This window comes from Eucalyptus grandis, chromosome 11 (assembly GCF_016545825.1).
Source record: "Eucalyptus grandis isolate ANBG69807.140 chromosome 11, ASM1654582v1, whole genome shotgun sequence".
NCBI lineage: Eukaryota > Viridiplantae > Streptophyta > Magnoliopsida > Myrtales > Myrtaceae > Eucalyptus > Eucalyptus grandis.
The window spans coordinates 15708787-15769734 of record NC_052622.1 but is presented as its reverse complement, the minus strand read 5'-3'; the positions used below and the strand labels follow the sequence as shown (position 1 = coordinate 15769734).

Sequence of the window (60948 nt, the reverse complement as noted above, 5' to 3'; positions counted from 1 at the left end):
CAGTAGGTTGAGAGATCTTTTTTCAATAGATAAATGAGAATTGTGGACATTCCTTTGGGAGAAATATAACAAGAGATCCATTTATGCCATGACGATTTGTGCTTAAAGCGCCAAATGGTGAGAACTTATCTTACAGATAACAGAGAACTTGATGGAGCCTGTTCTTGCCAAAAGCTGAAGATCAAAAGTTTCAAATGAGACTGCGATGACTCTTACGGAAAGTCTTCCAAAAAAAAGAAGCACTTTAAGAAATTTTGGATAAAAAAAATCCATGCACGACTCTAAGCACTTTTGGAGAAAAAAGAAGTGGCAATTCCTACGAAAAAGAAAAGATCGCTTAAGTCGCAAGAAATCAACTCGATACTTTATCTGCAATCAAAATGGTCATTTCGCAAAAAATTGTTCATAAGCAAGAAAATGTTATAATTATCTAATACATCACATAGAGATTGAAACTAGTGTTTCACTCGAAAATGATAATATTGAATCGTTGTTTTTTACAGAGGAAGAACCATCTGAACAAACTCTTTGTGTCATTCTTTGTTACCAGACCCCCAATGAAACTGATTCTGATTCAAATTCTAAAAACCCTTTTCATATATCTCTTACTTTGTTAGAATAAGACCCCAACATATTTTCGAGCTAGATCCATTGTCCCCATTTTCTAGTAAAAATCTTCACCTTGAAATTTGCCAAACCTATTACTGTCATTGCCCTTATAGTTACTAGTGCAAGTTATTCAATTCTAGACACTAAAGTTCTCCCTGAAGAATATTGGACTTCATGTGTTCGATACTTTATTTCTACCTTAAAAGATAATTTTTCTATGAATGTAAGAACCACTCCAGTAACTATCCAGTTTTTCCCTCAATGTTCCATAACCACAAAAATTTTCGGATCCAATCTCTCCAACAAAAATTTAATCATTGAATGAGACATCATGACTCAGATTTCTTAGCTTTGTATCATTCTTAGAAAAGATCTTGAGTATAAGGACCAATTCTCTGAATTCGTCAATAGCCAATGAATTTTTTCAATTCAAATGAATTTGTTAGATTCGATCATGCAAAAACTGTTAGAATCCTGTTCATAATCCCAATATGAATTTTCTCAAAAGTCTTCATCCTCTATGGAAAAATCCAGAATTTTTTTATTCGCCTCCCATTCAAAAAAGAAAAAGAAAATATTAATCAAACCAAGGCGAGTCATATGGGAATGAAGCCAAAATACTTGGCCTCTACTTAGAAGAAATGCTCAGAACTGTTGTAATAAGGCCTTATTGAAATTTCAAATTCTCAATGGGCTTGCGAAGCTTTCTATGTCAATAAGTGTGCCAAGCAAAATAGAGAAAAGATGAAACTGGTAGTAAATTATCAATCTCTTAACATTTTCCTTCAATATGAGAAATTTCCTCTACCTTCGAGAAATTTCTTCTTTACCAAATTATCAAAAGCCCATATCTATTCCAAATTCCATCTTAAAGCCGGATTTTGGCAATTGGTCATTCATCTTGAAGACAGGCCCAAGATAGGGTTCTGTATTTTGAACTAACATTTTTAATGGAAAGTTATTCCTTTTGGATTAAAAGTGACTTTGTCCCTATTCCAAAATGCTATGTGTCAAATTTTCCAACCAATCCTGTTAAGTGTAGCAGTATACATTGATGATATCTTGTTCTACAGCCCTAATGAGGAATCACATTGCCAACCCATTGGGCAGTTTGCAAACATTATAAAAGAATATGAGATTATGCTATCCTAGAGAAAGATGAACATTGCCTAAACAGAAATTGAATTTTTTGGTATGCACCTTAACAAAGGTACATATTACCTTGGCTCACACATTGCCAGGAATTGCTAAAGTTTCCATAAGAGAACTTCACAATAAAGCAAGTTCAGCAATTTCTTGGGATAATTAATTATCTCGGAGATTTTGTTCCAAACATTGCAAGACTGTTGATTCCACTACAATCTATGCTACAATCTATGCTGAAGAAGAATTTCCTACCTTGGGGAAAATCTCAGACTAAAGCAGTTGTTGAACTCAAGGAAATCATGCAGACCCTTCCTCTATTACAAATCCTATCAATGGGAAAAAGAATTCTCCAAATTGATGTCAGTGATGAATATTGGGCATCCCATCTTATTCGCAGAAATTAATGGTAAGAGACACCTATGTGCTTACTGTTGACACCTAATTTTCAAGCGCATATAAAAAAAAATTAAAAATTATTAATTAATTAATTTTAAAAAAAACAACAAAAAATGAGGGATGCAAAGGGGCCGGGTCGGGCCGAATCGGCCTTGGCCTAACCTAGCCCTCCTCCTTTCCTCTCTCCCTCGGCTCGGCCCGCACCGAGCTTCTCCCTTCTCTACCCATCTTCACACGTGAAACCCTAGAGGGGGAGCTCGAGAGAGAGGAAGAGAGCTCAAGGGGGAGAGTGACGAGATCTGCCACGCCTCAACAATGGCCGATTTCTTGATGAAGTCCATTTACTTGAGACTTGCATTTTGTTATTTCTATTTTGTGAACATTATTATGCTTATTTCTTGTATTTGTAAGGCCTTGAACTATTTTGACTAGCCTACTTATACTTGACTATTATGCATATATTGGTTGTAAACTAAATATGAGATTTATTTTGGAATTTAGATGAGTTTAAACTAAATCTAAAACTCCTAATACTTATTTTGATTTATTGATCTCAGAACAGATTCATAATAAGAATGATTCACTTATTTGAATTGGAAATGATGATTTAGTTTAATACTTTACTGCTGAAAAACTCTTTAACCGATTCGAGTTGATTGTTTTGGACTGAATGTGGATGATTCCTATTTGTCTAAATATTACACTCACCACCTTATTGGATTGTGCTGTATGGTGAACATAGGAGGAGATTGTTGGATATATTGTTAATATAATCCAAAATAATATATTCACATACAAGCCCAATAGGTGAAAGCACAGTTATTTGGGTCCATATGAGCTAGAACCCAATAACTTACATATAAAAATCTAGGGTTCCTAGGTAACATTGTTGAGTGTTCTAAACTTGACGTTTCTTGATGTAATACTTCAAGCAACCGCTTCTTTTCTCTCAAACCTATAACCTCCAACATATCTTATGTGTTTGCTATCTAAATGTAATGCAGGTAGGGTTAAATTGCTTTTTGGGGACTATTGGTTGGAATGTTGTCGGTTACCAATGAGCCATGCTGATATCAGACATTTTTTTTTTTTTTTTTTTTTTGTTCATAGCGAGTCCCTAGGGATTTCTTGTTGCCTAGACAGGCGTGAATTTTTTACAAATGGAAGTAACATTTTATACAATAGCATGCTGCGGCTTTGGTTGTAATCTTGAGTTGTAGATTCTGTTTATTATTGTCATTCATCTATGCGCAGTCTGTTAATGAAGCACTTATGGTGATCCAAATTGCATGATGTTCTTGTGTAACCATCTGCGAAAGCATGGATGCCCATATTTCTTAATCTGCATGTGGAAGATCATGACCAGATGATCTTAGTCTATTTTATGTCTTTTTACAGAAATAATTCATGTCATTATGTTAGAGGTCAACACCTTAGCTGGTGTTTTATCCTTTACAAATTATGACACTCTTGGATTTCAGAAGCGGATAGCAACCAAAGATCACAGTTGGACAATGTTTCATCACCGCCGGCTGCTGCTGTGCCATCGTTGCTTTCCAATTGCCCAGTTTAAATATAGGGAAAGGGAAGGAAATTGTTCGATGTACAGGTGATAACACTGCAGTCACATCAAGAAGTCATGTCCTGCCCTTGCCTGTCGTGTGTCTGCTGAGAATCCATGCATCAAGAGCTGGTTCTGATCCCACGGCATCTAGAAACAATGTGGCTAGCTCCTCTAGCAATGATTCAGGAAAGTTTCCTGCAGCATTAGGCAGTTCGACCACAGGCAACGGGTACATACTAGTGTCTTTGTTCGCTTTGTCTCTTTCTGTTTGGTCGGTTTGTCATATAGTTAATGATTTGCCACGGGTTCCACAAATGAAAATAAATTGAAGTAACTTCAGTGGAGAAAGATCGATCAGGGGCCCATGGACTTATGCAACAGTGCTTATGCCTTCAGAACAGGAAGAAACACGAACGCATGCATCTGAAACCCGGGCAGACACATCCAACCCCAATTCTGGAAGTTCTGGCATTTTGGAATGTGAACTCTTGCCAACTTCAAGTGAACCGGTATAAAAAATTTTCATATCTTCCCTTTTCCTCTCTTTTGATTCTACTCTTCATTTTGGCATTTAAAATGTCGATGCCAAGTAGTCCTCTACGTGGTTGACTTCAACCCAACTCTACTCTTTGCCTTCTCTTCACTATCTACAATAATGAATTCTTCAGAAGATCCATGCAGAAGAGTCCGAGACTTCAGGCGACGTTGGCAGCAGCAGCATTCTAAAACAAAGAGGAAATTGTGATGATGATGCTGGAAGAACTGATACAACTCATGACGATACAGTCCAGGGTGTTCAGGGTGAGCATACAGTATTTCGTTGATATGAAAGGCTAAACCAGTTTTCTGTCACTCAAACTTTTCAAATCTGACGTGTCCGATCCTTGTGGTCAGAGATGCTGGCATCATATTGAAAAATTCAACTGCTTGTGGTGATTTCATTCTCGTGCATTTTCTGTGTCTGCTATCAGAATGGAATGGAGTTGGTTGCCAACAAAGCATGCTGATATCGATAGCTGTTTCCGTTGTTAGGGTGTCCGTTCAGGAGTTCTTGTTGTCTAGACAAATGGAGGTAAATAATTCATACATTAGCATGCTACGGTTGTAATCTTGGTTGGTTGGTTCTGTTTATTTTTGTCACTAAACTATCTCAATTCCGCTCGTGAAGCACTTGTATTGACTTCAAATTGTACGATGTTCTGGCCAAAAAAAAAAAAAAAGTCAATGAATTGTATGATTTTATGTTACCATCAGGGAAGCATGGATGTCCAAATTTCTAAATCTGCATATGAAGATCCCGACCAGATGGTCTTAGTCTCCTTTATATCATTTTACCAAATGATCTATGTAACAATGACACGTTGTTATCAACTTGATTTCAGAAACGCCGAGCTATTCAGCATCACTGTTGAACAATTTTTCATCACCACCGAGCAGTGCCAAGTAATCAATCGCTTCTCAGTTACACAGTGTAAGTTTAGACAAAGGGAAGGAAGTTGTTCGCCACATGGCGGATGGTGTTGCAATTACGTCAAGAAGTTATGTCCGAGCCTTGCCTGCCGAGGGTCCATGGAGTTCCCATGCAGTACAAGCTGCTTCTGATCCCATGGCTCTAAGAAATAATGCGGCTAGTTCCTCCAGAAATGATTCGGGAAATGATGTGGCTCTTGAAAATTCCGGGTTTCTGGAATATAAACTCTTCCCACCACCAACACTAAGTTTGCTTTTTTATGATTACAGCTTTAATACTCTTCAGTGCGGCTAGTTGACTATTGTCCGCGGCCTTGCTCTTAAGTAAGTCAAATTAGTTAATGTAAACATTTAATGCCAAACCAGATGAGTTCTCAGTTCTCACTATTATGTTTCAGACCATGTTCGATAGGACACTACGGGTGCTACAGCTAAACATATCGGGCTTGCTGTCGCGACCCATGGCTATACTGGTTTACTGCTGTTTGGTGTTGACCATATTTTCTTGTGTTTGCGTAATCTTTTCTGTCTCTCCTAGTTATTCAAAAAAATTTCGAGGTCCAACTTTCTGTTTGATATGTGCAGCTACGAGAGTTTGCTTTAACCACTTTTTTTTATTAAGTTGCTAATTGCTGAGAGTATCCCGTCATGTCCCTAATCAATATTGGAGTGATGCTATTTTAACCGCTGCTTGTTTAATCAATCGGATGCCGACTAGAATTCTCGATTCTAGTATACCTATTGATGTTTTACAAGGATCGTCAACTTTGATTCTTCCCCCTAAAATTTTTGGTTGTGTTTGTTATGCTCGTAATACCATCTCTAAGAGTAAGTTGGAACCCGTGGTCTCCAGTGCATTTTTCTTAGGTATTCAGCTACTCAAAAAGGTTATAAGGGTTATCATCCTCCTTCTAGGCACACCATTGTATCTATGGATGTGATTATTCATGAGTCTAATTCCTATTATTCCGCTCCACCTCTTTAGGGGGAGTGTCCTAGTATAGAGATGTTGTCTACTCTAAATGTTCCCGAGGATATTACTTATCATTCTCCTCCAATAGTCTCTAATAGTTCTCCTCCTTCTCAAGAGGAGAACAATGCAACACAAGAATAGGATAGTATAGTATCTCAAGCGGAGATAACAAAACAACCACTTCAAGGGGAGACATTGAATATATATTACTGTAGTGATCCCACTACCAACAATCAAGTTAAGACCATTGATACATTGCATGTTCGGTCATCATCTCTGAAACAGATTCTCCTACTCCTTCTAGTGAGATTTCTCCTTGTAATCTTCATATTGCACTTCAAAAGGGTACTATAACTTGCATCAACACCCTATATCTCGTGTTGTCTCATATGACTCTTTATCTACCTCCTATTGTACTTTTGTGTCTTCTTTATCTTCTGCCTATATTCAATGGAATTGGCAAGAAACTTTTGTAGATGAGAAGTGGAAGGCAGTAATGGTGGAGGAGATGCATGCTTTGAAGAAAAATGGCACATGGGACCTTATTTTTCTTCCTCCTAAGAAACAACCGATAGGATGTAAGCGGGTGTTTATAGTCAAACAGAAGATGGATAGTACCTTGGACAAATATAAAGCACAAATGGTAGCAAAGGGATTTTACTCAAACTTATGGGATTGACTATCAAAAAACCTTTGCTCCCATTGCTAAGTTGAATATTGTTTGAGTTCTACTTTCTTGTGTTGTTAACCAAGGATGAGATCTTCTATAGTTAGATGTGAAGAATGCCTTTCTTCATAAAGAGTTAGAAGAAGAAGTGTATATGGAGATTCCTCCAGGTTTTTCTTGTGACAAAACTCAAGATAAAGCGTGTAAGTTGAAACATGCACTTTATGGTTTAAAGCAATTACCTCGAGCTTGGTTTGACAAGTTTCAAAAAGCTATGATTTCCATTGGATATAAATAGAGTAATGTTGATCATACTTCGTTTGTGAAGAGATCAGGTACTAAAGTCACTATTCTCATTGTCTATGTAGACGATATTGTTGTCACGGGAATGATAATAATAAGATCAACCCGTTGAAAAAGCTTCTTGGATAAAAGTTCAAGATAAAGCATCTTGGAAAGCTGCGGTTCTTTCTTTGGGGATTGACGTTGCCGGATCTTCATAAGGTATCTTTCTATCCCAAATAAAGTATGTCCTTGATCTTTCGATAGGAGTTGGGTTATTAGGATGCCGTCCCTCTAATATACCTTTTGAGGCCAATTCTCGTCTTTGAGAATAAAATGGTGATCCAGTGGATAAAGGTCGTTATCAACGGTTAGTGGGCAAGTTGATTTATTTGTCCTATACCCGACATGATATTGATTTTGCTGTGAGCCTAGTGAGTCAATTTATGCATGATCCATACACTACTCATGTGGATGTCGTTCTTCGAATCCTTCAATATTTGAAGTCTGCTCGTGGGAAAATGATTCTTTTGACTCCTCATGATGGCCTTAAAGTTGAAGTCTATACAAATGCTGATTATGCTGCATCCCCTTACCAAAAGTCTATTTCTAGGTGTTGTATATTCTTAGAGGGAATCTTGTTACATGGCGCATTAAAAAGCATAATGTAATTGCTCGATCTAGTGCTAAAGTAAAGTTTCGTGCAATAACACAGGCAGTTTGTGAATTATTATGGCTTAAAGGATTACTTAAAGATCTTGGTGTATATGTATTAGTATTGTTCACAATCTTGTACAACATGATCGTATGAAACATGTGGAGATCGACGGACACTTTATCAAGGAAAAGTTAGAGAGTGGTTTAATTTCTATGCCCTTTGTTCAATCCAGTGACCAACTCGTTGATATGTTCGCTAAAGGACGGGGGGTTAAATCATTGCATCCTATTTTAGTCAAGTTGGGCATGTGTGATATTTATGCTCTAACTTGAGGGAGAGTGTTGAGAGTATTTGGTCGATAGGGGTATGTTTGTCTGTTTCTTTTATTATTTTATGTATGGGGGCAAAAGGGTAATATTGGAATTTTGGCCTTTGACTTTATTACAAAATAGATAGTTTGAGGTCACATTGACCTAACCAAATATTCAGTTTAGTTTTTATCTTCCAACACTAATTCATTTCCACGGTATGGAATATCAGTTGATCCTTCCTTCTAAATCCAGACAGTATGCTTTATCTATTGATCCTTCCTCCTTGATGCCAAACCCTCAAATGACTGGTTCTTTCTTTTTTCTATTGATGATTCTACGCTACAGAGATCCATCGGAAGCTACCTCAAGTAGTTCCGGGACATCCTTTTGGGGACCCTCAAGATCCTATCGTCCAGATATAATGTCAGAGGTATGCTAGCTTATTAGCTCGTTCTTTTTTCTTCTTTTTTTTATTCCTTTAATGAAATGCACGACGCTGGCCATTTACCCTCACCTGATTTCTCCATAAAGAAAATGTCAACGTAATACCTCAGAATCGTACCTCAGAGAAGATGGGGCTAGAAGCTTTGTGATGTGCTTTAGCAAGTAATAAGATGGTGTCATATGACGGTTTTATTGAGAGTGAAAAACATTTAACTTAAACATTGAACTGATTCTCCTACAAGGGTGACGTGATGAAGCTGTGGACATCCTTGATGTTAGCTCCTACTAGCGAAGGAACCTCGGCAGTGCATGTCATCACAATCGTTTGAGCTCTAGACGAAACCTTATGTCATTTATTCTGGATAAGAAACAGTGACTTTAGTTACTTTAATTCTCGTTAATATTGAGAGGAGATTATTGTCCCCGGCATGTTGGCGTTGCTTCCTCCATGTTCATATTTCCAATTGTGATAGACAGACACAAGCAAAAATTACTGCCGAGTATATTTGTGATTGCACAAATGCTTGCAAGAACAATACTAATAATATATCTACGTGTAAAGATTAGGCACGCTTGTGGGTTTTCTTGTCTGATATCACCAGTTACCACTGCATCTTGTGTTTGGGACAATATTTGCAGTTTCCTAAATGCAACATGTTAATTTGTTGATGCTTCCTTCATATTCTCAGATAATTGAATTAGTTCATTTTAACCATTGCTCTTAGTCGCTAATTCTTCTCCACAGCGTGCATTATCAGAAGCTGGCCCAAGTAATTAGCTGTAATGTTCCATTCGATCTATCTGATATGATTCACCTGACCTTCCCTCCTCACCTTTCGATCACATTGACGCCCAATCTGTACCCATGATGCACAGTTCAATCGAGCGTCTAGCAATGATGTCAGTGGTACGCAATCTTTAAAGCATAGCCTGTTTATCCATAAGGAATTTGTAAATCTCCATACTTTTTTCCCTCAGATTGAGTTCGACATTCCAGGAGGACTGACTACTTTACATCTCCGTCAAGTTGAATTCTTAGTTATCTCTGTAAAGTTGAATTCTTAGTTATCGATAAGAAAAGTGCTTGATGGACAGAAAATATTTGGGTGACGTGTTTTAAGAAAATCTAAGGTGGTGTGCTACAGATGTTTCTCTATGTAAACCAGAAAAAGCTGATTTTTATATGATCAGAACCCAAGTTTCTAAAATGCTGCAAAGCTTAATGCACAACCTTTTATACCAAGTGCTTCGGCAAAAGAATAGCGCAAGTCTCAAAAGTTGACACGGAAGACACTTAAGTGCCAAAAGTTACACTTTTTTAAAAATTTGGGATATCTTAATGTCAATTTTGGCAAGTCTGGCCGAAAATCATGTGGCAATTTTTTAAATAATATAACTTGCTTACGTGGCTCACCGGAATATCACCATACATAGATACATACATATATATGCATATCGTCTTATTCATTTCATACGGAATAGATCAAATATTGGAAACCACATACCGCGATGAATTTTCTTTTAGCAAATTGATTTTTGTGATTAGTATTCTATAATCTCGAATATACATGTTGTGGACGGCCCCGCTCTCTTAGGGTTATGGGCCGAGCTGGCCCAGCACAGGCCCATTAGGGATACAGAATGAGGACATGACCGTAAATTTATACAGCTCGCTGACCGTCACCGTTGTGGAAGTTAATAAAAGACGGTGGAAGAGGGTTTGAAGTGCGAAAACAGAGTCCATTCTTTCAGCGAAGGGAGGGTATGGAATTTCTTGCCTCCGAACCATCCCATCTCTCCTTCTCATGACTTGAATTCGTGGAACTAGAGAGAGAGCAGTCTCCGTACCTTCTTGATCGAATCTTGGGAACGGAGAAAGAAAGGGCAATGGGGGAGAAGGAAGGGAACGGAAAGGAGTTTGAGGTACCATGGGAGGCCAAGGAGCACGTCGAGGGTATAGTGGCGTTGCCGATGTTCGCCCGTTGCTCCAAGCGAGAGGTTTACCGAGCACTCAAGGACTGCCAGATGGAGCTTGTTGACGCCGCGCCGAGACTCTTTATTCCAGGTTCTTTACACACTCTTCCGGTGTTCTCTGTTTCTGTCGTCGGAAAGTAGTCTCTGCGTCTTCTTGATCGAGTCTTGTGAACAGAGATAAAGGAAACTGGGGAAGGGGAAGGAGGAGGAGAAGAGAGGGAAGGTAGAGGTGCCAATGGAGTCAAAGGAGAAAGTCGAGCATTTCTCGATTGCCCCGAAGAGGTACCGATGCCGAAGGAGAAAGTCGAGCCGTTACCGATTGCCCTGAAGAAGAAGCAGAAGGAAAGAGAAAAGGCAGAGGTGCCGATAAAGCCAAAGGAGAAAGTCGAGCCTTTCTTGATTGCTCCAAAGAAGAATAAGAAGAAGATGAAGAGAGAGAAGATGGAGGTACCAATGGAACCAAAGAAGAAAGTTGAGCATTTTCCGGTTGCCCCGAAGGAGGAGCAAATGAAGAAGAGAGAAGGTAGAGCATTTCCCGATTGCCCCAAGCAATTAACGAAGCACTCAACAGACAGGAAATGGACTCCCTCAACGCAATTCATAAACCTCCTTGAGAAAGGTTTTTACATGCTTCGGTTACTCTCTCCCTCTCTCTCTCTCTCTCTTTTCTTTTTGGGCTGGTTTACTCTTGATCAGAGCCCTTGCTATCAAGCAAGAAACACCCATCATAGTGTGACGTGAACCCTTCGAATCTGTAGTGAAGTTGATCTAGTTTCTCGATTTTTTTCCCCATTTATTTTCCATTTAGATGAACTTATCAAATTCAGGTCTTCTTGCTCTCTTGAACAGAGAAAGCAAAAACCAGAGCAGGGATACCAGCAGAGTGGAAGGGGCAAGTCGAGAGTATAAAGGAGATTTTGAAGGAGACGGAACCCAATTTAACCAAAGAAGAGAACTATGAAATGCTTGAGCAATGCGATAGGGACCCCAACCTTACCACTGAGAGACTCTTTGGAAATTCTCTAGGTTTTACACACTTGCATTTCATCTACTCCATATTATTGTTTCTTGATTAATTTGAGAGGCATTGCCATCCTTGATGAGAGACCAACTGCTTGTGGCTGATTTTATTCTCGTGCATTTTCTGTGTCTGCTATCTGAATGAAATGCTGGCAGAGTTAAATTGCTTTTTGGGGATTATCGCTGGGGATGGTGTCAGTTGGCCAACGAGGCGTGCCGACATCAGATATCTTTTTCTTGTTCTTAGTGAGACCTTGAAGGAATTCTCATTGTCTAGATAGACAGGTGCGAATTTGGGACAGATGGGGGCAAAAGATCCATACATTAGCGTGCTACAGCTCAGGGTTGTAATCTAGGATTCTAGATACTCTTTATTATTGTCGTTAAACTGCCTGCGCTCTGCTTGTCAAGCACTTGTGGTGACTTCAAATAACTAAGTCGTATGATTTTATGTGACTGTCAGAAAATTTGCTGAGATGTTCCATTCCATCTATCAGAAATGATTCACCTGACCCTCCCTCCTCACCATTCCATCGCATGACATACGGTTCAATGGAGCGTCCAGCAATGATGTCAATGGTATGCAATCTTCTAGTCCAGCCGACTTCTCCATATGGAACTCGCAAATTTTGATACTTTTTCCTTCAGATTGAGTCCGACATTCTAGGGAACTGACTATATTGCATCTCTGTCTAGTTGAATTACTAGTTATCAATTAGGAAAGTGCTTGACGGCCAGAAACCTTGGGGTGATGTGTTTTAAAAAAGGTTAAGGTGGCGTGCTACATTTTTCTTTTATTGAAACCAGAAAAAGTAGATCTGTCTGGAAGCTCAGTTACTGAAGTCCTGCAAATCTTTTAAAAACGGTGCTTTCTTTCATCAGAATGCTCCACCTTTTGCACCAAGTGCTGCCGTTGATCTATTATCTCAGACCCTTCTTCGAGGCTACAGTTTATTCACTGGCCGTGAATTTACACATCCCCACATAGAACCAAGCTACGATCAGCCTCAACTGCCCCTGCAACATGGTTGCATGAATCATGATGGGTATATGCATCAGAACTTTGGAGATGATATGACATCTCCTCAACAAGAGATGTATCAAGGTGGCAGCTCATCTCAGGCCAATGCCGATCCTTCTAGTTGGGGAAGCTTTCCAGGCAGAGGAAGTACCCCTCACCGATTTCTGCCTAATTCACCTGCCCCCTCTGATACATCCATACCCCAGCTCAACTGTGCATCACATGTTCAGGTTCAGCACCAGCAAGGAAATGATTATCACCCTATTGGAACGGTATAAATTAATTTGGCACCTGCTTGATAGCTTTTCTATTCTCTACTTCCAATCTCACTGATGCTAGCTAATCAGTTCTCTTAATTGTATGCCTTTTTCCAGAACTATGACTTCGCTGTGCAGAACTATCAGCCTGATCCAGGAGCAATGTCTGCACTCCCCGAACAACAACAAGGTGGCTTCCCCAGATGGGTACCTCTACCTTGTGATGGTATTAACCAGCACCATGATATGCCATTGGCTCAACAAGAGCTGTATAAAGGTGGCAGCTCATCTATTGCCAATGGCAATGCTTCTGGTTGGGGAACCATTCAGGGCACAGGAAGTACATCTTATCAATCTCCGCTAATCCCACCTTATTCACCTGCCCCTTTTAATATTTCCTGCACCGGCCATGACTCCACATTGCAAGCTCAGGACGAGTATATAAATGACGATAGCTTTTTCATACTTCCTGCACCGGCTTTGACTCCACATGGTAGCTACATGGGAATGGTGCCTCCGCCTGCTAATGGGCTCGCTGGTGAAGGGTCATCCCAGCAATATGTTCATCAAGGCTACCCAACCTGGCACCATCCTGGAATGAGGATCAGGCCAAACCATCAGCAGCAAAGCCCACATAAACCAAGCACAGGCAATTTGCAGGACTTTTCAAAGATGCAGCCACCTCAAGATCTGAGACCATAATGCTGATCACTGGTTGTTATTCTGCATTTACTGGGAGAGCTTTTGCATAGAATTTGATATAGGAGCATTAGGGCGTGGCAATAACAATTGGGAAGATGTGTTAGGTGCTTGCTTACCCATTTTTACACACTACTGCATCCCTTGATTGGAAAGAATGCACAGGTTCTTGCTTGTCCATTTGTACATACAATACTTTTTTTTTAAGCCAGAAGTTAACTGTGCATATACTTCACTGCCTCAATATTGCCTTCTGTTTCTTAATTGGTGTTAGGACAGATGCCACGCAGAGATTTCCTTCTGCAAGTAGGGGGTTATGATATCGCGTAATGATGATAATTCCAGTGCAGGATGTTAGTTGGACTCTGTATATTTTCCCAGGCTCTAGAGACCTTTTCCAATGCTTCAAGCCTTCGAGCAATAATCGCCACAATTGCACCACCCTATTCTGCATTGGATGAAATTCAAAATGTTCTAGTAAGTTACTGAGAGCTTAATTTATAGCTTCCTAGAATGTGCGTCTCGCTCTAGGAAGGCAATTGGCGCGAAGTTAGAGTCGATTGGGAGTGGAAGTGAAACGACTGCATTTTGAAATTCAGAATTTGTTCTGACGATATCACTTGCCAAAGGGTCTGCAGGGAGGGGGCCGGTGATCGGAGGAGGCGTCAGTGCTATGCTTGCCTCAGGCACTGATGCTGATCACTGCAGTACCATTGGATGACGACAAGACAATGATGAAGGAGTTTCCATGGCAACTCAAAATCAGCATTACCATAACTTGCTTAACAAAACAATTTTAGGAATTTCATTAGACGGACCTCTATCAAATGAGAAACAAGAAAAGCTATCATGGAAAAGTATTAAAAGATTCAGGAGTTGGTTGATTTGGATTATAAAATGAAGTCCAAAAAGCAGGGCCCTCTGAATTAGACAAAAACCTCCCTCGCTGCCGTTATGCTATTGATGATTTCGGTGCATGATTAAATTGCCATGTCTTTAGCTACCGGCCTCTAATAGCACATTTGGATCATAATCAATCGGTCCGCTGATCCATCATTGTCTATAGAGGGGTCAAGTTTCCATTTACACATTATTATATATATATGAAATATGAAAAAATAAACAAATAAACAGAAAAACGTAGGTTGTAATGTCTCTCATCTACTTGTATATTGCGAAAGCCATCTATAAAAGCAAATAATTTGCACTATAATTATGAATATATAAAATAAAAAAAAAAAATCTTTAAAAGATAGGACTGTTGGAGGAGAGGGTCCACAACATGTGAGAGCCACCCATTACTCCTTCATTTTGCTTTAACATTTGCTTTCATTTGTTGTCTCCCCCATTCATTCAACAAAACAAACTTTCATGTACCAACACCAAAAGCAACACTCATGGATGAACAGTGCCTCTTCCAACCTCTCTTGCCGACAACCGCCGCAGCCGGCACCTCCTCCAATCCTGCCGTCCCCAACTACCCGCCTCTCAACAATGCTGAAGACACCAAAGACATAAGCGCCCCATCACCAGACTCGAGCATCATATACCGCCTTTTGTCTGTCTTCTTTATAGGGCTCCTCTCTGTATGGGCGAATCTCGAAGCATCGAAAGGGTTCGAGCTAACTGTCACGAACGATGCAACGAACTCTCCGGCTGGCAAGCGCTTCACCCAAATGTACGTCTCCGATGACAGCGCCACACGTGAAGTCCTCCGTGCGAGCAGCTTCATTGAAACCCTTCTCTACGACAACATCAGAGGCAATCAAACAACCATCACCAAGAAGCTGGTAAAGCATGTCGTTGTCCGGCTAGCTCGACGGAACCTCAGAAGGAAGGTAACCGTCAAAGCCGCAGGAGATCACAAGTTTGTCATGAATTTATGCCCTTCTCTAATGGAGGCCAAAGACGTGAAGTACAACATGGCATCGGTGATCCACCGTGGCATGGCACGGATATGGCTATATGATGGTGGCTCTAAGCTCCGCTAGCGCTTCTCGACGGCCTGGTAGAGTATATAAGCATTTTAGCAGGTTTTGGTGATACAGATTATGATGGAAGTGTTCAGGGTTTTCAAGAATCTGCTCCAAATTGCTGGGAAGACAAAACCCCTAAGGCTGTGGCGCATTTTTTGAACTACTGTGAGAGGGAGAGTGGAGGGTTCATCCGACGGTTAAACGAAGCCATGAAAGAGGGGTGGCGTGATTGGACGGTGGACGAGGCTCTCGGAATGCCGGCTCAGCATCTGTGCAAATCCTTCAGGAGAGGTCAAGCAGCGGTATAAAGTTTTACCCAACTAAAGCATCTTCCGTAGCTGGTCTTGATGACCTGGAAAATTCGGCGAAGAATTGTTCTGTGATTCTCTGCATGTGATGGGTGATGTTCCATGTTTGGATTAGACAACGACGTTAATCATGTCTAGGCTCATTCTTGCACATGCAATTCTCTGGACAATTGTGCAGATAAGGGGTTGGACTTCTGGTGACAATAAAACAGCAATTGATCTTTTCCAATTTCAAGGACCTTCCATCATTTAGCAATCATCTTTGCAAGATTTAATTTAGTCACCCACTTTTTGATTCTTTTTCAATAAGTTATTAAATTTAAACTACTTGATAATCATTCTATTTTATTCTCCAAAGAAAATTTTAATCAAAAATATGCATTTGATGCTATACAAAAAATTTTATATTTTATTCTCACAAAAAAAAAATTTTTAATCAAAAATATGCATTTGATAGCTATACAAAATTTTTTATATCGGAATAGAAATTCGACACAAAATTTCTCATCTCGAGTGGCGACGAGAGGTAGCCGATGACCGATCTGTGGCGGGAAGCAAGCAGGAGGTAGACGGAGGTAGATGACCAGCCAGCGACCAACGATGGACAAGCGACAACGGGCGATCGAGCGACGGGTGGGTGGCAACCAGCAGCAAACGACTAGTGACAAGCAAGCCAGCAATAGGCAATCACCGGCAGCAAGTGGCCAACGAGCAATGAGGAGAGTAAGAGAGAAGAATTTTCATTTTTCACTTTTATTCTAGAAACAGAAAAAAATAAATTACTTCTGATTTCTGAAATAAAAATTTATTTCAAAAATAGAAAAATGAAATTACATTACAAAACAAATTTTTGTTCCCAAGTCACTCCGGGAATAAAAATAATAATTATCAGCCTGGACAACCCAACACAGACACAAGCTGCCGGTATATGCAGACTGCTAAACACGACAGCTCATGCTAATGGGCCCAGCCACTCTGGTCCAAGAACCATAATGGACAAGACCAACTCTTGACTCCTCAAATCTTATCAGTTTCTTATGAACATTTTTGTTTGCCCCGTCCATGTCATCAAGCTCCTATTTACTTCAGTATCATCTACTAACTTGATTTGGAATGCCATGCTTTGCATTCATGAAGGGAACACAGTATATTTTTAACTTCAATTGAGAATAACCCAACTAAGCTTCATCACAAAAACACTCCAGGTAATCTTGGAAGTTCACTTAACTTTGTGGAGTTGAAAAATAGCAGGAACATCTGTACATAGCTATTAAATACACATGGATTAACAATGTACCAGACAAATTTTGCCATGCAGGCTCTGCTTCTCTCCCTGTACATAATCAGAAACAGTCCCCAAACCCTTGACCAGCTGAACCCACATTACATGCCTCCTTTACAAACATTTAACTACATTTTCAGATGGACCTGAAAGATCCCTCCGTGACATAGAACCAAAAAAGCACACAAGGAACAAAGGACATAAACCCTCTTACACAGATAGGTAAAAGCACTGGACATGGCCGCAGAGAGACTTCGACAATGCAGCAATATGCTTAACCTTATTGTACACTCACAGGTTAAGTGACATTTATGTCGCTGTACTTATGAACAAAACACTCTCCGCAGCTCTTCATCCACAATTCCTTAGCCATATGGAGCATCCATTGACAAAAAAGTGGACACTCCCCACCGCAACTCGAGAACATAGATTATATATCCATCCCTTGGTCTCTCCTGACTATGTACACTTCTTACCTACGCAAACAGTTAGACTGTGAGCCGTCATCATGGAAGACTGACAGTAATATACACCATGTGGAGCGAAGTTAGTACTTCTCAATCAAGATCTGCCTTCGAACTGTCCAATGAATCCCCTAAGTAAGACCCATCGGCTTGACGAATACAAATGTTCAGGTTGCCCGAAATCAAGAAGTCCTGGAAGATATACAAAGATTAGGCTGATCCCACTACACACTAAATGTTTCCTGTTTGCTTATTCTATATTAATGGATAATTCAGAACAGTTGAACTTAAGGCACAATAGAATGTCATCTATATCATCAAACAAGTAGTTACTCCCAATACATGAATCAAATTTCCAATCATCATCTTCAATCACTTTAAAACCTTTTAAGCAAAGGAGAAGACAAAAAGTTCGAGCATCAGAATGGGGAAGCCAAGTCAGTGAGCAGTGTTGCTGCCCATGGTAAGGAAAAGATAAGTCACTATGGAGTGTTACCTTATCGCCAGTATCCTGGCCCTCAGAATGGAAAACTATAGGTCGGCACCGTTTATCTTCATTCATCAAGCTTGAATTTTGGAAATGCGTCACAAGTGCAGCTTTGCCCTGGATCCTTGCATACGCCAGTGAAGCAACCTTTTCACTATTGAACTTCTCCCACTTCTTCCCATTAATTGTCTGCAAACAGTTCAAAGATGTAGACTTTCTAGAATAACTAAAATTCCCAGTCCCACTAATCATGCGCAATAACAAGTCAGATGCCATTCCAATGTAATATATTGGTGATGCTATAAATTACACTTCATGTAGACAAGAGTCACATCTCCATTCATGTTTTAACATCAGAATTAACAAGGACAAGGTCAAGTACAATCCGATCTCTGAGTATTGGAAGGCTGAGAAATTGACAGAAAAGTTAACTTACATTATAGAAAGAAACTATATGTGAAGGAGAAACCATATTGATAAAAGCATAGCCCACATTGCATTTGTTCTGCAACAAAATCAGAAGAAGCTTTGATCAATTAAACAATGGCTTGCTAGCAGCGTTCAACAATTTTCCATGAATCCAAACAATCACATGTTTCAAATGAGCTTCGCCTAATAGACAGTGTATTCTTTGGGGGATGAATACTAGAAATGCCAAAACTTTCGAACTACGCTCACTTGAGTACCAAAACTTTTCTTTTTTTTTTTTTTTTTTTTTTGCTTACCTGAGTAACACAAATTTGAAAAATTGCTCACTTGAGTGCCAATTCCGATTTGCCTTGTCGGAAAATCCTATATAAACACCAGTCGTCTGACTAACTTCGCCGGCGTGATGTGGACAATTTTTAATATTATTTTGATATTTAAATATTTTTTTTTATATTTTTGGCTTTTTTTTCTTTAGGACCACAACCCTTGCCACTGTGAAACCCTCGCCCAAATTGGGCGAGGCCACAAGCGCCCTTGCTAGCTCTAGGCAGTTGTAGGTGATGCCGCTTCACCTAGGGCCGACAAGGGCACAATGCCCTTGCCCATGACCTTCACGACCAGATTTTGGGCGAGAGCCGCCTCACCCTCGCTGCGAAGGCCCTAGGTGAAGGCGTTGTGGCCTCGCCAGCTGCAGGTGATGCTGCCCAGAGCTGGCAAGGGCATCACAACCTCATTGGCCTGCGAGCGAGGCCTCGATAGCCTCGCCGAGTGCCTTCATAGCCGAAGGCAAGGCGGACCTCGCCCAATCTGGGGGAGGGTTTTGTGGCGAGGGTCACTCGTGACCCTCGCTGGCCCTAAAGAAAAAAAGCAAAATAAAAATTCAAAAAAACAATTAAAAAATTTCATGTGGGACATTTAGCTGGAAGTGGCATAGTGAACGATTTTACTCCGATGTGATACTCAAGTGAACGAAAAAAAAAAAAAAAGTTTTGGCACTCAAATGAACGCCATACAAAAGTTTTGACACTTCTAGTGTTCTAATTCCTTGTATTCTTTTGGTGTTTGTATTTAGGCCCAAAATAATTACAGACTCACCTTAAAATCAATAGGCAAGTAGAGAAAATCATATGTCCCACTGTGAATTTCATCAATCGCAGCAAGCAGCATCTTAGATGTGTACCTAAATTAAAGGCAAACGGCAAAGGAATGATAAGTACCAGGCAAGTAATTATGTTAGAACATAAACATTCCAAATGAGAATTATATATCAGTCTTTACTTATTGGGGATGTTCTTGATCATTAATGTAGTCCTTGTATCTTCTCCATTCATAATTTTATCCAAGTCAAGCTGATACTGCTTCTTGTTATCCATCTGACTGACACTTGTCTCAACCCGCCTATTCCGACTATGTTCACCCAACCCATCAATGCCAGTTGCCCCAGGTCCAGAAAATAGACCATTCCCGACAATCATGGGGCCATGTCTAGCCATTGGCAACATTCTGAAACTTGGGGACCCGTTGTCAGCCATATCTCCTGGAAAGCCAATGGCAGTCATAGTTGCATGGGCACCCGCATTCATGTAATTAGCTTTGTTATGACTTAGACTCAAGCCCCTCAACGCGACAGAGTTCATGAATGATGATTCTGGTGACTCAGGCACATATCCAAAACACCTGTCAAATGGGAGACCAGAAGGTGCAGATCCAACATGATGAGGCTGATTTGAAGAAAGAAAAGAGGTATGGTGACTGGCGTAAGGAAAACCCTGCCCCCTTCCTTGCCCGCTGGATGAAAGTGCATGTCCTGTAGATGAACTTGGCCAGGCAGAGGAATGGGAAACCCCAGAGTACGGAGTAGGACTTCCCCAGAGAAACTGAGGACCGGATAACGTTGTAACACCAGAAGAATTTGTTGATTCCCCTATGACACAGCCAGGACTCGGCCTTACACCATGCTCAGGAAAAGATTGAGAACTCTGGTACGCTGCAACTTGTGATGACCCCGTTTTGTTAAAAATCTGACCAGCATAGTTAATTCTACCTTGGTCCTTCCCTATAGGTGCCATCTTCGGGGAACTAGACAAATGAGTAGGAAGAATTGACGCTAACCCCGGCAAATGATTACTGTTAATAGGGCTAGGTCCCAGACCAGGTGATCTGCTAAAAGCATGCGGAGGGTTCTGCTCAACAGGGCTGCCATATTGGGCCCAGCTACCTACCAAAAAATTAACACAGATTAATTGAAAGATTAAAAAAACAAGGGACCGCAGATGATTGCTGAACGGAAGATCACTTTTAAAGCTACCAACCTGGTGGAGAGTTGGCAAGTGGAGAACCCACTTGGTGCCTGAAAGTCCGAGATTCATCCTGTTCCAGCTCTTGATTTAGTTGCTGCATCAAGCTAAGAACAACAAATACAAACATATTCAATTTAGTCCAGCACACTTACCAAAAAGTGACTTGGACATTCTAAAAGAATCTCCAGACTGCACAGTGAGAAAGGAAAAGACTGTAAAACATGGTTTTGACGAATTATTTCACATGCTTAATAACCTGTAGCAAATTATGCAGGAAGTCCTAACTCTACGGGCTCATTTGGCAAAACTAAAAAATTTAAGTACTGAATTTTAGGTGTTGAAAATAAACAGTAATAGTTGTTTGCTGACAGCTGAAGATCTATTGATGAATATCCTTAACATCTTGCCATGGATGAAATTGTTATCACTTTGCATATGTTTTAGCAATATAATTGGTAACATTCTAATAGCTGTCAATTACTCTTTCTACTTAATAAATTAAGTAACCCCTTCCTTTTTTACCCCATTGAGTGATTTTTTTACTTTAATTGAATTTTAAAAGTCATTGTTAGTTATGATTTTCAAACAAACTTAATCTCATTAAGTGCTGAATTTTACTGTTTAGAAGTTAAGTGGCTTATCAAACGGGCCCTCAGGAAAGCTGTCTTATTGCATCCAGAAAAGACACATATAGACAAACCACAAAAACTAACACACACCTCCTAAAATTTCAAACATGTTAATTATAGTATGCTTCAGATTCCATCAAATTCATTTCACAGAAGATATTTATGTTTTATTATATTTCACTTTATTGGTAGAATTTATGGATTTCCAGAATATATCCCTGATGATTATGAAAAAATGATCCTCATAAATAATGCTTTTACGAAACTTGAATTAAAACCAATCTATACTCGAATTGATCTCTTTCTTTTTCTGTTTTACCTTGTGTCCACTTGAATTAATTTCTTGATTACTTTCTCCAAAGAACTTCACACCAGCAATGAAAATACACTAAAGTGCAATAGCATGGTTAGAGACAGCGATAAAATACCATTTGGTCAACCCTTGGCCTTCACTTGACCAGAAAATAGAAGGTTCCAGAACAATATAATGGACATTGTGAGCACTTACTTTCGACGTGCACCACCAGGACGGCTAGGTTCCACTTTTATCCGTTTGCCAGCAATATCACTCCTATTTAAAGCTCTAAGTGCCGCCTCAGAAGCTCTCACATCATAGAACTCGATGAACTTATGGTGCTTCTTGTGTGGAGTTTCCCTAATCTGTATTTAAATGAGGCGAAGTTAAGACCACGGTGTAGCCAAGCCACTATAATCATCAAATGACGCAAATTTAATCACATCTCTCAAACAATCTAACCTCTTTGACCTCTCCATATGCCCCAAATATTTGACGGAGGTCATCATTTGAAACAGATGCATCTAAATTGAACACTACAAGTGTTCCCTGATTAACGTCCTTCTCTGATGGATTGTCCTGTTAAGGGTCAAAAAATTCGTAGATGGATTCAAATGAATGTCAACATGTGGAGCATGATTATTTTATGTGCAAAGAGATTCATACCTTAGGAATAGAAAAATGAATGTCAAGTTTCCTTCGTCTCAGAGGCTTATTTTGTAAGGCACGCATGGCAGTGCGAGCATCTCGGATATCGTAGTAAGATATCATTACAAATCCTCTATGCTTGCAAGCTGTATACAGAGTTCTGATGTCCCCATATTGCTACAAAAGAAAACGAAAGGGTCAAAAACAGTAAGTAGTTTCCAAATAATCAGCTCTGACACCAAATTTAGAAACCAAAACTGCCTTAAATCATAGAGATAGAATGATGAATGACAAAAATTATTGCTATTCTTTAATCCTCAGCCCAACTAAATAGAAGAATCTAGATCGGTCACAAATTACCATATCATACCATGGCAAGAAGCATATTGCTAATTCCATGTCTACTAAATACAATAGCATTCTGGAGACCATAAGGAAAAATGATGCTTCTTTTGATTGAAAACTACAAAGTAGTCAATCAGACGTGATCAAACATGAAAACACTTCCTAGCAGGAAAAATGCAGTGATTAGTGGTGAACAGACAACCAGATCAGCATCCAGTAGTTGCACTGAGGAAACAGTGCATCTGCCTAAGTGACTCCTCTTCCTGTCTAACATCTCAAGGAACCACATAGAACTTCCTCGTCAAGGAGGGTAAGTTAATCTCCAAAGTACAAAAATGCATGAATTTAGCATTTGTAGAAGCCTGTAATTAGCATGCTTAAAAATTGCTCCAGCTGTACCAGGCTATCCTCAAGTATAGCTTCAAGTACTTACAATCTATCCTTCTGACAAGACCTCATTACATATGAAAGCCCACCTTTTCACTGCCTCAATGAGCTGTCATCTATCATAAACCTTCATTTTGACAAAGCAATCGAGCACTACAACAAAAATCTAATAAAGATGATATTGTCATTTTCACAGTGCCCAGACTTCTACAAGCAGAAGACACCAAATTACAGAGATATACTAGATACACTATAAGGTTGCCTTAGTTTGTGTAGTTTATATATGAGTTCTTGGCTTCTTGAATTAGCTCTTAGCTCTCTCATAAGACTCAACAAAATTTCTCAAGGCATTTCTAGCAAAAATTTCTCAAGGCATCATATCTATTTCCAAAGAAAAGAATCAGCTAAATTTGTAATTAATATCATACGCAAGTTCAGACATTTCTAAAAACATACTGTCTGAGCTACAAGATCACACCTTTTTTTATTCACCTGAAGGACATAACATCTAAGCATTAAAAGCAAGCGTGGGAAAACAAAACAATATTTTTTTCCCAAAACAAGCAGGTCAAAAGATCAGTATAATTCACCATATTTAGCTACTTATCAAGAATCAGTTGGAAGTATAAAAGTTTAAATGGAGATGAGAAAGAAACATTCTACAAGAGTATCACCTCAAAAAGAGATTTCAATTCAGAGTCTTCAACATTGCTGTTAATATTTCGAACAAAGAGTGTCCTAGAAGGATGTTCACCATATGGATGTTCCCCAGCAACCGCAGCAGTTCCAACTCCATTTGGATAAGCGTACTGACCAAGCCCATTTGCTGCACCACCTGCTATATTCACCTTTGACAATCCAATACTTAAGCTCTCTTGAGGATCAATGTCTAGTTCCATTCCTCCTCCACTACCGAAAATGTCATCTTCCTCCAGATCTTTCAACTGACTAGGCAACCGACTCAGGTCAAAATCATCCATTATACCAGCAAAAAGCTCATCTTCATCAGGGAGCAAGCTTCCAAGAGCACCTGGCTCGAAATCTTCAGCTATATCCTTAACTTCATCCTCTAGGTCAACTTTGTCTAGCTTAGGGAAGTTATCATCAACAGACTGAACACCATTCTCTGGATTAACATAATTCACTGCATTTGGCCAAAATTTCTTAATGAAAATCTCCATCATTAAAAAAAGAAGTCTACACAAAATTTTGATAAAGTATACATACACTTCTCATGTGGAAGAACAGGCAACGAACTAGAAAACAAGCTAACATCATTGGATGAACAATAGTCGTTGGCACCATGTGAAATCCCCCAAGCACCACTTCCTGCTTTCCTTGAAATATTAACTGATGGAATGTCCGATGGACCTACAAAAAGATGAGGAAAAATCATTGTGCAAACTTGAGTCAACCAAAACCTCCTAGCACTACTCAAAGCAACTCTATATTGTGCATTAGATGAGACTATAGCATGTTTGTTGGTCTGCATCAATTTAATCTTATGCTTTAACCATTTTAATGTTACCATCAATTTGAGAAGCATGCTCATAATGGCAGAAAAGAATGTTGTTTCACATCTCAATTACACATCTTTTAAGACAAGTTCAAGGAGGGTGGAATCTGCATACATCATTATACTCTTACCAACCAAGAAGAGCTCAACCATAATCACAAGGGCTAATTCATTTCCTCAAAGATATTGTTAAAGTTGGTCTTAGATGGCAAATGTTGGTCTTTCTTCTGGAATCACAAACTTTTATTAATTTAGATTTTCTTACAGGAATGTTTAGAGTCCTATAATAATAGAGTACTTTGATGGTAACTACTGCATAGTAATCAAGCAAAAAGCAATAGTACATCCTTTATGATCCACGGTCATACCAAACTTAGTTGACAAATGTCCCACTTCTCCTAAATCAGCAGCATTTGAAGTTTTAACCGGCATCAAAAGGTAAAGGGACAAAGGACTAACATAATGGTCCACAGATATCACAGGTTAATTCTTGCATGAAACTTTTATCTTTTCTTCATCAGTGAAAGAAAGGAATCACACCTTTAGGAGAATCAGAGACCAAATCCTTTGGAAGTTGCTCCATTTATTTATACACTGCCCAAAAAAATAAGATTGTGACTGAAGTGAACTTAATCAATTAACAGAGGCATATAATGACAAGATGCAAATCAGAACATATGTACCATTTTTCAAAGAGGGATATAAAAATTTGAACAGCAGTCACAAGGCATAAAAGTATCCAATAAACCAATAATTCTACATACATACAAAGGGCGCATGCATGATCTAATAAGTAATCGCATGAAAGCTCCTATCTAGAAGCAGTAAGTAACCCCAGTGATAAAGACTACGGAAGCTCCTCTCCATGAAGACCAGCAACTAATCTTTTATATGCCGACAAAAAAAAAAATCCATAACTGCATGCACATAATCAGTTTCTTAATTGTCTCCATCTAAAGTTCTAAATTTTGTGCAGTATCAACCACAGCCCAACGCCGGCTGGATCCCCTATCATGATCCATGAAGCTATGGTAGACTAATGTTGTCAGAAGACTATCATATTCCACTGAAAAATTTCGCGCTAGCCTATCTAATCAGCTTTATACATTTCCCTCCCCTTTCATTGATTTACTCCGCAAAATGTAGATGACAACATTGAACGCCGGCAATCTGATTAGCTTTGCAGAGAGAATAAGCATATGGGAAACATCATATACCAAGACCAAGCACTACAGTCTAAAGACACAGCTCTGCAGCTGATGAAACTCGGCGAAAGTCCACCGACTCCTAAAGTCAAAGCTCCACCATTACCTTGACCAGAAGAACTCGAGCTATAAGCTCACAACCTAATCGCAGTGATTCCTTAGGCAAAACCCAATTTTCTTCAACCTCATTTTATCCAAGCAACATCAATCAAGAACGAAAAACCCAGCAAAAAAAATATGCAAATTTCCCCACCGTATCAGCTGATCAACAACCCCATCAAGCACCACGGTGCTAAAAGCATCAAATTTTCCAAGAACTGATCATGCGGGCACACACAAACGCAGACACACAGAGAGAGATAGAGAGACTAACCTTTATCAGGAAACATGAGAAGATCGTCCAGAGCCGACAACCACAGTTAAAAGGGAGTTGGTTAAAGGAGAGTCATTTGGCAGCCACGACCCAGGAAAGAAAAGAACACAAGAAAAATAAAAAGAAAAAGAAATAGCTTCCACCCTAAAAAGACGGTGAGAGATTGAGAGTTTCGTAGAAGCAGGGAAATTTCTTTCTTCTACTCTTCTACTTCCTCCTCTCTCGCCGAGAAACCAGACACGATACCGAGACAGACACGGAGAGAGAGAGACGGAGAGTGGTGGGAAAATTATAGAGAGAGAAAGTGAAACCAAAAGGAAGAGAGAGAAAAAAAAAAATGGGTTGGGCTTTTAGAGAGAGAAAGCACGGTACAGTAAAGAAATGATTGGAGAGAGTGAACAACAATCCCGCATCTATTTCGATTTTTCAAAGGAAAAATCGAATCTTTGCGTTCCTTATAATCCCAACAGGAAATCCATCGAACCCCCGATTAATTTTCATCATTTATCTCGTCATCTATGTATGAATTGATGCTTCGTTTCATCGGAATATTGTGCCGAGGAAGCGATCAGATTCCAAGAGAGAAAAAAAAAATGGAAAAAAATAGATGGCGTCCGCTGCAGTGTCCACTGTTCTAACTCGGACATTAAAGAAATCCAAATTGGATTTATTCAGACGACATTAGAGAAAGAAAAACCTTAAAGAAATGAAACAGCATACAACAATTTCCCTCTCCCTCTCTCTCTCTATGCCCCCAATAATTCCAAACAAGAATTCGGCTGCATTTGAATCCTGTTTGGAGTCCGTTGACGCCACCACTCCTCACAGCGTGACGTCACCAGTCGTGGAACACGGAACACCTTCCCCCGACCTCTTTCTTTTTCCCTACCTTTCCCCCTCGTTTCCTCCCTATTTTCTCGCCATAGAAAACGAGACGGGCAAGAATCCCGCGAAAGAAAATTGGGAGGGTCGATGTTTTCTTTAAGGTTGATGCTCTTGTCGGTTCGTGTTCTTGCTGCGGTATTTCCTTGATTTGTACTTTTGCTTGGGAGAAGGGAGGGTGAAGAATATGCACGAAATTCTCCGAATATTCTTATTTTCCACTCAAGACTTTCGTCTTCCCAATTTTTCTTCATTTTTCCTAACATATAATTTGAGACCACTTTGAATTCATGTCAACTTTACTTGACCTCTCTCCAATTGTGGGTTAAGATAATTGTTATCATCGGACTTGACTATTAAGTACTCATTTCTAATGCTGTTAGTTATTATTAGAATCGTATTTGGACTTATACTAACCATCGACAACTAGTGCAGTCATCTTTATAATAACCCGAGATTGCCAAATCTTGGACTGATAGCAAGGGTTGACTCTCGATACTAGTTTTTCATAATCGAAGAAAGAAAATCGAATTTACAGATTTTATACATTTCACGATTAGATACAAGTGGTCAAAATCGAGGAGAAAGGGTTTGTTTTTAATTTAAGCCGATGACAGATCACAAGACTCAAGTTGTGCCGCCGGCGACGTGTCGAGTCTCATCCCGGCGAGGGCCGCCGGACCAAATCTTGGGCCCATCCATTATGGAAAACCGGTTCACCAACCCCAGGCCCAAACATGTGATTTCAGCCCAAAGAGGGAAAAATCCAATCTCAGGCCCTATAAAATCATCTCAGCCCTTGGATTAAGCCCACCTATAATTTCACCACCATATAACAGTTGAGAAAAATTAAAGCAGCGAGAGGCCTCCTCTTAAACCCTGCAAAATCTCTTCTTTTCTCCTCAACCCTAGACCTTCGCCCTGCTCCCCTCTAATGGCCGTGACCCCCCGCCCGCCTCCGCCGCCGCCGGCGCCGCCGTCTCGGGTGAGCGCGGCCACCGTCGAGAGAGCCGTGCAGGCCCTGCTGAAGTGGAGGGACGCCAAGTCCAAGACCCAGAAGGCGTCCCTCCTGGAGCCCGACGACTTCGTGTACCTCATCCTGACCCTCAAGAAGATCCCCGCCGCCGCCCGCACCAACCCTTTCAAGATCCCCCTCCCCCACCCGCCGCTTGACCCGGCGGCCGCCGAGGCCTGCCTCATCATCGACGACCGCCCCAAGTCGGGCCTCACCAAGGACGCCGCCCAGAAGAAGATCAAGGCCGACGGCGTCCCCGTCGCCAAGGTCCTCAAGCTCTCCAAGCTCCGCACCAACTACCGCCCCTTCGAGGCCAAGCGGAAGCTGTGCGACTCCTACGACTTGTTCTTGGCCGACCGGCGGGTCGTCGGCATGCTCCCGCGGCTGCTGGGGAAGCAGTTCTTCAGGAAGAGGAAGATCCCCGTGGGCGTGGATCTGAGGCACAAGAGCTGGAAGGAGCAGGTGGAGAGGGTCTGCTCGTCGGCCCTGTTGTTCGTGGGGACGGGGACTTGCAGCGTCTTGAAGGTCGGGAGGGTCTCGATGGGGAAGGAGGAGATCGCTGCGAACGTGGCCGCGGCGCTCGAGGGGGTTGCCGAGGCCGTGCCGCGGAAGTGGCGGAACGTGAGGTCTTTCCATTTGAAGCTGCTGGACAGCCTGGCTCTGCCCATTTATCAGGCGTTGCCGGATGTGAAGCTGAAGATCGAAGGGCGTAAGGATACGGAGGAGGTGGAGGCAGAGGCGGAGGAGGGAAAGGAAGGGAACGAGGTCAAGGAGGAAGGAAAGGGAAGCAAGAGCGCGGGGAAGAAGAAGGGCACGAAGAAAGGGCGGATTCACGAGGTGAGATATATGGATACCAATATGCATTCGTTGATGGATGAGGACGATGAAGAAGTCGATGATGTTGACATGGATGGAGTTTTGGAGAGCGATGATGATGAGGACGATGAGATAGATGGTGGCAAAATTAAGGGGAAGAAGGCAAAGCTTAAGAAGGGAGGAGACGTTCTTGAATTGGGTGGCGAGAAAATTTCGAAGAAGTTGGTGAAATCGAAGAAAGGAGGAGAAAAGAAGACAAAAACCACTCTATCCAGTGACTCAAAGAAAGGGGACGGTGTTAAGAAGACAAAGAAGAGTGATTTAACAGTAACAGAAGGGGAAGTATCCAAAGGCAAGAAGGAGAAGAAGAGGAAGATTAAGGTTTGATGAAGGAAAAAGAGAGAGCTGGACATTGATTTCAGGGTATCTGGATGAGATGGAATAGGCTTTTGACGTGCCGATCACTGCTCCCTCGAATCCTAGTGAGGTTGAGTATGTATGCCTTTCGAAAAGTTTTGGCTTAACTTATGGATTATATATTGAGTGAGTCTTATGGTGCTAGTGATTAATGACATGTATTGCCTGATCACTTGCCCTGTCTCTTGATTGTCACCTTGTACCTCACAGAATGGTTACTGACCGTCAATTTTGTTCTGCTTGCTTCAATATTTCACAGCTGTTTGGTTTTGACAAATTAACAATCTTACCATTCTCTAGTTTGTACTCTGTTTAGTTTGTGAACTAAAGAGGTAGAGAACTTAGGGTCAGGCTGGATTCACCCGGATAAGTGTCTTTCCCTGTTGAAGCAAGTAGGAGAGTCGCTTGCCCAAAAAGTACCCCATATTCATGTGGTGTTCTAGGACTGCTGACTTGTGCCTTCTCAACTCTACACATAGTTTGCGTCGCCTCTAATATAAATTTGAATAGCGACATGTGGTAGTCCCTTTGAGATTTTGGATCACATGGACTTTGTGTCCTTAAACACCCAACTCGCGGATAGTGGGAGGAACCCTTAAACAGGATGGCCATGTTCCTATTTGCCAGGTGTCAACATGATCATCATGTAAGGCACATTAGCGAGATCTATAGCAAAGTCGACGTCTTTGATCTGTCCCTACTTGCCTGAGAGACTCGCATTGACCAAATTATAGGAGCGGGATTGTCCTATGAGATGATAGATGCGGATTCTTACCTTAGAAATTGAAATGAAAAAAAGAAAAAAGAAAAAAAAGGATGCATGTCCAGTTTTCTGGTCTCGCGGGCTTTACTTCTAACGTGCACTTTGATGTGCAAGCATCTCAGATACCATGATAAGATGTCATCGCAAATCCTGCATTCTTTCAAGCTACGCATATGAAGTTAAAACGGGGGTTAGACTCGAACAGTCAGCCCAGGTAGCAGAATAGAACCCGAAAATGCCTTAAGTCACAGAATGTAGAATGATAGATGGCAGCAAATATTACTACTCTTTTCTGTACTGTGGCGCAACTAAACAGAAGGCTCTCTATCGGTCGTTATTCACCGGAAAAGATCTTAGCCTGCCTCGCCCAGTGCATATGACCCCAACTCACGTGTGCCATTGGATGAGGTGAGACCCACTTGATGCAAGATGATAGTATGTGTGACGCATATTGATAATTCCACGATACATAATACATGCTGTCAACTAATTGTCTGATTAGGAGGTGTCTGGAATAAGCGTACCTTGTTGTCAGAATTTCTACAACTGTGGAAGGTTTTACCTGGGTACAGAACCTAGCAGCTATCCTTCTTCTTAACAGAAAGCAGATGGAGGCCCATTTTTTTTTTTTTTTGCTGTCTCATTAAACTCTCATTTTCAACGAACTTCATTCTAATCTAAACAACAAAATCAAGCACCATAACAATACCCTGATGAAGATGGGGATACATTTTCACCTGAAAGCCGATGAACCCAAGATATATAGACATGCACAGGTACACCGGAAGGTTTACCCAAGTCCGTGACCTCAGCTCTCCTCATCATTCTGGAAACTTTTTGAAAGCATTTCTGTAGAAAGAAAAACTTGCTGAAGGCACTGCGTATATTTCCTATAAAGGAAAGGATCAGGTTAGGTGTTAAATGTAAAATGCATTTGCAAGTTAATACTTGTCATTTGGCGTGTGAATTAACCAAATTGAAGCTTTCATTTTCTAAACAGCATTGTTTGATTGACTTATGCATTCGAAGCAAGAGATATACGAAGGAGAGCATGCACCAGTGATAAGGTGCAGATCTGTGCTCTCTTACTTTGTCACAACAGCAATGAAAAAACGGACGACAGATTGTCCGCAACCTCAATCTGCACTGCCCACCAAAAGAACTCGGAAGATGACCCATACAGAAACAACTCGACGTTTATCTCTAGTCATCTGCCAAAAAAAAAAAACTCCCACACATTTAGGAAGGAGATTGCACAGGTAAGCGCCCCAGAGGATACCCAGAAATAATTATCTGAAGGCAAGGCTGTAATACCTGAGCAAGTTCATGCACCCTAGTCTGCATTATATGAACTTAGAAAAGTTTTGAACGAGCTACCCTAAGGGAAAGCTTTATTTAATAGCTTTCCTAGAGTGTGCTTGTCAATCGAAAATGCTGCATAAGATAGTGAATTCTGTCCACAAGGCAATTCACATGAATTTAAAGTCAGTTGAGAGTAGAAGTGAACAGAGTAGTTTTAAAATTCCCTTTTCTACGGAGTTTGGTATTACTTAACCATGTCCTAATCATCAATCATTCCTTCCTGTTGTTGGTGTTAAATTATTGCCCAAAAGCTGTCTACATATACTGCTCTGTGCCTTCCTACAGTGTTAAGTGAATTCCACAAATTCATAATCACCAAATCCGAGTGGGATAGGCGGTTTTGTGTGCAAATGGCAGGCGGTGCAGATTTAGCTGTCCTTCCTCTATGCAACAAGGCTGTTGTTGACAGAAGCCAAGAACCCAGCAAGAACCACCATAAGAACCTGGTTTCTTCTGCAGCAGAGGGAGCGACAATTCGGCGGCCTCGGGGAAGGCCGGCTGGCTCCAAGAACAAGCCCAAGCCACCCATCATTGTGACAAGAGACAGTGCCAATGCCCTTCGAGCTCACGCCATGGAGGTGAGCTCAGGCTGCGATGTGACTGAGAGCCTGACGAGCTTTGCCCGCAGGAAGCAGCGGGGGCTCTGCATCCTCAGTGGCACAGGCTGCGTGACCAATGTGACGATCCGGCAGTCGGCGTCCTCTGGGGCTATTGTGACCCTCCACGGCCGGTTTGAGATCCTCTCGCTGCTTGGCTCGATCCTGCCCCCACCGGCCCCGCCTGGGATAATGGGCCTGACAATATACCTCGCTGGGGCCCAGGGGCAGGTGGTTGGAGGGGGCGTGGTCGGCGGGCTGATTGCCTCAGGCCCAGTCATGATCATGGCCGCATCATTCATGAATGTGACGTTCGACCGACTGCCGCTGGACGACGATGAAGTGTCTGTGGCAATTCAGAATCAGCACTACCAGAACGGTCGGCACCAGCACGCGGACATATCTGATTTATATGGAATGCCACAGAACCTGCTCAACAATGCTGGGAGTCTCCATACAGAAATGTATGCCTGGGGGAGCGCACGGGCCGTGCCGAAGACCTGAGCTTACTCAGGAGAAACTAAAGAAAAACGATCCCCCAATACAGAAAGAGAAGTTACTATAAAGGGCCTTGTTAGTTTGGCTTTTGCTGAAGCAGCATAAGCATTGTAGCTTTGGTTACTGATCAAATACGGAAATACTCAATTGGTATCACAGTTCCATTCCACAATGAGAGCATGAAGCACAAGCGCAGTCCTTCCTTCACTGTCCTCAAATTATTGTTTTTTCGCAAAAAAGAACAAAGAAAGAAAAACCAATTTGATCGCACTTCTCGAAGAAGTTTCGATTTCGACGAACTTAGCATTTTGCACTGTTCTGCCACTAATACACCATGACCAGAAGCATCTCGACGTGTATCAAGCTCTAAGGAAAGCATGAGCTTGGTTTCTTGTAGTCGGAATATCAGCAACATTAACTGATGAACTGACACATGATAAGGAAAATGGAAGGCTACCATCGGAAACGCTATCAAATTCATGACTATGGTAAAGACAGAAGTACGTCCATGTCCATCTGAATCAGGTAAAAACACAATCTCCGCAGGCCGAAAAGAATGCAACGCTCGAAACTGCAGAAATCGTTCCTGTGGTGAGGCGGCCACGCAAGAAAAGCAAGACGATCGTTTATGGGAAGAAAGGCGAAAAAGCAGAAGATGCTTATCCCACCCAAACCCACCAAACTCGTAGCGCAAATGGGTAGGTCCGAGCGCATTTCCTCCTAAGTCCAGGCTCATCTATGTTTGATCATATTTGGAACGTCTCTTTCTCTTAAGGCTGATTAAATCCGGTGTATATTCAGAATGTGATGCAATATGGAGTTGATAAAATTATAGTCGGCCCATAATTCATTAACTTAAATTTTTAGTAAATGTGGGTCCATAACTAGAAAATATCGATACTCTCCAAGAACTTTCGTATCGTGTTAGACACTCTAACACGTGTCTGACGCTCTCCGACATTCGGTCAACATATGTTGGAAAATTCGATACCTGATCAACTTTTCCGACACTTGAGTCGGGAATTCCCAACTCGTGTCGGGAATTCCAACACACGAGTTTGGAATTCCAGCATGTGATTTCGATCCGTGGTCAATTTTAAAAAATTTCAATAAATGAGAGGTCAAAATGTAAATATATAAAAATATAACAATAATAATAATAATAATAATAATAATAATAATAATAATAATAATAATAATAATAATAATAATAATAAATGGAAAAAAAAAGAAAAAGAAAAATGACTCACTTCCCGTTACACAATTCACCTCTAATTCTTTTTTTTTTCTTCTTTTCTCTTCGTGAGTCCATAACGTGGATTGCTTTTTTTTTTCCTTTCAAATTTAATAGATTATTGGAGTAGACTTGAATTTGTAAAATTGAAACAATCAATGCTATTAACAAACGGTGGATTAATTCATTCTAATCTCTTTTATTATTATTTATTTATTTGTGAATTGGAAGCAGATTAATTTAATTGATATAATTATAAAAATGATAATTTATTATGTATATACAAAAATATATATTGTGTCCTAATGCATTGAAATTCTTTATTTTTTACTAAACAACGTATCGACGTGCCATGTTGTGTTGTCTTCGCATGTTATATGTCGATATCAATGCTACTTCAATCCATAGAGCTCAAAATTATATTTTGTTGATAATCTCTAAGGCAATAATATCGAGTTCTCTGCTGCAGGTCCAGCACTTTCGTTTTTGTAAATTTCTGCTTAAGGACGAAGAGAAATGGAAACTTTTCCCATGCTATCACTATCACATGAAAAGAAAAGAGTGGCAATACTCCAATGCTCCCTCACAACCTTCCTGAGGAAGGCTTCCTCGCTAAGACCTATAATGAACAGATGACCAAAGTGGACTAGGCCCTTCTTTTTCTTCTGCAGACCATGCTTTTACTAAAGGGAAAAGGACTACAGGGGGATCCCAGTACAGTTCACGCTACAAAGTCCGCACTCCTCTAGCCCTAATTACTCAAGTACTCTCTCTCTCTCTCTCTCTCTCTCTCTCTCTCTCTCTCTCTCTCTCTGCGCGCAAGCTTTCTCTTGGAAACAAGAATGGATTCTTCTCCGCCAGAAGTCGTGATCTTCGACTTAGAGACGATCATAGAAACGGAAGCCATCATAGAATTCGGGGCCATCATCGTGTGCCCGCAAACGCTGGTCGAGAAAGAGTACTTCTCTTCTCTGGTCCGGCCCCGACACGACGAGGAGTTTGGAGAATTCGAGGAACGGAGCAACGGGCTCAACATAGATGAAATCGTTTCCTCCAACATCTACTTCTCGGACATTGCTCACACCGTCTACGACATGCTCGACGGTATATACTCACAGTCTGCAACATGCTTCCATACAGCATTGAGTTTCATCTTTGATTCCCTTCCCTTAATCCTTCTTTGTAGGAAGAATTTGGGTTGGCCACTACATCAAAAACTTCGATTGCAGAATTGTCGAGGACGCATTTCACGAAATCGGGCAGCCGCCGCCGGAACCCTTGGACGTGATCGACACCTGGGAGCTGTGTGAGATGTTTAGGGGGAAGTTGACAATCTAGAGGTATATAATTGGCGTTTATAATCTTTTCCATGGAATTTCATTTGTTAGACATTCATGGTGTATAAATTTTTATTCAATATGCAATGTGATCCTAATTTTTTAATTTATTTAATGTGATCCTACAATATAGTTTCTGAATTTTTAATTTATTTAATATAATTTGGTACATGTCAAAGTAGTCATTAGACTATATGAAAATATTCAATTTTGTCCTTAGATTATATTGAACATTTTCATATAACTCATGGACTGCATTGAATATATACCAAAAGTTTAGAGACCACATAAAATAAATTAAAAGTTCAAGTACCATATTATATATTTGGTCAAAGTTCAAAGATCATTTATATCATAATCCTGATACTTAAATACCAACACATTTTACCTGATGAAAAGACATGCCATCAAACTTTGATTTTGAACTCTCACGTAGTCAAGGAATGGAAAGGTTCGAGTCTAGTATTTAGCATGCATTCAATGACATAGTGGTTTTCTAGGGAAAAAAATATGCAGTTTATGGAGCTCTACAATGTCATTGGGAAAATTACTAAAAAGTCCTAAATCTAATTCAATCCTAAACCTTTTTTTTACAAATAAATTCTTAACTTTTTACATTTGTGTCAATTTAGTCCATCCAATCAATCTTGGGCAAAAACCGCTGACACGGATATTGGTTGTCCAACGTGATGCACAATTATTGATGTAGAAAGTTTTAAATAATATTTTAATATTTTTTTAATTACTTATATTTTCCCCTTTTTTTTTTTTTTTTTCTCTTTCTTTTTTTCTTTTCTTTCTCTACCTTCTTTGAGCAACTAGCCAAAGGCAAGGGTCGATGAGATCGACCTCACCAACCTCGAGTGAGCCTCACGCCCCTTGGCGAGGGCTTGAGGTCCAACAACATGCTAGAACAAGAAGGAAGGAAAGAGAAAAAAAGAAAGAGAAAGAAAATAAATAAATAATTTAAAAATTAAAAATTATTATTAAAAATTATTCATGCCAATTCCAATGGTGCCACGCAGGATGATTGATATTAACATCAACGATTTCCAATCAAAATTGGCTGAATTGACTAAATTAGTATAAATACAAAATATTTAGGACTGAATTGACACAATTCTAATAGGATTATGATTTTTTTGCTAATTTTCCCCAATGTTGTTGCATGTCCTTAAAACTCTGTACATGCTTGACCAAAATGTTCAGGAGAATTTATCCTTGATTAATTAATAATCGGAGTTTGGGCCTCATTATTTAGATGTATTATGCTTATTTTGCTTATGCAGATGGCAACACTTGCTGAATACCTTGGTCTCGGAGAACAAATACACAGGTATTTTTCTTTGTTTTTGGGATTTAAATTGTACATCAACGGTCCATCCTATAATTTGCTTTAGTTAAATTTATGTACTTTTTTTCAACTCGAACTTTTTTAGTTTACTAGAAGTTTTAAGTGCCCTCGGCTATAATTAACGTAAGGTTTAGTCACCAGGCAAGGAAAGACTAGATTTTAACTACTGAATTGCTTTAATTGTATACATCGTTTGCCAGGAGCTTAGCTGATGTCCGCTTGAATCTCCGCCTATTCCGACGCTGTGTCGAGCTTTTCTACCTGGTAATTATCCTAAGTTTGTGTATACGTTTTACGGGAAACCGCCTTTCACCAATGTCAACTTTTACTCGATGTTCAATCCTGGACTTTTACTCAATGTTCAATCGAAGACATGATTTTTACTTTCGGTTCGGCTAAGTGCATGGCTAAGACTTTCAGAATCTGTCTCTCTCCAAACCTAATTTTCTGTCACTCTCTATGGGTTGTATATAGACAGAGTTCTCGAGCCTTTTGAGGGCTGCGAGTAACGCCGGCGTTCCGAGGTATTTAGGCCCTGAGGAGTATTCAATCCCTACGCTAAGAGCTCATTACGACTCCTGCGATTCCTTGGATCAAGCACGAGATGTGTACTTGCCGATTTCTTGCACTTCTCTGAACGTAAGGTGGGGGATCTTGCCAATAAGGTTCTGGGACGACAACGGCCGCCCGAAGCTGAGCTTCGTGGTCGACGCGCCGGGCAACCTGACCCTGATGCTGGACGAATGTGACCGGATGCTGTGGAGGCTGTTCCGGAGATTCGGGATCAACTCCGAGTGGAGGAATGTCGTGGACAGAACGAGGAACTCCCCAGCTCTAAGGCTGCGGTAAGTTTCGAAACTAAATTTGAGTTTCTACAGATAAGTTAGTAGATTTTTACAGCGTGAGGATTCATTATAACGATAGAGACAGATGACTGACAGACCTAACTACAAGTATAGTTTTTCCTTAAAATCCTTCTTCTCTCTTGTCATCGAGTAGCATCGCAGATACAGCAGACAAGCAAACGATAGTATGCAAGAGGAGGGATTCCGGAAAGATTAAAAGGCTCGTCTTCGACGAGAGCGAGCTTGGGACGTTGCTCACTCCAAGCACCAGGCTGGATGCTGAATTCTTCTTGGAAACCTATGACTATCGAGGATCGGCCGGCATTAGATTAGTGGCTCATAAACTGATCGTTCATCCCTAGTTTCCGACCGACAGTTGGACATCCCCAACGACAACAGGAAAGAAGAACCGTAGGCATATACTGTTGCAGCTCTACAGATTTGCTTGTGGAGATGTTAACCCTCTATTACCCGACTTCTTGTATAGTAAAGTGTGATAAAAGAAATCCAATGCTCTGTGATGCCAGCACGACTCCTTGTTTACAATGTACTTGCTTGAAATTTCTTTCTGCTTAAGTATTCTTCAATGCACTGTCACTGTCTTCCTCGCTAAGACTCGACTTTTGAAACAGTGACCAAAGTGGGATTACGCCCTCCTCTTTTCCTTTTGGGGCCGCTGCTTTTTTAAAGTGAAGGGTCCACACGACGCTTATCCTACATTTGAAATGCTTAAGTAATGGCGCCATATAATCCCACACTCCATCCCCAATCAGATACTCTCTCTCTCTCTCTCTCTCTCTCTCTCTCTCTCTCTGCGTAGGAGCAAGCTTTCTCTCTGTTGGAAACAACTATGGATTCTTCTCAGCCAGAAATCGTGATCTTCGACGTAGAGGCGGTCAGAGAAACAATCGGAGGAACGAAGGCCATCCTAGAATTTGGGGCCATCATCGTATGCCCGCAAATGCTGGTCGAGAAAGAGTACTTCTCTTCTCTGGTTCGTCCCCAACACGACTGGGAGTTTGGGGGATTCCACAAAAGAAAGAATGGACTCACCAGAGAAGATATTATTCTCGCCAACATCACCTTCTCAGACATCGCTCGCACGGTCTACGACTTTCTTAACGGTACATATACTCACAGTCTACTACAACATGGTTTTAGACAACATTAAGTTTCACCTTGATCCCCTTAATCCTCCTTTGTAGGAAGGATTTGGGTAGGCCACAACATCATAGAGCATGATCGTGTACTAGTTGAGCAGGCGTTTCACAAAATCGGGCAGTTGCCACCGAAACCCTTGCGCGTAATTGACACATTGGATTTGTGCCAGGGGTTTATATGGGGACCTGTCAACCGGAAGGTATATGAAAAATTCTCCTGAATTTTGCCGTTCAATCTAGGTGATGAAATATGCGAAGAGTGAAAGTCATCAAATGGACCGCCCTTTTCATGAGCATGTCTATGGCGAGATTTTGGGCTAATTTGATGAAGGGTGGATCTTATTTGTTATGTAACGCAAGTATCCACCACTTCTACATTTGATCACCATGTGTGTTGAGCTTAGTTTGAACAAAAAGCCAAGCCTCTCATTGAGCAATATCTAGGTCCTTAATGCTCATAGAAATGAACTCTTTTCCATGTGATTTCTTTCGTTACACTTTAATAGACATGCACATTTTACTTGATGAAATACATACCATCAAAATTTGATTGTGGTAGGGTTTTTTCGGGGACCATGAGTTTATGGTAGCTTTACGATGTTAAATGCAAATTTATCAAGCCCTTGCATGTCCTTAAACCTCCATATACACTTTGACCAAAATGTTTTGGGAACTCTATTCTTAATTAATTAACAATCGGAATCATGTATTGGTCTTTTTTTCCTTTATGCAGATGGAAACGGTTGCAGAGTACTTTGATCTCGGGGAGCAAACACATAGGTAGTTTCCTTTGTTTTGGGGATCTCCAGTTTACATCAATAGTCCATCCAATAATTTGCTTTTACTTTAATTTATGTACCTTCTTACTTGAAATATCTTCTTCTTCTTTTTTTATGAGTTTACTAGAAGTTTAAAGTGATCTCAGCTATAATCATATCAAGGTTCAGTAACCATGCAAGGAATTTCCCGTAGATTATATCAAGAAAGTTATTGGAGCAAAGGCTAGCTTCGTGTAAACATCAATTTTCATTTGGGTATAGACGAAAGCGGAATCAAAGTATGCATTGAATTAAAGAAGGTGATGAATAGGCATCAAAGTAAAGAATGAATTTCGATGATTAGCGAAGCAGTTTTTGCACTTGGGAATCGCGGTTTTACATGATCACGAGTTGCATGCATTTTGAGCTGAGAAGAAAGAGATTTACCTTGTGATTCAGAACACGAAAGAGCAATTCCCTCCTGAGGTTAACTTTGTCTATTGATTGCCAGGGCCTTAGATGATGTCCGGTTGAATCTCCGGCTGTTCGTGCACTGTGCCGCAGTTTTCTCGTTGGTAATCACGATTTGCAACTGTTTAAACTTTTTCTCAATGTTTAATCGAAGACGTGATTTTACATTTTTCAGTTCACTTGAGTACGGATCATGTGTTTTCCCGTGACGCGCGGACTCGCCGAACCTAATTTTTTGTTCACTCCTTTTGGGTTACATACAGACAGAGTCCTCAAGCCTACTGGGGGCACATGACAACACGAACAACAACAACAGCTTTCCAAGGTTTCCAGACCCTATGGAATTTTCAATTCCTACTCTCAGAGATGAATCTTATGATTCCTTCATTAAAGTACGAGAGCCGATCTTTTGTGCTTCTCTGAACGTGAGGTTCGGGATTGACATAAAGTTCTGGCGTGAAGACCGCAGCCCGAAGCTGATCTTCATGGTCGACTCGCCGGACAACCTGAGCACGAAGCTAGATGAATTCGACTGGATGTTGCAAGGGTTGTTTTCCACTTTCAGGATCGACTCCGGGTGGAGAAAAGTCGTGGATAGGAAATGGAAGTCCCCCGCTGTAAGGTTGCGGTAAGTATTCAAACTAGACTCTTCATTACTAGATCACAGACACGATTGCTTAGATTATTTAATGAGTTGTACTGGCTTAGTTTTCGTTAGATTGGTATCTTCCTTTTCCAACTAAATCTGGACAACTGGTGTAGTGCTCCAACTTTCGATAAGGTTGTAAGAATCAAGTACGCTCCAAGCATAGTTCGGACCAAGACATTCCAAAAGTGTTCAATACATTGCATTACATTTGTGCTTTGTCTATAGCAGCAAAAGAAGAAAAGAAGATTGGTACTTACGTTAGGTTCGGCTTTAAAAATCAACACAATTTTGGTGTTGCCTGAAAAAAGTGTCGTTCAAAAGTTTAAATCACCAAAAAAAAATAGTTTCGGGGGCGATGAATTATAACTAACACCATGTGTTTCATTTTTCTCTCTTGTGATTATTGAGTAGCATCACAAATACGGCAGACGAACAGACGATAGTATGCAAGAGGGAGGATTCAGGGAAGACAAGGAGGCTTGTCTTCAAAGACTATGAGGGGGAGCTCCAGACACTCCTCACAAAAGGCACCAGGTTGGATGCCTACCTGTTTGTGGAAACCTACCACTATCCACGATCTGCAGATCCAACCCAAGAAAAGGGATCCGCAGGCATTAGATTGGTGGCTCATAAGTTGATCATTCATTCCTAGTTTCGGAAGCTAAATCTACATTGCTTATCTTGTTGCATGCGTGGAGAAAGATTGAGATGATATGCAGATGATATGATATATGTTTTATCTATGTAGAGATATTGAAAAGTATTAGTGTGCAAAGTGTGTATGGGAGACTATTCTTGTATTCATGCACGTAAAGCTACTCGATAATATTTCAAAACTCTGCGAATTACTAACCTTTTGAGATATTTCCTTTCTATCACTGGCCTTTAGTCATAATTTCATGGAAATACTTATAATGACAAAAAGGCGAGAGTGAAATGAAATGGTTTTCTCGCATTTTCCACCTTAGGTTTACAATGGAGAAAGATGATTCCTTCTCTATAGAATCGTGGTTATTGGGCTCAAGACTCTGCAAATTATTCACCTTTTGAGACATTTTCTGTCACTTGACTTTGGTTATAATTTCATGGAAATACTTCCTACGACAGAAGACAACAGTGAAATAAAGTGGGTCGAGGGATGGTTCACTCGCATTGTCCATCTTAGGGTTTGGTTACGACCGAAGAATGACATTCCCTTCTCCATCGAATCTTGGTTATTCCGGGCTCTCATCGAGCCGCTTTTTCGATCCCATCTCTACATCCCCTCGTACTTCCAAAGCCCGTGAACTTTTTTGAACCCATTCGAAACACGAAAAGGGATCAGCGTTCCGTCTCCTTTCGACGGCTTTCCATGGAATGTAGTGCGTAGATTTATTCGTCCGTTTCTCTCGCCCAGCGATTAACACGATCCCTCCTCTCCCGATTGCCCCAGTGGACACTAACAGATCGCATGATATCCTCGTGCAAAAATCGAAAGGAAACGACGGCCTGAAAATCCAAGTGGAATCGCCGCACTGCGAATCCGCCACTAAATCCCATGCGCCATCGTGTTAATCGACCGGCCCCCAAGAAAATTTGGGCAAAAGAGATTCCTTCTCTCCAAGCTCCCGCAAGCAATGATGGTCTAAAAAGGATATAACTTGTAGCCCCAAAAGAGGGGTTAAAAAAGACGATAAATTTCATCAAGATGCCAACGCCCTCCTTCAGTGTCGCCTTCTCCTCGAGTTGCTACTCCCCCTCCCTCCCCAAGCGCTCGCCCTTCCATCCTCGCCCCGGGCGGAGGCGACCCGGTAGCCTCGCCGTCGCCGCCAAGGCGCGGACGGGCTTCGTCGAGACGTGCTTCCTCCTCCTCGCCACCACGAGCAGCCGCAGCGAGGAGCGGGAGCAGCATCTGGGTAAGGGCCAAAACCACACCTTTCTGCAGAATCCCTACTCCTCCGCCGAGAGGGACGAGCCGCGCGGCGAAGGGCCGGAGACCCAGGATCGGGAACGGGAGCAAGATCCGCCCTTGGGACGAGGGTCGGACGACAGAAGGGCCAAGAAACGGCGCAGGGGAATTTTCACGAGCATGTGGTGGGCGGACGTGAAGGCCGCGATCGGGCAGAGGATTAACTTGGAGGCGATCGTCTGCTCGGCTTCCGTGATCGCGAGGGACCGCCATCTGTTGCTGCCGCACGTCCTTGTCCCTGATATACGCTACATTGATTGGGCGGAGCTGCAAAGGAGGGGTTTCAAGGGCGTTGTGTTTGACAAGGACAATACCCTCACTGCGCCTTATTCGTTGAAGCTCTGGGGCCCTAATGCTTCTTCGATAGAGCAATGCAAATCCGTCTTCGGTCACAATATCGCCGTTTTTAGCAATTCTGCTGGTAAGTATAGGTTGAAGCTTTTGAATTTGAAAGCCATTGTGCTGTTTATTGCTTGAGAATGTAATGCGTTCGGCATTGTCTATGTCTTTGTTGAATTGGTGATACAGGGTTACTGGAATATGACCATAATGGTTCGAAAGCGAAAGCACTCGAGTGGGCAATCGGGATAAAAGTTATAAGGCATAGTAAGTTATATAGTATTTCAAGAGAACTTTTGCGATCGGGTTTCTAGTATCCATGCTAAATGTCTTTGCCAATAATATCGATAGGTTATGTAACTCTATGGAGAACTTTGGGTTTTGCTTATAGAGCACTGGTCGTCATGCTCAATTAAGATGGAAAGGAAACTCTTGCAAGCTCATGACTGCCATCTCATCTGAGTCAATTGGGGATGAAAACCTATCGTAGGTTATTATTTAGCTCTCAACATGCCTAAAGCTGCAGAGGACACCTAACTGGTCATTTTACCCTAAGCACCAAATGTAACCCCACATGGTTGTTAGTCGTAGAACAGGAGTAAACGGTTCCTAGATTGCCAGAGGATTACATGAGTGTTGGTACAAGCAGAAAAGAAAACATATGAATTCATGATCTAAAAGTCTTGCAAGGGATCCGAACTTAAAGCTCTCTCACACGTGAGAAACTGATGTAGTTGAGGGGATGCAGCATGGGAAAGCTAACTACTAATTCATGGTATACATTTTTCTCTTCCCAAGATATTGAAGTTTACTAAATGGTGGGAGTACTATCCTTTTTCCAAGAGAAGGATAGGCAAATTCTAGGGGTGAACCTAATAATATAATCTTAACATTTTGGAGAAACCTTATAATGTTATTTTAATACGTTTTAGCAATACAGTGAGTTTACTTGGCTCTAGCATTCATGTTGTTTCTCAATTGTACAGATTTCATGTGTGATCAATCTTGGCAGTTAAAATAATTATAAACAACACGGTACTAGAGCTATAGTATGTCTATGTCCTTGGTGCTGGCCGTTTAGGAATTATTCTTTGTTTAACATATTTCATTTATCGGAATTTACACTTCTTATATTTCAGCTCTTTAAGTTAATCTTAGCTATTCTATTTTTCTTTTTTGGTTGAATATGGGAGGCAACGAATGTAGACTCTCTGTTTTCTTATGAAGAGTGTTTGCTTTGATGTCCTGATTTATGTATTTTGTGTAATTATTAGGAGTGAAGAAACCAGCTGGAACAGCTGAAGAAATTGAAAACCACTTTGGCTGTGATTCCTCACGCCTTATAATGGTAGTACACTTGAATTGCTCTGGATGTTGCTCTAGTTTCTTCCCTGTGAATGTTCCTAACTTGTCATTCTGTTTTTTAGGTGGGAGATCGTCCCTTCACAGATATTGTCTATGGAAATCGAAATGGATTTCTTACTATATTAACCCAGCCCCTTAGTCTTGCTGAAGAGCCATATATTGTGAGACAGGTCAGTTAGTTTGTAGTTTGTACAATTTTTTTATTGATGCACTATTGGTGCTTGCTAGAAATTATAACCATTTCCAGCCAAGCCACCTAGAGAAACTGAAAGATTGGATGTGAAGTACCAAATAAATTAGTTTGGGTTTCATCTAAAACTCTAAATGCTTGCCCTTTTTCATTTCCCCTTGTCTAGAATACAACTGCCCATGGGTTCTTTTGCTGCACAATTGATGGTTTACAGAAAGTTACGAGATTGCCATATGCTGGTATTCTCTTTATAATGTTGATATAAACCTTGTAGCTTATTATGCATGTGAGAGTAGTGGTGAATGTGAAATCAAAATGTGGAATGATTTTTGCAAAGATGATTGTCATTCAAGCAGGTTCTAATTGCAGGAGAGACTTTATCTTCATCTAGACCTAGTTTTTGCATCTCTGTTGAAAAGAATAAATGAAAGAATCACTAAGGTTTTCTCCACTCAAATTCATTCCTTATGTTCCTTAAGTCCTTTTATATCTCTTGACTTTCCTTTCCCATCGTATAGTTGCATTTTGGAGCAAGTTTTTGAGATATCCAGTACACTAAGAAATGTTTCTCATCTCATCCTTAATGCTACCGGACCAACACTACTGGAATGCAGTCATTGTAATCTTCTTTATATTTGAGTTTGAATCAATTTGCTGAAGCAGTCTCATCATGCAACACTCATTTTTTCAACATGTTGGTGCCACCATCCATTTTGTGCAATAAAGCATTCACTGTTGTATCATAAATTTCACCCTTTAGCTTAAGTGGATGTGCTTATACTTTTCATCCATCTTGCTTTATCACGTGGATGACATTTCAATGAAGTTTTCATTCCCTTGCAAATGGATCCGATAAAGTGGGATTATTTGTTCTTGGGTATTTTGAAGTCCCCATTTCTCTCTACTGCTTCATTTGAATATTTTCTTTTGTTAAACTTACAATCAACACTAACCCTTATTGAACAGACTAAACTGAATTTTGAAAAACTGAATTTTGAAAATATTTTCTTGCTTGCAATTGCTGATGAATGATATGGGAGAAATATTTTTAGAGTCTGGTGATAAGCTTGAACTTAAGTCTAAAGATTGAACTTTAGGAGATTGCAAGCATACAAGTGACAAAAATAGCTTTTGACCCAAAAGTTGAGATAAAACTAATGTAGGCCAAGATAACATGCTTTCCTTGTGCGCCATTGCATGGCTTTGGCATGTGAAGGGCAAGAAACATTGGGTCTGTCACACAAACGATGCAGTTTATAAAGAGTATAATCTGAATCTGTTTAGCCAGATTTGGGTGCCCACCCTGTGGGAGGCTAATAAGATTGTTCTGTGAAAGACAAAAAAGATTAGGTTTTTACTGTGCTCTCTTGATTTTTTCATGGAAATGATTCTCTCTCGAATGCAGAGCATATAATAGATATTTGCTGCTCCTTTGTTTTTGCATAAACAAATTTGCAGGTAAGGAAATTGGAGAATGCCCTTGTCAACCGTTGGCGCAGTGGAGGATTGAAGCCGACAAGTCACAGACTGCTTCCAGATGGCTCTCATTGTGTGAAAGAACCTACATCCTTGTAAGAATCTTTTGTAAATACAGGAAATCCTTTGTTTCGATGCTAAATTTCAAGGTTCCTGTAGTTATTCGACATGATTGCTGCATGGAAATGCATTTTTTTCCTAGTAGCTAAATTTTGTAAGGTTGTCCAGAATCTGAAATCCAAAGAATTAGTGCCAGAAAGAGGTAGTGTAGATGAAAACTCTTGTGCTTCTCAATTCCTTGTTCGCTGAAATAAATGTGCAAAATCTGTGTCTGACACTTTCTTGGTACTTATTGAACAGAACGTGCATAGTTAGAGAACCCTGTCATAAAATGCCTGGATTTGTAGGGAATGTTGGTTACTTTCCAATGAATTTCAACTGTTTAGTTGACGATCATGCCGGGACTGAAGCATTCTTTGCTTGAAATCAGTCTAGATAATTCATTCCGACCATTAGAAGGCCTATACATTTTTTACCATAGGCATGGTCCTTAAGATCCTCGGAACCTTGATTTGCTTTCTCCAAGTTTGGGTAGTCCCACTGTTGCATGCATGTATGAAAAGATTGCCGAGGCATGCGTCTCTGTCGTGTCACATGATTTGTCTGCCTTCAGGTCTAGTGCTTTCCCTGGATTGCAAAACGAGGTGCGTTCTTTGATATTCAATGAGAATTGGCACACACGGTGCGGATTCCGCATTAGCTCCCACGTTTATCACAAAGTAAGCTATAGGCATTCCATATTTCATCCAAAATCGAGAAGTTTTTCTTCTGTAACTCCTGTTCCATCTAAATACTTGGTGTCGTCAGTATTGCAACCTACTTTCATCAAAGGGCGATTCTAGTTTTCCAAGGGTGTGTGCAACTGCGTCAATTCAACCTAGGTGTTGGCTGGAACAAGATCGATGGATTCGGTCCTAGGCATGTTCCCTTGCTAATCGGCTTGGCATCAGGTTCCTAGAAAATTTTCCATCACAAATTGATTGTCTGTTATAGCGTTTGCTTGCAGTAACAACTATTAGCATAATCTCTGTTATAACCAAGATTGTAATAACCAGTGCATTATCACTTCGTGGTTGTAATAGTTATTTCCAAGATGCCCCAACCTCCATTCTCCCGTTTACTTTACCAATGTTAGATTATTTATTGTAATTTTTTTTTATCATTCGTATAATAATAACACCAATAGTGACTATTATTTTTTATTTTAATATAATCACACATTGTATGAATGTAGATTTTCACCGTCATGGTATGATATTATCTTTATATTGCTAATTATATTAATCAATCCTCAAATATTATGTCATTATTATTTCAATCATACTACAGCTATGCAATAAATACTATATGTTTTAATATGATCACATGTTACATGTTAACCTTTGATATTGATATACTCAATTATATATATCTCGGGTATTGAACTCATGAATAATCATGATTTGACTATTAGAAAGAGATGAAAGAAAAGAAGATACTAAAGTCGAGTCATCGATACGAAGTGATAAATCTGGTCTCATTTACGAAAGAGAGGGAACTGCATTCGTTTAGACTGATGTCACGTTGGTTTTGGCTCTTCATCCAGATTGCAACCTCAAGTTTAAAACTCCACTTCCAAATGTTGATACATATTTCTCAAACGTAAAACTTGGCGCTTAGCAATTATCATCATCATCGATCATCTTTTAAGCTTGCTTCTTGCACCTAAATATGTCAGTCATAATGAATTACCCAATCACACATTTATACCTCTCCTCGTCTCCGGCTCAGATTGGTTTTAACACTCTTGAAAGACAGAGTTCATAGGCCTGAGGCAAATGGCTGTTTAGCAAAATTTTTGGAGGGGTTCGGGTTGCATTTCCAAATGCCTCTACAGGCCTTTAAGCCAAGACAGGTCTGAATGTATTTGGGCTTTAAGCATTTCGAAATGCTAATATATTTTTTTCTTCCAACTTTGTTATTGCTAAACTTTCATAGTTTTGAAAATGTCCTTTCCTTGTGCAACGTCACTGATGTGATCAACCGCCCTTTGCCAGTTTTTCTTTTAATATTTTTAATAAAAGAATTTCCAAAAGTTCTTTAACAAGGTGTGATTTTTCCAAATACCATTTAAATAAATATTTTCCCAATACATTTTTAAATTACAATTTACGAACACTATTTACATTATGAAAGACACCTTTAACCTAAGGTCTTTCACATTTTCCCAAAGACTTTTTTCAAAAACCGAACCAAATGCACCCCGAGTTGCATTATACCAAAAAAAAAGGGGGAAAAGTCACAAAAATTTCAAACTATATCAATTGTGACATATTTACCATGTACCTTTTTCTCTAACACAAGAAAATCGCAGACTTTGATTTACATGATATATTTACCTTCTATCAATATTAAAAATCTACCCACATGAATGTTGGAAGGCAAAACGGCATTGATATGACATCCATGTGGCTTAAGTAAAACATAAACAACATTGTTTTCACTAAAAGATTATCTAATGAAATCTGGATAAGTGTGTCATATAAATATAAGTTTGAAGTTTTTTATATCATAAAAAAAAAAAAACCGTTAAGATAATGTGTCATTTGAAAAAAAAATCAGATTAACCTTGTCATTAGCTTTTTCTCCAAAAAAAAAAAAAAAAAGTCGGTAGCTTATCCTATCATTCTCTTTTAGGGGTGCCGGACACGGTAAATACAAGGATAAGCATCGTTGCTTCGTTGATTTGATCAAATGGGAACATCCAAATGCCAATTGGTCCCTTAGCCGTCGGTCACCTAACCATTTGGTACAGTCATTGCAGCTTTACTGGTCAATACTCTTTTCTGATTCCTTGGATTCATCCTATGCTTAGTCATTAGTCATTTCAATGGAAAAAATATATATATAAAAGAAATTCTAGATTTATTAAATTGAGACCCATTCAATGATAAATCCTTCAACCTAATTAATTTGATTTTAAATATTTTATATTTATATCAATTGAGCTAATTTAATCAATTTTAGTTGGAAATCGTTATTAAGTGACGATGTTGATAAATTTTACAATTTTATTTTTATTTTCTTGTTTTTCATTGTGCCTTATGAGGGCTATGGGGCCATTGTCTACTAAGGATGAGGGCCACCAAGCCCTTGCCAAATCTGGCGAGGGCTTGGTGAGCCCACGGTTAATGATAGCCTAGGCGATAGCTTGTAGGCTCTCGCCGATCATATTGAAGAAAAAAAAAAGATGAAAAAATATTAAATTTGTTTAGATTAATATCGATTATGACGATAATTTCACGTCAAAATTGATCGGATAGACTTCATTGATACAAATACAAAAGATTAAAAGGTTTAACACGAATTGATATCATATGCTTAACTTTGGATAAATTAAAGTGTTAAAATCGTACGCGAGCGCATGTCGCCCTCCTAAATTCCACAGACGACACGAGACGCGTGTCCTTCGATGATCGAGATGAATCGAATTGCATCCCACTCGTACAACTGAACATCGTCGTGCATGCACGACGCGATGAGATTTTCTTTTCCTCATCCCTTTGGGGCGACCCTCCACATGCCCTGCAAGTACAATCCGGCGATCGCGTGAATGACGGGGCATATAAATTTGTGGAACCCACGCTTTTTTTTTTTTTTTCCCTTCCATCGCTGGCAATGCAAAACGTACCTTCAACTCTTTTATTCTGGTCGAAAGAATTTTAGATCACTGCCTTCTTTATTTTCATTTTATTTGTAAAATGAAAGAAAGAAAAGCCGTACCTTAGCAAGTGGCTAACGAAATAAATTCGATTAGAGAGTGAAATGTCACGCCACAAAGTGGCGGGGCCAAACAGCCCCTGTTCCGGTGAGAGCGACCGAACGAGGATTTTGCCATCGGCTCTTGCTCCAAAATGCGATTCGATTCCATGCATTTTGAGAAGGTTTCCAAAACAATGATTCAAAATTAGGGGCCTCTTAAATAGGGACGAATGGTTTCAGATTTCATACAAGTTCATCTAGAATCTTCCCGTCAGAACGAGTTTCTCAATTGTCGAATCCTATAACCCGAGAATTCTTGAGTCGGAATTTCTAGGGCCAATTCTAAATTCTATCTAGATTTCACTTGTATCATTAATTAAATAATTGCAATGAATCATTACTTTTAATAATCATCACAACTTAATTAAGATACATAATGAAAATGGAATATCAATAAAGTAAAAATTTCAGCCATAAAATAGGAACTCAAACCAGTGGATCCAGATTAAACATTTATCATCAGACACCATGGAATACTGCATGATTGTACGAAAATATCGTAGGATTACACGAAAACATAAATCAATAAAAATATAAAAACTTGTTTTAAATTCCAAGTTTCATCTACCTAGAACCTACTTATCAAAACAAGTTCCTCAATTTTTTTGAACCTAAAACTTATCCAACATACTCTATAACTTAGAATTGGATAGGTTTCCACCGATCCAGTTCTCTAATTTCTTATTCTACTGTGAAACCATGTTCACCTAGACATAGAAAGATGTGTGTTGTGTCATGAAAGAGGCAACGCTTTTCTTCACAAAGTCACCCATTGAATTGAATTGGGATTAGCCTATAAGGGCACATTTGGTAAAAAAATTTCCCGGAAACAATTTTTGAGCATTTTAAGACATTTGGTAATTATACAAAATTTTTGTTCCTAGATTAAAAATACATTTGATACGATTTCAAATATTTTTATGACTCATAATTTCTTTTAATTTATTAATAATTTTGTTATATTTTTCTTTTTCTTTTTCTTCTCCTTCCTCTAGCCGGTTGCCAACCTCGGCCATGGTAGGCCGACGATCAACTAGACCTCACCGACCTCAAGGGAGCCTCATCAGTCACCGGTGATGTCCCCCCGAGGCTTGCCGACCTATGGCAAAGTCGAACCTCGCCTAGTTGAGGTAAGGCCGAGCCTCGCCCTAGCCTAACCATGGTGAGGCTTGGGGGGGGGCTCACTAGTGGCTTCCGAGCTGAGGCAACCTTGCTGGGGGGCGGGCGAGGCTCTAGCGAGGTTGCCAGGCCTCGTTTGGCCGAGAGAGGAGAGAGAAAGAAAAAAAAAAACCTTGTTTTTATTTCTTGAGTTATTTCTATAGACAAGAAATATTTTTATTTTTATTTATTATTTTTGTTTCAAATCTATTCTCGGGAATAAAATAATAACCTAACGCGTTTCTATTCTATTTGTATTCCAGAAAACAAAAGAACACAAACAATTATTCCTCGGAGCATTACCAAATAGCACATAAATGGACATAAATTGTTTAGAAAGAACACAAAAAAAGTTTGCAAAAGAACACAAAAAAAAAAAAAAATTTGTTTTTATGGCAACTGATCCGAGACCCTTCACATAAATTCAATTTTTCTCCTCTTTAGAAAGAAAAAGTTTGCAAAAGTCCTCCAACTCATTACTCTCTTATTAACTCCTGTTCTTTACGAGCTTCACCAACTCCTCTGTCACTGCCATTAAGTCTCAACAGCTCCCACATGACCTTCCATGCCAAGAACCAGAAGATCCCCCATGCTTTTTTCTCAGAGATTCAGTCAACTTTTTTTAACTGTTGTTTGAGTGGAATTTATTATTGCACTACAGTTCACTAGGACTTGCCAAGTACCTCGGAAGGGGTCTTGAAAGGACTCTTCAACCACCACCTTTGGATGAGTGATGATGCTCTTGGGTTCGAAGCCCCTTAAGAAGAGCTTACAGTATTATTTAGCTCTATCATTCTCATTTTTATAAGAGAAGGAGGTGAAAATAAAATTGACAGAATGGAATGTCCAGAAGATCCAGAGCAGATGTAGTGAGGAAACTCCGAAAGATTCCCGCCTGTCATTCGAGCAGATCGAGTCTGAAGATGTTTGCATCCTTAATTCCCGTGACCTCGCTTCAAGGTGACAGATGAAGTTTCAGTCGTATGTAACGAGCGGAGAAAGTATTTTATGCCACAACCATGCCAGTTCAGTTGTCGCGTGCTGATGATAATCCTCATCACATGTTCTTCACTTTGAGAGTGCTCCGAATAAACAGAAAGTTAGCGAAATACTCCTCTAAAGCAAGTGAAGCCACATATTCCGTGGTTGATATGACCGGGTGGTCAACACAAAATCTTCCAGATTAGCCATGAAGGTGATGGCTTAGGACCACCTAGGAGATCGTCTTAATGTGCCGTACGAGGTGTTGGTTGTTGGGGGCGGGGGGGTTGAGAACAATGGCCGCATCTTCGCCTGCTTTTTTATCTTCGCGAACTTGAACACTAGTCAAGTGATAACTTAGGTTATCCCGAGGCTTGTGTGCTCCTACCAACACACCCCACGCGGTATCCATCATGTAATTAAGCACATTCAAGATTGCGAATCGCCTGAATTTGGCTCTGTTACAGGAAGTTTGAGAAGGACCCAAGTCCTTGTTCCATGTCTAGGCCATAGCTTCGAATGATATTTGACCTAAGTCTCCATAAGAATGTTTGTACCATTTACTGCAGCTACTTCTAGCATGGAGGAGATACTTGGATCTGTCATAGTTTATACGTATCTGCATAAAATATATGGTGGGCTTTTCTATTAATAGTTCATTATGAAAGTTGGATTTAGTAAATGTTGATGCCACTAAGTTAATGTCGTTGGTCGGTGAAATCAGCAATCGCATCCATGAAGTTCGATCATCATTACCACAACTAATTCGACCTTGTTGAAGATATTTCAACCCCATCAAAGGATCAAAGACTATTTCATGAAAACAATATTGCGGTGAACCGTCTTGCTGAAAACAAGAGCAGTGTTAGGTTATGGCAAGAAAGTGAAGTTGTCAATATATCTGCATTTTTCTTCTTTATGCAAACGTGAACTGAAAAACAAGCTCGAAGATTCACAAAGTAACTCCTCCCAACGAGTAGAGTAGATGCTTGTAAAATAGCATGTTACAATGAATGTTCGAGCCTGAATTGCTAAAACTGAATTATCCAACGAATATCGGTCGAAGTAAAAGGATAGAACTTCAAACATGGGACACGCCGAGGGAATTGAATGGAGCGAAGATAACAGCGATAGCTGTTGCATTCCATACCGTACTTTGCATGCTGTGTCTCACGCCAAGAACGCTTCTGAACGCACAGAGACACGCACAGAGACGCACACTCGATCGTGAAGAGAGCGTAATGAACATTAATGTCACTTATAAATGCGCTCTGCAGCACATCAACTAACCTCATCGTCCGACCTGCTTCTATTTACTGAGACTTGATCTCTCTCTCTCTCTCTCTCTCTCTCTGTGTCTGGTCTCGACTTTTATATTTACCCGCTTCATCACAAGCCTCTCGCATCAGTCCCAAGCGCGCGGTTTCTCTTCTTTCCGAGCTCTCTCTGTTTCTTGTTGATCTCTTTGTGTGCTGTCAGAGAGAGAGAGAGAGAGAGAGAGAAACCAAAGAAAAGAAGATGGCGAAACAGCAAGGCCGGAGCGTCGGTCTCTTTATGTGCTTTTGCGCTATGGTGGCAGCTCAGAACTTGGTCGTTCCTGTGGCTAGTGAGGCCAGCTTTGAGGAAAATAAGAACTACTACACTCCTGACCCTAATATCGGCACTCCTCCTGCAGGTCTCTCTATCTCTCTCTCCCTCTCATCAATACACATGCATAGACGAGGCTTCACATGCTACTGATGAACATATTTTCGATCTTCATCTCGACGACGCAACCATTTTTTTCTTCCTTCTTGGAACTATCCTGTTGCATGGAGCTTTCCTTGTGTGACTTGCTTGTTAAGAACGATATAAGACGGTTCTTGTCATTAAGAAGACGCTCTTCACCCCCCATGCAGTTCGTTTCTTCTATTTCAACTATTCGTCACCTCTCATTATGACGTAGACGAGTTAGAATGCGTGAGTTCTTAGTTCCTCACACGTAAGTTAGAATCCTAACTTTTGATTTATGGTGACTGCAGTTCCACGCGTCAGTCCACCACACAGGACTTCACCGCCGCACGGGCAAGGAAGCACGCCGCCCTACCATCTGACCCCCACACCGCCGACCCAAAACTGCGGAAACCCGCCGCATGTCCCGACCCCATCAACTCCTCGTCGTGGTGGCGGCGGCGGTGGCAGTAGATCTTACTATAACCCGCCCCCATCAACTCCTAGTGGCGGCAGTGGAGGCGGATCTTACTATAACCCGCCCCCATCAACTCCTAGTGGCGGCGGCCGATCTTACTATAACCCGCCCCCATCAACTCCTAGTGGTGGCGGTGGTGGATCTTACTCTAATCCACCGGCTTCAGGTGGCACTCCACCGACTCCGGTGATTGTCTCCCCACCAACCACCCCCATTATTATTCCGGGCACCCCAGCGCTCCCACCATTCCTACGCCTCCATTCGATCCGAACTCAAATCCCTTCACTGGGACATGCAAGTAAGTTTGCAACCTCGGGAAGATGTTTGTTAAATGCATGCATGGTGTGTTGTTCACATGAAGACTTGATTTTGTCATGTCGAATCAAACATCACCAGAAAAATTGAGTTAACCAAGTGAAATTTGGAAGCGTCTTTTAGTTGGATTTGTCAAATTACCTAGATTGGATAGTAACCAAACGTCAAGGATTTGATATGAAATTTACTGTCTCTGAACACGACACCTAAATTGCGTACAATTTCATGGTATTTACGAAACTGCAGCTTCTGGAGGACCCATCCAGGCGTGATCTGGGGCCTGCTAGGGTGGTGGGGCACCGTGGGCGGCACGTTCGGTGCCACCAGCATGCCCGGTTTCCCGTCGAACCTCAACTTGATGCAAGCACTCTCCAACACCCGCACGGACGGCCTGGGCCAGCTCTACAGAGAAGGAACAGCTTCGCTCCTCAACTCCATGGTCAACGCCCGGTTCCCTTTACACCACCCAGCAGGTCAAAGAGCGCTTCACCGCGGCGCTCGGCTCGAACTCGGCTGCGGCAGCTCAGGCCCGCCTCTTCCGGCTCGCCAATGAAGGGCATATGAAGCCCAGGGATTGAATTGAACCATAGCTGTGGAAAGACCTTTCTTTGATGTTTCTTTGTAGGATTGTTATCTCAGCAGTTTGTGCGTCGATTTGTGGTTTTTTTTTTATGGGTTTGTTGGTGTTTTTAGCTTTATTTCGGGTGATATAGAGCCCTGAGATGAATGGTTTGTGGACATTCTTAATGCTTATTGAATGTTTTCTCTACCAGTTCGAGGATTGCAGATATCAAATATGTTCTCTCCCTCTCTCTCTCTCACTCTCTCTCAAATCTTCAGTAGGAGCTTGATACACTACAACTAGAACTGCTCCACCTAGAGAAAATATTGGCTGGTCCCCGCCAAGTTAGCGTGGTCTCCGATCACTCAGGAAGCGACACGTGGAGGCGTGGGGCCGGCTCGCAATCAAACGAATTTATGCACAAAAATAATTTCATTTCTCTCTCGTTAGCCTGCACACCCTAGCCCCTACACTCTCTCGTGCTCCGCACACAATTATTTCAGTCATATTCTCTTTCCTTCGTTGCTTCTCCGACGTTCGTCAAGCGGCCATTCCCCCGCCCTAGCCGACGAAGAACATTATCACACTCCCGAAAAGGAGTAAAGCAGAGGTCGAGGGGCTGGTGACCCCCCTCGACAAGGGCTCTCGAAGTTCTTCAAGAGCAAGTACTTGGGGACGAGCTTGGGAAAGGGCATTGAAGAAGAGGCATTTCTTTTAGAAAAGAGAAAGTTTGGAGTATTGGCAAGGCAACTCGTTTGGCTTCTATCTCACGTCGCTGTCCATGGCTGATTGCCACCGCTAGTTCTCGTGCAATTTTACTACTCAAGAACGGTTAGCTGACATTTACGTATGGTGATAGTTAAGGGCCAAATTTTGAAATCCACTATAACGAAGGCGGCGGCACCCAAGGCGAGCGCTGTTGCTGCCGCCAAGCCTAAAGCAACTATGAAGCAGAAAGCTGCGACGGGTGTGAAGCCGAGAAGCTGAAGTTGAAGCCCGCAGCAAAAGCAGTGAAGACTTCTGCAAAGGCGATGCCCGGGAAGAAAGCTGTCGAGAAGGTTGCCGCCGCGAAGGTGAAGAAGAAACCGGTGAAGAAGCCGAAAAGCGTGAAGCTGCTGGTGAAGAAGGCCAAGAAGGGGGTCGGTGTTGTGTAGAGGACGGGATTTTAGACGATGATTTGGTTGTGTATAGAAAATGGTTTGGCAACATTTGACATAGCCCTTTTATTTTTTTTTCTTTTTCTCTTGGTTTTTAAATTGTGCTAACTCCATTCTTGTTAGCGCATGTTTCTATGTAAGCTTCTAGGGAAGATTTTATTAGATGGTTGTGTTTGATAATGGGGAATCGAAAAGCTCTAACTTGTGTTGTGCTCCAATGGCGGTTTCTTCTTTTGCGTCTGGCCTTTTTTCCCTTTCTCGCCACGTACTAACTATACTTTTATTCTTGGCGATGTCAAATGAACAGAGTAATTAGTTAATCTCATGTAAGAGATTCCAAGTGAAATTAGGGGTGTGCATGGTCCGTACGGACGGTTCCCGATCTAGAACCGAGAACCGCCCGCTAAGGATCGGTTCCTAAAAATTGAAATTAGGATTTACTCGTTTATTGCATGGATCCACCCGGGAACTAGACCGCCGGTCCGGTCCGGTTCCTGTGTGGATCCATGGAACCAATCTTGATGCGAAACAATTTTGGTTTTCAACGTAGAATAGTCGGGTCTATGAGTTGGGAAAGAGGGGAGGAGGTTTATGGTCGGGTTTTCAACACAGAATGGTCGCGAAACAATTTTCCGCGGCTGTGGCGGGTGGCGGCCGACACGAGGGGGCGAACAACAACGGCGGTGGCGTCAACGCTTGGGGAGGAATCGAAATGGCGATAGGATTAGGAGGAACGAGAGAAGAGATCAAGAGAGATGAGATCTAATCTAGGAAGACGGAATATGAGTGTGTGACGTGTTATAATTGATACTATTGGTACAGAAAATGGATCTGTTATCTTTATATAGATGGTTTTAGATTCATTGAGATCTAACGAAATAGATCACAAAATAGTTTATGATTCATATTTTAGTAATTTTTTTTTTTTAATATTAAAAAGGTTCCGGTTCGGTCCGGGTGTGGGCAGATCCGCCCATGGAACCGGGAACCGAACCGGTACCCACTGGTTCTGAAAAATTGGAAGCGAGAACTAGACGGTTCCCTCAAGAACTGCTGGTTCTGGGCGGTTCCGGTCCGGTTCCGGGTGGTCCGGGCGGTTCCCGGATATTTTGCACACCTAAGTGAAATGGTGCATTGGTATCTTGTGGACTAGACGAAACTAGATCCACAAATTGTTCTGTATCGATACTCTATCTCTCTTTTGCAGCAGTTTCTCCAACCATAGAAAAAAAAAAGAAAAAAAGAATTATGCTTTCGCATCTATTTTTCACAGCAGAAGAAAAGAGAAGTGGGGAGGGGAAGAATAAGAAACTTTTCGCAGCGCATTCGTTCTAAACTTATCTCTGGAGACAAAATGCTTTTTGGAAGTTCCATCTCCTTTTGAAGCTCTCGGGGATTTCATTTTCAATTATTTGAAACCTCCAAAAACGTCGAAGAAACTACTGACTTATGTTGATTCTGCATTGTTTTCATTCAGGTTCTCTTTGTTAGGAATGATATCATGCTCATACTTGCTACTGAAGAATGAGAACCCGAAGCTCAGTTGAGGGCAGTCATCGGCCCCTCTGCCTCTGCCTCACTCCCTTTCGAGCGCACAAGGGGCAGCCTTAATGTGCTTTGTTGGCGACAGCAGGGGAACGGCCGTTTGACGAACGCCTGAGCAGCAACGAGTGCGAATTAGTCAAATCTAAGAGCAAAGGAAGAGATTCAATTATTGAGAGTGTTCGGTAGAAAGGAAAGAGGTTTGCTCTTCGTTCTTCTTCTTCAGATAAGGAAAGCACGAGGAAAGACAATATGAGAGAAATAAATGTGTGCAGAGCAGGAGAGAGAGAGAGCATATGGGGCTAGTGTGTGCAGGTTAGTGAGAGAGAAATGAAATTATTTTTGTGCATAAATTCGTTTGCTGGTGAGCAGGTCCCACACGTCCATGTGTTGCTTCTTAAGTGGTTGGAGACCATGCTGACCTGGTGGTCCGGAACCACCCAATATTTTCTCGCTCCACCTAAAGTAATCTCCCTAAAGGTTAATTCTTCATCGAATAGTGTCTTCTTCTCCAGTAACATTCTCTGACTAGTTATGAGCATACTGATACGGTAAAACAAATACATCTGAGAGATGAATCTGCTAGAAGATCAGAAATGTCTCTTCGACTGAAGTCCAAGCATGACAGTAGTATCTTGATCAGATTTCTTCTTACAGACTGATGAAATCAACAGTCAAGTATTAATGAAAGTTAAGAGGGTAGAAAAAGGACAACTGCCATTCTACTTCCAGCACTGCTGAGAAAAAAATTAGGTGGACAGTATATGAAGGTTCGCCAGGTAATTCATGTTGACGACGGGAATGGAATTTGAGCAATTTAGAGATGATTACTGTCACGTCTTGTGATCTTTCAGACAACTGCGAGGTTAGAATCTAATTGCTGTTCTCAAGGAACAATTGGATTGACCAACATAGAAATAGTGATTCGAAAGATCTCTTGTTGATGCTTCTTTCAAGTACCCACCTTTGATGAGATAACAATTGAATATAAGTACCCAAAACCATGTATTGAATCATAGTTCATGTCTCTAGAAAGACCACCATCTACCTCTTGGCGTGTGACCCCCTCGAGAGAAGTTAAAAACTTACAAAGTCAAGTGCCAAGAGGGCTACTCTGTTCAGATGTGCATAGGGTAGACCAAGAAAGTTGGTTGAATAAAGGGAGGTAACAAAAAAAAAAAAACACCAGTTGATCACCATATGATTCACAATATCCAATTTCACATTCAGCATTACTTTCACCCAACAGAGGAGAAATTTGCATACGTTCCAGTTGTCGTGTCGGGGACTGATCAGTTTTGCATTGCTTTTCAGTCAGAGTCCAGTGCTGACGCTTCATGTCTCTACACATTGTAAACTCAACAAGGGAACTTATGCGTCCATCAACACTTTTCAGGCCAAGTTCAGTTCGGAGCTTTATGAATGAGAAGCAATCAGGGGAGAGCAGACATTAGATACTTAAGCACCAATGCAAAGCTCATCCCAAACGAAAGGAAAAATTTGCTGCCAAAATCAGCTCATGTGAGACTCAAACCACTTAAATATTTGCTCGGACTGCAAGCTTGTCATTTCATGATATGCAAATGCAAGGTTCAACTCCTCCTGGACATGATTAACCAGTTGCCTATCCAGCAATATATTCTTATTCTCCTGAAGAGCCTTCTTCCAGCGCATAGCACGCCCATCCCTCTTCATATACCCATTTGCATCTACAAAGCCCTTACTACGAAACAGCTCAAATAACTTGGCTGAGACATTTTCATCTACTCCAGGAATTCTATCAGCCAAAGTACTAGCTGACAGAGGAAACTCCACACATTCGACTGCAGCAACATCAATCCCCTTACTCTTCAAATCTGGCATGAATTCATCTATCTTCTGCTGTCTAATGGTGTCCTTGGGCATGTGAACAAATAGGGTGGGCGGATAATCCTCTCGTACATCCATCTGATCAAATATCCCCTCCGCAATCATCAGCACAATGCTACTAAACCTCAAATTTGTTGCGAGGGCAGAAACAAAGTAACCACCAGAGGATGCCCCTAAAGCCACAAGAGGAAGTTTTTCGAGCTTGTTCTTCCCAACCCACCATCGAATGATATCTCTAACAATTAACCTTTCCTCTCCCATTGTCCAGCATCTTCCCACGCTGGAGACAGTGAGAACGGCGAATTTCCTAGAAAGACCTTCAAGCACAAGTAGTCTTTCTTCAGGCAAACCAACGCATTGCTGGCAAGTAGGAGATCTGTCCCAAAAATTGATAGCTCTGCCATTACACCCATGAGCTATAAACAGCACTGCTTTCGGAGAATCGGGTATCTGCGATATCAAATCCGTCCCATTCCTGAGCTCCACAACAGGGCGAAACTGAACCGAAGAGTCGAACCTATCCCATCTTTGCTTCACATGCGCCGGCACTGGCACTGGCACTGGCTCTTTACCACCACCCCAGTAGAACAGAACCAGAGCTAAAACAACCAGTGCGGCATACGTAACCAGAGCCGGAACGCTCAAGTTACAAACGCCAAACCATTGTTTCGATCTGCTCCCGCGCTTCAACATCGCTGCAACAGCACAACGAGACGATTTACATGGAAATGAATCCGCTGCAATGGAGAACTACACTAGCTTAGCATCAGCAACCATTGACATGAATTTCTGAAAGCCAAGGAATCAAGTCCAACAGCTCTATATTATACAAATTCTTCTTCTTCTTCTTTCTTCCCTATTTCTCTGGAATGAATCCCCGTGCAAAAAAACCAGAATTCATCACCAATATCACCTCTCTACAATGTCCAAGCAAAAAGACTGACCTCAAAAAAAAAAAAAAAAAGACGCAATCTCCTTCTTCCATGGTGGGTATTATCTGACCAATATGCAAACGAGTTCAAGATCGCTGCTTTCGCCTCCAATCTAAAGGACTGGCTCTTTCTCTATAACGCAAGCCGATTCACTCGAGAAAAAAAAACAAACAAACAAACAAACAGGAGAACGAAAAACGCAAGTGCCCGTCAGATCGGACAGGCGAACGTGAACTCACCGGTGGATCTGACGAGGGATGGAGGGGAGGAAAGCGCCGGCGAGGATAGGAGGAAACGAAGGAAGCTTCTCTCGCCTTCGGCTTCAATGGCGAAACCGAGCTCGACGTTTCGGCTGACGGAAGACGGCGATCCGCTTGCACGCGCCCCGTTCCGCGAGTGGAGAGGATGTTTCTCCGGATGGAAATGGGGGATTGGGCCGAGATCGGCGTCGCAGCCCAAATCAAATGGGCCTCTGGAGACCGCGCAGGACCGGGCTCGCGTTTGGGCCCGATTTTCGACCCTGAAACGGGTCGAGGCGACGTGCTCCGAATTACAAATGATCCGAGTTTGATCAAGGGTACGACACACTGAAGGATGATTATTGAAATGCCACCAATCCCACCATTCCTGCCGATCATGTCGAAACGCCTCGACAATGCAACGTTACCGATCCTGATGACCCAAGCATGCGAAATGCCTCGAGAACATCACAGATCGAGTAAAAATATGACAGGAAATGAAGGAAAAAAATGAGGAAATTTCTCTGTATATTG

General features: G+C 41.1%; 10 protein-coding genes across 13 annotated transcripts; 8 read left to right on the top strand and 2 right to left on the bottom strand.

The window, feature by feature from the left end:
- Positions 1 to 10241: 10241 nt before the first annotated feature.
- LOC104425044 lies at positions 10242 to 13726 on the top strand. 2 transcript variants are annotated; one of them, XM_010037617.3, is made up of 6 exons: positions 10242 to 10585; positions 10670 to 11113; positions 11344 to 11520; positions 11978 to 12093; positions 12397 to 12807; positions 12910 to 13726. In XM_010037617.3, exons 1-6 carry the CDS (start codon positions 10408 to 10410, stop codon positions 13492 to 13494), a joined length of 1911 nt encoding a protein of 636 aa, XP_010035919.2. In that variant the 5' UTR covers positions 10242 to 10407; the 3' UTR covers positions 13495 to 13726. The 2 variants fall into 2 exon arrangements, with proteins under 2 accessions (XP_010035919.2, XP_010035920.2); XM_010037618.3 differs by lacking the exon at positions 11344 to 11520.
- A 1061-nt stretch (positions 13727 to 14787) lies between these two features.
- LOC104425043 lies at positions 14788 to 16050 on the top strand. The gene has a single exon (XM_010037616.3). The coding sequence runs from the start codon at positions 14889 to 14891 to the stop codon at positions 15480 to 15482; it is 594 nt and encodes a 197-aa protein (XP_010035918.2). The 5' UTR covers positions 14788 to 14888; the 3' UTR covers positions 15483 to 16050.
- Positions 16051 to 16981: 931 nt separating this feature from the next.
- LOC104425042 (protein MEI2-like 2) lies at positions 16982 to 26694 on the bottom strand. Of its 2 annotated transcripts, XM_010037614.3 has the most exons (14): positions 26136 to 26694; positions 25098 to 25151; positions 24269 to 24412; positions 23716 to 24185; positions 22328 to 22486; positions 22124 to 22240; positions 21875 to 22026; positions 20750 to 20841; positions 19716 to 20655; positions 19533 to 19617; positions 18445 to 18513; positions 18018 to 18197; positions 17612 to 17713; positions 16982 to 17533 (listed from the first exon to the last, which is right to left on the bottom strand). In XM_010037614.3, the coding sequence occupies exons 2-13, from the start codon at positions 25138 to 25140 to the stop codon at positions 17615 to 17617; spliced, it is 2550 nt and encodes an 849-aa protein (XP_010035916.2). In that variant the 5' UTR covers positions 25141 to 25151; positions 26136 to 26694; the 3' UTR covers positions 16982 to 17533; positions 17612 to 17614. The 2 variants fall into 2 exon arrangements, with proteins under 2 accessions (XP_010035916.2, XP_039161385.1); XM_039305451.1 differs by lacking the exon at positions 26136 to 26694 and adding an exon at positions 26016 to 26034 and having other exon boundaries at positions 16982 to 17713.
- Positions 26695 to 27872: 1178 nt separating this feature from the next.
- Positions 27873 to 29516, top strand: LOC104425041 (putative ribosome biogenesis protein C8F11.04). Its single transcript, XM_010037610.3, has one exon. It carries the CDS (start codon positions 27952 to 27954, stop codon positions 29233 to 29235), a length of 1284 nt encoding a protein of 427 aa, XP_010035912.2. The 5' UTR covers positions 27873 to 27951; the 3' UTR covers positions 29236 to 29516.
- A 178-nt stretch (positions 29517 to 29694) lies between these two features.
- On the top strand, positions 29695 to 32642 carry LOC104425035 (AT-hook motif nuclear-localized protein 16). Its single transcript, XM_010037599.3, has one exon. The coding sequence runs from the start codon at positions 31741 to 31743 to the stop codon at positions 32488 to 32490; it is 750 nt and encodes a 249-aa protein (XP_010035901.1). The 5' UTR covers positions 29695 to 31740; the 3' UTR covers positions 32491 to 32642.
- Positions 32643 to 34483: 1841 nt separating this feature from the next.
- On the top strand, positions 34484 to 37867 carry LOC104430341 (protein NEN1). Of its 2 annotated transcripts, XM_010043083.3 has the most exons (6): positions 34484 to 34822; positions 34905 to 35058; positions 36345 to 36391; positions 36610 to 36673; positions 36884 to 37254; positions 37409 to 37867. In XM_010043083.3, the coding sequence occupies exons 3-6, from the start codon at positions 36345 to 36347 to the stop codon at positions 37614 to 37616; spliced, it is 690 nt and encodes a 229-aa protein (XP_010041385.2). In that variant the 5' UTR covers positions 34484 to 34822; positions 34905 to 35058; the 3' UTR covers positions 37617 to 37867. The 2 variants fall into 2 exon arrangements, with proteins under 2 accessions (XP_010041385.2, XP_039160158.1); XM_039304224.1 differs by lacking the exons at positions 34484 to 34822; positions 34905 to 35058 and having other exon boundaries at positions 36339 to 36391.
- A 152-nt stretch (positions 37868 to 38019) lies between these two features.
- Positions 38020 to 40999, top strand: LOC104425039 (protein NEN2). The gene is made up of 6 exons (XM_010037608.3): positions 38020 to 38378; positions 38460 to 38614; positions 39148 to 39194; positions 39684 to 39747; positions 39907 to 40271; positions 40704 to 40999. Exons 1-6 carry the CDS (start codon positions 38105 to 38107, stop codon positions 40942 to 40944), a joined length of 1146 nt encoding a protein of 381 aa, XP_010035910.2. The 5' UTR covers positions 38020 to 38104; the 3' UTR covers positions 40945 to 40999.
- An 820-nt stretch (positions 41000 to 41819) lies between these two features.
- On the top strand, positions 41820 to 45947 carry LOC104425040 (phosphatidylglycerophosphate phosphatase 1, chloroplastic). Its single transcript, XM_010037609.3, has 5 exons — positions 41820 to 42661; positions 42769 to 42846; positions 43854 to 43927; positions 44007 to 44114; positions 45593 to 45947. Exons 1-5 carry the CDS (start codon positions 41980 to 41982, stop codon positions 45707 to 45709), a joined length of 1059 nt encoding a protein of 352 aa, XP_010035911.2. The 5' UTR covers positions 41820 to 41979; the 3' UTR covers positions 45710 to 45947.
- A 7000-nt stretch (positions 45948 to 52947) lies between these two features.
- LOC120289780 (protodermal factor 1-like) lies at positions 52948 to 55829 on the top strand. The gene is made up of 4 exons (XM_039305131.1): positions 52948 to 53285; positions 53632 to 54096; positions 54401 to 54586; positions 55630 to 55829. Exons 1-4 carry the CDS (start codon positions 53129 to 53131, stop codon positions 55827 to 55829), a joined length of 1008 nt encoding a protein of 335 aa, XP_039161065.1. The 5' UTR covers positions 52948 to 53128.
- Positions 55830 to 58318: 2489 nt separating this feature from the next.
- Positions 58319 to 60556, bottom strand: LOC104425033. Its single transcript, XM_010037597.3, has 2 exons — positions 60415 to 60556; positions 58319 to 59938 (listed from the first exon to the last, which is right to left on the bottom strand). Exon 2 carries the CDS (start codon positions 59934 to 59936, stop codon positions 58887 to 58889), a length of 1050 nt encoding a protein of 349 aa, XP_010035899.2. The 5' UTR covers positions 59937 to 59938; positions 60415 to 60556; the 3' UTR covers positions 58319 to 58886.
- Positions 60557 to 60948: the final 392 nt, after the last annotated feature.

What these genes read in the sequence shown, in the direction of transcription:
- LOC104425043 (XM_010037616.3), top strand. Translation starts at nt 14,889, where the DNA reads ATGGATGAACAGTGCCTCTTCCAACCTCTCTTGCCGACAACCGCCGCA.
- LOC104425041 (XM_010037610.3), top strand. Translation starts at nt 27,952, where the DNA reads ATGGCCGTGACCCCCCGCCCGCCTCCGCCGCCGCCGGCGCCGCCGTCT.
- LOC104425040 (XM_010037609.3), top strand. Translation starts at nt 41,980, where the DNA reads ATGCCAACGCCCTCCTTCAGTGTCGCCTTCTCCTCGAGTTGCTACTCC. An exon ending in CGTTTTTAGCAATTCTGCTG is followed by an intron (nt 42,662 to 42,768) that starts GTAAGTATAGGT and finishes TTGGTGATACAG; the next exon opens with GGTTACTGGAATATGACCAT. An exon ending in GATAAAAGTTATAAGGCATA is followed by an intron (nt 42,847 to 43,853) that starts GTAAGTTATATA and finishes TGTAATTATTAG; the next exon opens with GAGTGAAGAAACCAGCTGGA.
- LOC104425035 (XM_010037599.3), top strand. Translation starts at nt 31,741, where the DNA reads ATGGCAGGCGGTGCAGATTTAGCTGTCCTTCCTCTATGCAACAAGGCT.
- LOC104425044 (XM_010037617.3), top strand. Translation starts at nt 10,408, where the DNA reads ATGGGGGAGAAGGAAGGGAACGGAAAGGAGTTTGAGGTACCATGGGAG. An exon ending in GCCGAGACTCTTTATTCCAG is followed by an intron (nt 10,586 to 10,669) that starts GTTCTTTACACA and finishes TCTTGTGAACAG; the next exon opens with AGATAAAGGAAACTGGGGAA. An exon ending in ATTATCACCCTATTGGAACG is followed by an intron (nt 12,808 to 12,909) that starts GTATAAATTAAT and finishes GCCTTTTTCCAG; the next exon opens with AACTATGACTTCGCTGTGCA.
- LOC104425039 (XM_010037608.3), top strand. Translation starts at nt 38,105, where the DNA reads ATGGATTCTTCTCAGCCAGAAATCGTGATCTTCGACGTAGAGGCGGTC. An exon ending in GGTCTACGACTTTCTTAACG is followed by an intron (nt 38,379 to 38,459) that starts GTACATATACTC and finishes CCTCCTTTGTAG; the next exon opens with GAAGGATTTGGGTAGGCCAC. An exon ending in GTGCCGCAGTTTTCTCGTTG is followed by an intron (nt 39,748 to 39,906) that starts GTAATCACGATT and finishes GGTTACATACAG; the next exon opens with ACAGAGTCCTCAAGCCTACT.
- LOC104425033 (XM_010037597.3), bottom strand. Translation starts at nt 59,936, where the DNA reads ATGTTGAAGCGCGGGAGCAGATCGAAACAATGGTTTGGCGTTTGTAAC.
- LOC104425042 (XM_010037614.3), bottom strand. Translation starts at nt 25,140, where the DNA reads ATGGAGCAACTTCCAAAGGATTTGGTCTCTGATTCTCCTAAAG. An exon ending in GGTCTCTGATTCTCCTAAAG is followed by an intron (nt 24,413 to 25,097) that starts GTGTGATTCCTT and finishes ATCTTTTTGTAG; the next exon opens with GTCCATCGGACATTCCATCA. An exon ending in GCCAGGATACTGGCGATAAG is followed by an intron (nt 17,714 to 18,017) that starts GTAACACTCCAT and finishes TATATCTTCCAG; the next exon opens with GACTTCTTGATTTCGGGCAA.
- LOC120289780 (XM_039305131.1), top strand. Translation starts at nt 53,129, where the DNA reads ATGGCGAAACAGCAAGGCCGGAGCGTCGGTCTCTTTATGTGCTTTTGC. An exon ending in TATCGGCACTCCTCCTGCAG is followed by an intron (nt 53,286 to 53,631) that starts GTCTCTCTATCT and finishes TGGTGACTGCAG; the next exon opens with TTCCACGCGTCAGTCCACCA. An exon ending in CCCTTCACTGGGACATGCAA is followed by an intron (nt 54,097 to 54,400) that starts GTAAGTTTGCAA and finishes GGGGCCTGCTAG; the next exon opens with GGTGGTGGGGCACCGTGGGC.
- LOC104430341 (XM_039304224.1), top strand. Translation starts at nt 36,339, where the DNA reads ATGCAGATGGCAACACTTGCTGAATACCTTGGTCTCGGAGAACAAATA. An exon ending in GTGTCGAGCTTTTCTACCTG is followed by an intron (nt 36,674 to 36,883) that starts GTAATTATCCTA and finishes GGTTGTATATAG; the next exon opens with ACAGAGTTCTCGAGCCTTTT. An exon ending in TCCCCAGCTCTAAGGCTGCG is followed by an intron (nt 37,255 to 37,408) that starts GTAAGTTTCGAA and finishes GTCATCGAGTAG; the next exon opens with CATCGCAGATACAGCAGACA.